At 40.0% G+C, this 72,089-nt stretch overlaps 1 protein-coding gene across 3 annotated transcripts; it reads left to right on the top strand.

Moving 5' to 3' along the window:
- Positions 1 to 6,782: 6,782 nt before the first annotated feature.
- On the top strand, positions 6,783 to 58,130 carry CCT8 (chaperonin containing TCP1 subunit 8). 3 transcript variants are annotated; one of them, XM_053705986.1, is made up of 16 exons: positions 6,783 to 6,942; positions 12,323 to 12,413; positions 12,507 to 12,586; positions 25,557 to 25,706; positions 25,881 to 26,061; positions 28,172 to 28,233; positions 28,781 to 28,918; positions 30,750 to 30,928; positions 31,955 to 32,021; positions 41,319 to 41,406; positions 41,540 to 41,655; positions 41,800 to 41,871; positions 49,314 to 49,478; positions 56,887 to 57,006; positions 57,263 to 57,376; positions 57,906 to 58,130. In XM_053705986.1, exons 1-15 carry the CDS (start codon positions 6,886 to 6,888, stop codon positions 57,356 to 57,358), a joined length of 1,662 nt encoding a protein of 553 aa, XP_053561961.1. In that variant the 5' UTR covers positions 6,783 to 6,885; the 3' UTR covers positions 57,359 to 57,376; positions 57,906 to 58,130. The 3 variants fall into 3 exon arrangements, with proteins under 3 accessions (XP_053561961.1, XP_053561960.1, XP_053561962.1); XM_053705985.1 differs by having other exon boundaries at positions 57,263 to 57,366; XM_053705987.1 differs by lacking the exon at positions 57,263 to 57,376.
- The last annotated feature ends 13,959 nt before the right edge of the window (positions 58,131 to 72,089 follow it).

A 72,089-nucleotide genomic window follows, 5' to 3' on the forward strand; every position in this document is an offset into this window, starting at 1 on the left:
GCCCAGATAAATAAGGAAATTGAAAATATTCTTAAATCAGTAGTAAAAAAAAAAAAATAACAGAGACAAATTTAAGGATGCCTTATATGTTACTGATCCTATCAAACCAGTGCTATATGTATTGCCCAAAATACATAAAGCAAAAGAAAAACCGCCTGGTAGGCCCCATTGTGGCAGGGATGGGGTCCATTTTTTCATCTATTTCTATTTTTTTGGACAAAGTGTTACAGCCATTTGTTAAAAAAACGACCTCCTATGTCAGAGATACAAATGATTTTTTATCCAAATTGAAAGATCTAGGATATATTAGAGAGAAATGTATATTATTTACACTGGATGTTTCCAGCTTATATACTTCTATCAAAAATACAAGTGGGATTGCAGCAGTAGAGAATATACTTAGATCTGTAAGTGATTATACTGAGGGGGAGACCTGTTTTTTGATTGAATTACTTTCTATCATACTGTACCATAACTATTTTCTATTTGGAGATATATATTATCTGCAAAAACAGGGGACCACAATGGGCTCCAACGTCGCCCCCACATACGCCAACATTTTCATGAATAGTTTTGAGGAATACTTTGTATATCCTCATAACTTGTTCCAACTCTATGGCGTCCTCCTGGTGGAGATACATTGATGATGTGTTTGGCGTGTGGGCTGGTGACGTTGGTAGCCTATTGCCTTTTGTGCAGGACTTAAATAATTCAGTCATAGGATTAAAATTCATTTTAAATATGAGTGAAATTGGTATTGAATATCTGGATACATACGTGTATATGGAGGGAGGCTTTTTGAAAACGGATCTCCATATTAAGAATACTGATAGAAATAATTTGCTGCAATATGGTAGCTATCATCCTGAAAATATATTTAAGGCTATTCCAAAAAGCCAGTTTACTAGAGTAAAACGTATAGTATCGGATAAGAATAAATGTAAACATAGATTGAAGCAAATGGCTAATAAATTTATTAACAGAAATTATCCCCCTATACTAATTGCTGAACAACTTAATGCAATCATTAATGACACAACAGAAATCAAGAAAAACAAAGAACAAGAGGCAAACCGTATGATCTTTGTTACACAATTTAATAGACTTAGTACTAAAATTACTGGCATTTTAAAAAAACATTGGTACATTCTGAGAGAGTGCAATCCTGAGGTTTCTGAATTTAAAGTAAATCCAATGGTAGGCTACAAAAGGAATCGGAGCATTAAGGATATGCTAGTTCATTCAGACATAGGTGGTAGCAAACAGAGTAGTCAGAGGACTATAGGTCCATAAAGAAGTGGATGTTACCCAGTAACTGCAGCTCTATGATAAAAGGGGAGAATTTTCACCATCCTATCGATGGAAGAAAATTTAAAATCAATAAATATCTAACTTGTAGGGCACCCTACTGTGTTTATCTTATCAAATGTCCATGTGGCCTAATCTACATTGGCGAGACCTGTAGAGAGGTAAGGGAGAGGATAACTGAAAATAAATCAAACATTAGATGTAAAAACAAAGATGCTCCAGTATCCTCTCACTTCCTCTCTATGGGTGTCAGGTCTCCCTGTACCTTTAACTACTTTGTCCCGCCTCTCATCACCTTCCCATAAAGGTTTGAGGCTTACACCTGAACTTTGCTTGTTTATTGAAGTTAGTTTGCTTTTTCAGCTACCTGCAAACTCCCAGTCTATGCAAGTGGATTCTACTTCAATCAAAGCTCCTGGATTCTTTGCTAAACCAATCGAAAGATCTACTTCTAAAAGCTTGCAAGATATATTTCAAAAACCCACAGCCTTAAACTCTATCTAGAGTGAAGTTATTTTACTTAAAGTGTGCTACTTGATTTCTGCAGCTGAACCACAGCATCAAGCCGCCCTGCATTTGTTTTCTACATTTAAAGCTGCTTGTATCAACTGCCAACTAAATTCACACTGCTAACAGCCTGAACCGCAAGTATTTCTTTATAATAACTTCTGGATACAGCCTGTATAGATTTTGTAAATACATCTAGCATTACCTTGTTTATATCTGAATCATTGTCTGCAACAATTAACACTGCTTTTCTGTGAGGTTAACACTGGTCTCCACATTCACCTGTGTGCTTAAAAGAGACTGCTATTTTTCTGTGTTAAAAGGCAACCTTTACTCTTACTTGCATCTGTTGCTAATAACAATGTTTTTTAGTTATTTTCTGTAATTCCTGTCTGCTGCATATCTTTAACAAGCTATCTTAAGCAAACACTGAAAAAAAGGCTTATTGCTACAAATAACTTCACTGAAATTAATTAAGTCTGTCTTGCTGACATTTCACTGCTACAAATAAAAGTGCTGTTCTAACATTGTCTTCACTCATAAAGAAAAACATTGTGAGTTGAAGTAAAGGAGCAGCTACAAATTCAATATTTTATTGAATTATAATAGCAGTCATAACAATGTGTCATAACATCAGCCAACTTAGATTTCAAATCATAGAACAGGTGGATAGGCCAAGGAGAGGTGGTGATAGAGAACGATTGTTAAAGATCAGAGAGATGTTTTGGATATACAAGTTAGAGACATTGATGCCCAAAGGTATGAATAAGGATTTTGATTGGAGTCTGTTTCTTTAAATCTTACTTCAATGTTAAAATAACAATATATAAAGATAAAAAAAAATCTTTAGAATCTGCTAGTAATGTGCAATATACCTCTGTTTTTCAATGTTTATATGGGTTTTATGTTTTATATTTTTTTTATATATGTAACTATAATCTTCTTGTGATAAAAATAATTCTGTGATGCATTATTCTTTGCATCCACAAGATGTCACTATTGTGTAATTAGTTTTTCACATGAAGATAAGCAACAGGTGAGGGTATATAAAGGCATTTAACTGTGTATTTGCAAGTATACATGATTAAGAGCCTATAGCAGGCTTGAAACGTTGTATGTTCTATCTCTGAGGACCCCATGTAAGAAAATAAAGGTTCTTTTTAAATTTTGGAGGCTGGAATACTTTTTGTTGTTTGGACTCTATCAGAGGATGCAGCAGTACGCAAGCTACAAGATGGCGGCGCCCAGTCTATAGATGCAGCCTTTACCAACAGACTTGTGTAATGAGCTAAAATACGAGAATGGCTATAAAAAGACCTGTAGGCACAGGAGGAAAATAGTAGCATGGTGAGTAGTAACTATGTTACTGAAGTTGTACCCAGCAGTTTAATGTCTCTTTAACTGACTTTGGGCTCATTTCCACTAAGTCGTAATTAGGTTTGCAACAGTCACAAACCGATAAAACCGGGTTGCAAACCGGAAACAATTTTGTTTATCGGCTGCTTCCCGCCTACCGAAAATATGTTCACATCTTATAGAAGTATTAAAAGCCGCTAAGGACTAATTTACAACAGGTTTCCGATGAAAGAGCAAATTGTTAATAAACTGGCCTAGTTTCCATTGAGGTGGTAAATTGTTGAAACTGATGATAAAAACATTTATCTCCAGTAAAATCTATGGAGATTTTTATGTTACCACCAGTTTCTAAACTTTATTACCTCAATGGAAACTAGGACACTGTCGGAGGCTGTTGATACATTGAAAGAAATTACACACAGCTCAACTAGGTGTAAAAGAGGAAAAAGGAGCTTTTTGAGACCTATGTCCCATTGAAATTTATTTTAAAACTTAATAATTAAAGTGTTACATTGTAGATTTTTTTTTTAGATTTATTGTTTCCCCATGCATAGGAATAGTTGAACTTATGTTGTTATGGAAATAGTATGTATTTACAGAAAAAATATATGGCAGCACATATCTACAAAATACAAATGAGACCTATGCCTAGGGCAGCAATACATATTACATATATTAATAGAGTGGAAAATATAATTATAATAAAAATAGTATTTGCTTATAGTAAAAAAAATATGTTTTATAAATAAGTGTATGGTTTTTTTTTCTCTTTAGAGGTGATCACAGATAAGGAGCCAAGACATTAAACGTACATTTTATAGAGTAAGGTCGGGTTACCATAGTAACTAACTTGATTTTCAAGAAATCTGACGTTGGATGGAAGCGTTAACACAACATTAACTTAAACCTAAACGAAAAGTATGACTGAAACCTGGTACTAAAATAAAGCCGTAAACTACTTATAGCTGTCGGCCACTTCAGTAGCTTACGGCTCCATGTTTTTACGGCTCAATGGAATCAAGAACTTTGTTTGACAAATGACAATATAGTTTTGTTACTACGCCATTGCATGCTAACAAGCCATTCAAAGGAATAGTATGCTGGGGTTATACAGAACCAGAATACTATTGCAACGCACCTTCAGATGCAGTGTACTTTACAAAGAAAATGATGATTTAGCCTGTTTTAGCTCTGAGATTAACCTAATGTCCAAATGGTGCAGTCTCTAGAGCTCAAGGAAACGATACCAAGAGAATGAAGCAAAACTGATAATAGACGTAAACTGGAAAATTGTTTTAAACTGAATGCTCTATTTAAATATTGAAAGAAAAAAAAATTGTGTTACATATCCCTTTAACCCCTTGACAACCAAGGACGTGCAGGCTGTGTCCTACAAAAACTGGTACTTAATGACTAAGGACGTACCCTGCATGTCCTCAGGGTATTGAAGCGATGCCTCAATACTCTTTTTAAGCACACCGATGCAGAGAGGGCCACTCTGTGGCCCTCTCTGCATCGGCCAGCGATGGTGCCGATAGTTGGTGGCGTGGGAGGGTTACGAGGGAGGCGAGTGGGTGGCCCATCGCTGGATCACTTCCTCTTAATGTGTGGATTCTGTTCCGGCAGTGCGGCGAGGGCGCTAGGAGCGCGCGATGGGGGGGAACGCGCAAACACTACTTAGTACATTACAATGTAAGGAAGAAGGGAGGGGGAGATAAGTATTGGGAAAAGGGAACTGGGAGGGGGTAGGGCATTGAGGGGGTGCAGCTACACTACAAAAAATTGTTTTGTAATAAATAAAATTACCTAATTTTTTTTAGCAAACTGGGTACTGGCAGACAGCTGCCAGTACTCAAGTGGTGGCAAACTGGTAGAGGGGGAGGGTTAGAGAGCTGTTTGTGAGGATCAGGGAGGATCCAACACTGCAGAATATGTTAAAAAAAAATATATATATATATATATATATATATATATATATAAAAACACTTATTTTACTACTGGCAGACTGTGAGGTGGGGGGGGAAGAGAGCTGTTTGAGAGGGGTAAGGGAGGGATCAGGGGGTGGGCTGTTTCAGGTGGGAGGCTTATCTATACACTAAAGCTAAAATTAACCCTACAAGCTACCTAATTAACCCCTTCAATGCTGGGCATAATACACGTGTGGTGCGCAGCGGCATTTAGCGGCCTTCTAATTAGTAAAAAGTAATGCCAAAGCCATATATGTCTTCTATTTCTGAACAAAGGGGATCCCAGAAAAGCATTTACAACCATTTGTGCCATAATTGCACAAGCTGTTTGTAAATAATTTAAGTGAGAAACCTAAAGTTTGTGAAAAAGTGAACACATTTTTTTATTTGATCGCATTTGGGGTGAAATGGTGGCATGCAATATACCAAAATGGGCCTAGATCAATATTGTGGGTTGTCTACTAAAAAAAAAAAAAACATGTCAAGGGATATTCAGGGACTCCTGACAGATATCAGTGTTACAATATAACTAGCGCTAATTTTGGGGGGGAAAATAGTTTGGAAATAGCAAAGTGCTACTTGTACTTATTGCCCTATAACTTACAAAAAAAGCAAAGAACATGTAAACATTGGGTATTTCTAAACTCAGGACAAAATTTAAAAACTATTTAGCATAGGTGTTTTTGGTGGTTTTAGATATGTAACAGATTTTGGGAGTCAAAGTTAGAAAAAGTGTGTTTTTTTCCATTTTTCCATCATATTTTATATATTTTTTTATAGTAAATGATAAGATATGATGAAAATAATGGTATCTTTAGAAAGTCCATTTAATGGTGAGACAAACAGTATATAATATGTGTGGGTACAGTAAATGAGTAAGAGGAAAATTACAGCTAAACACAAACACCGCAGAAATAGCCTTGGTCCCACAGTCAACAAATGGAAAAGTGGTCTAGGCACGAAGGGGTTAACACAGGATGCACTAGTCTGCCCAGCATCACTTCTGGATGCATTTTACAGGTGCTTTTAAAGTGTGTTGCAATATAGTACTAATGCTTCACAGCTTCTGTGTACCTTGTATGTGTGATTATAAAATGCTTATTATTCTATTACAATCGTTGTCATACCTCAGTCACTAGGCATTACCCACTACCAGAACTAGCTGTCACTTTGAGCCGCCCAGTTCCTGTCAAGACCTGCCCACAGTTGGCAATAAGAGAAATTAGAGAATGGGAGTGGCTGCGGTGGGGGCGGAGTTCCGATTCTTGCCGAGGAGGAGCAGAAGTCCCTAAATTCTACAAGGGAACCATTTATGATACAACAACGGGCCCACTCATATAGAGCAAATAGTTCTCATGATCATCATCATAACACAACGTCCAGCTCTACTGTTGCTCTAATTTACAGACACTGTACTAATCTCACATATATCGTTTTATTTCCCTCACGTGTAACGTAACAGCGTCAGTTACAAAGAACTAATAGCAGCTGTCACATTAGCCAGACCCGATAATCGCACCAGATGCACCATCGATCCTCATCTAACACTGGCATTAACCCCGCCCACTCCATTTGCCTCCTTGTCTCCCGCCTTAGCTCCTAAACGAGGGGCTCCGCCTTTTTGTCTCGACTCTCTTCTAGTTTGGTCTGGCTCGCGGGGCGTTGTGGGTAGCCGTCTCTTTCTGTCTGTCATCTCGCCGGTGTGTGCTCAGCAAGTTGCACTCCCGGGTCACCACATCAAGCAGACATGGCGCTGCACGTTCCCAAGACTGGCTTCTCCCAGATGCTTAAAGAAGGCGCTAAGGTAAGCCGAGGTAGCCATGTTACCATAGTCCCCGGGCTGCCATGTGCGGCGCATAGAAGCTTCTAGAAGGAGGGGCCGAGAACAATGTACTGCTGTGGGGGTAACAGCTCCATCGTGGTTCCTGGCTATGACATTTCTGTATAGCTCTGCTTTTTTTTGTGACACTCACAGGCATCCAGTACTCCGAGCAGCCACATGTCACATTGTTTAGTTACTCCTAATACCAGCCCAGCATGGGACCTGCCCTAACTACGCAGCATGGCCTAATTAAAGTCATCACATTCAGCGCTGCTGTATAATGTGTTTGTAGCGGCATGCTACATGAGAGCGCAATACTATATTATATAGGATACTGTATAGAGAACAATACATTATTGTATAGGATGCTGTATAGAGCACAGGTTAGTGAGTCACTTGGCTTTGTCCATATATGGTGTGTTCATAATCTCCTTGACTACATCTGTATCACGACAACCACACTTAGACGTGATGAGATCCATATATATGTTGATCTTTTTTTGCTTGAGCTATCACTAACACGCTAATATGTTCTAAACTTTGGATAATGATTTACTCACCCAAAGTGATTTAGAAACCAAGGTGGCACAGTATGGCTGCTTATATAAACCACATTTAAAGATGATCAGAATGACAAAAGAATACTGAACCATATTTTTTTTTCTTTTTTGATTCGTATAGAACATGCAATTTTAAAGCGAAGGTCAATTTTGATGAATTAGTGTCCGGTTTTTAATAATCCTATTAAAAACAATGGCACTTTAATTCATCAAAATTAAAAATTTCACGTTTTCTTCAAAAACTTGACTTTTAATCCTGGCAGTGAGAGAATATCCCAGCGCCCACTAGACCTTATTGGCCCAGGATGGTGATACCTAGTTATCACCTAAATGCAATAATGTGAAAAAGGTAATCCTAGGCGCCAACAAGTGGCTAAGGTATATAAAATATTTAATACAACTCAGGGTACAAGGTTTAAAAATACAGTATTGTAAATACAATTTAAAAGCAATTTAAAATGGCATGGATCCACGCTAATTACAATGAGGATAAGAATGTGAAATATATAAGCACTTATAACAATATACACAAGATGAATGTGCAAAAACAGCAATATCACAGGTAAACTGCAAAGTGACTGCTCTAAAAAAATGGGGTGGTTACAATCAGTAAAATTCAAATAAATTCTAAAAAAATCCAATATATTCAAAAATGTGTCCAGTGTAGAAAAAAATGTTTCAAGAAAGAAATGTGTGTCAAGAAAAAACAGTCAATGTTGAATAAAAGTCAGTGTTAAAAATACCAAAACAGAAGTCCACAGTGAATCCGCTGGGGTGCTCCTATAGGTGTTTATCCAAAGGTATTGGTGAATAAGCAAGTGTTTGTTTAATAATATCCAATAAAAAATAAAACAATGTTATTGGTGGTGCTACTGGAAGCAAGGATATCGGACGGATCTACTTCATCTATCCTCAGACGTAGCGTGTGACGTCACCAACTAGCCGCAAGCTGTAGAGACACTAGTGCTACCACAGTAAGTTACCATCCAGGAACAGGTAAGCACTTCAGAGTGTAACAGCCCGGCAGTGTGGTTAGACTAACACGGTCTGAAAATCAGACTTTTTATTTAATTCAGGAAATCTAACGTTCATCACGATATTGAAAGGACTGGGCACATACAAAGAAAAAAGTCTCACCATAACTTTACGATAAACTTTATCAAACAGGAACGAAAGTTCATTTTCCTGCAAAACCCAAGTACTTCTCTTATTTGAACATTTACAGGAATTATTTTTATAGGTTTTAAAAGGAATTTTTTCCCATATTTTAAGATTACCACCACATTTATTTCATCAAGTGACCGGTCACCATAGAGTTTTATTTATATATCATTAGAGTATATGTGCAATAAATTGTATTAATTTAGTTTTTTGTTATTGTGTATCTTTTTTCCGTTTTAACAATACTCATAGCAAACACTGCAAAGTATGCACTTTAAGTAGAACAGCGCAACAGTTTATTTTCATACAGAGTAAGATAAAGGTATATCGATTGGTATAGATATACCTTGTTTGCATATTACACCCAGGTAATAATATATAGTTTTGTTATTTATATATAGAATCTAGCCTGAACCCAAGTCATAGATACGCAGGACCTTGCAATTCAACCACACATTTAAGGCCTGATAAAAACATTTCTCTCACCGCAATTATATTTTTGTATTTTTTTATAGATACCAATATATTGTTTTAGAGATACCATTCATAGCTATATAGGGAGATTTCAACCTATATCCATACATAGTATCTTAATCAATTTAACCATTTCTCACTATCGCCTTATAATAGTCGCTAAGTTGTTGTTGTGTTTTTTTTTTTTTTTTTTTTTTTTATGATTATTCAAATATTTTTCTTAAAAATTAATTTCAAAATCCCTACCATTTGTCTCCCGACTCCTCCCAAGCCCTACTTCGACATTTTGTGATGTCTTCAGCAGTCCCACACGCTCTTTTATGCCTCTCAAATGCGCGTGCACGACCCTGGATTCAATTGCGCATGCATTGCTCTCCGATTTTTTTACAATGTGCATGCGCTAGTTTGCCTTGTAGCATAGTATTGAATGAATAGGTATATTCATTCAGTACTATACGATCAGAGACAGGAGCTGCATTTATTGCTATTGTTGAAACGTTTCTTAAACATCGTCCTATTAACTCGGTTTGCCCAATTTTACTATAGAATCTATAGTACAATAAAGCAGAGTTAATAGATGTTTTTAAGAAACGTTTCAACAATATCAATAAATGCAGCTCCTGTCTCTGATCGTACAGACAGGTAAGAAGACGATGATGTAGTCTGTGGTGATTCCTACCTGATGGTAGGACGCATGCACGAAACTGGAGCGTGCTTGATTGAGAATCTTAAGAAAAATTAAAGTGCGCATGTGACAATGAGTAAAGGGGCGGATGACGTCGGTTGACAGCCGCCTAACGGCATAAAAATCAGTTGGATTTTTTTTTTTTTGGGTTAAATTTGGGGATGGATATAAATCAGATTATAAAGGTAATATATTTATAACAATTTTTTATATAAAATATGATGAATGAAAGTCATATTTTTAAACATTGAATTATATTCTAGATAGAGATGAGGGTTACTTTACCTTCACTTTAGGTACCCCTAACAAGCCAGGTTTTCCGCTAATCTGTAAACATGGTTGCTAACCTGCTCTCACACAATAGTTGATTATTTTACCTCTGTTAAATGGATATGAAACCCAAAAATTGTTTTCTTCATGATTCAGATAGATCATGCAATTTTAAGGAACTTTCTAACTTACTTCTGTAATGAATTTATCTACATTTAGCCACCAGTCAGCAAGCACTACCCAGGTACTAAACCAAAAATTGTCTGGCTCCTAAGTTTACATTCCTGTGTTTCAAATAAAGATACAAAGAGAACAAAGAAATAGGCTTAACGTTTAGTAGCTTAAATGGCATGCTTTATCTGAATCATTTAAGAAAACATTTGGGTTTCATATCCATTTAAGATATGAAACTTTGGTCTATTAGCGATACTTGAGGACTGGATTTGAGAGAACACTACTTTAGAGCATTGCCTTAATGTGCCATTGTTTACAGAGAACAATTTGTTCAAAGCCAACACAGGTGGAATCTGGAATGGGAATGCACAACTGGTCCAGAGCTGATGACGCCCGCTAAGCAAATTATAGGTGGTGTATGTGCATCAACAGTGCACTGCTTTTTATAGCTGACTTTAACTATGTGATTAATACTTTCCCAGGTCTGTGCAAAAAGAAAATGCTGTTATCGTGTTACATTTTATTATTCATTATTTCTGTCTCTGGTTGAAAAAGTTATGCAAGACCAAAGGACCTATGCACCTGTTCTTTTAATGTGAGGCAATATTATAATAAATAGTTATGGGAGAATGTATAGAACCTATTTCTGTGATCCTCTAGTTAGCATATAGCATTCTACTGGTAGATTTTATTCTTTGTTGGTAACATCGGGTCCACATAAAGTCATAGCTATTTAAACCATAAAATGTTTTCAAAACTAGTTTGAAATATGTGTGTTCTCTAAATAGCTTTGCAAGACCATTAGAAATAGCCAAAGGCTAGAAAAATTGTAAACAATATTTTAGCATTTATATCCCCAGGCAGCAATATTGTAGAGGGTGTAGCGGTAATTAAAATCTACTTTTAACTAAACCATGTTACAATTGACTACATTTGTGGCTTTTCCACTTTGTTCATTTGTGGAAGATAAACATTTACTCTTTATTTTTAAGTACAGGTATACCCCACTCATACAGCGGGTTAGGGACCGGAGCTCCACTGTAAAGTGAAAACCGCCTTAAAGTGAAACAAGGCAGTTTTAGCTTTCTTTTCAGTGTTTAAAATCTTGAAAACATGTTTGAACTAACATATATTAGGGGTGCAATAGTGATAACGTTTAGTTTAACACTAGCACAGCAAGTATTAAATTAGTATTCAGTAAATACTGCACCTGTAAAATAGTGATAATTACTGTAGTACAATTTGCCAGACTATAGCACTGAGACACATATTGCACTGTAATGCTGTAAACAGAGTGAACTGCGCATAACAAAATGGTGCCATTCACTTTTCTCGCAATCTCACGATGATTACAGCACTGTTTAAAAATCCTTGGAGGTTGAACTTCAGCTCCACAAAGCGCTGTATTAGCGAATCGCTGTAAAGTGAGGTATACCTGTAGTTAAATTCAGAACAATATTATACACTACGTACGTATGAGAGAAGCAATACCATATTAGTCAAATCTATAAAATTGATCTTGAAAGAGTAGATGGTTTTTAAAGGGACAGTCTACTCCAGAATGTTTATTGTTTAAAAAGATAGATAATCCTTTTATTATCCATTCCCCAGTTTTGCATAACAAACACATTTATATTTATTTACTTTTTACCTCTGTGATTACCTTGCATCTAAGCCTCTGTGGATTGCCCCCTTATTTCAGTTCTTTTGCAGACTTGCATTTTAGCCAGTCAGTGCTGACTCCTAGGTAACTCCATGAGCACAATGTTATCTATATGGCACACCTGAACTAATCCACTCTAGCTGTGAAAAACTTAAATGCATTCTGATAAAAGGAGGCCTTCAAGGGCTTAGAAATTAGCATATACGCTTCCTAGGTTTATCTTTCAACTAAGAATACCGAGAACAAAGCAAATTTGATAATAGAAGTAAATTGGAAATTTATTTAAAATTACATGCCCTATCTTATCTATATCATGAGAGTTTAATTTTGATTAGACTGTCCCTTTAATGGTAGACATTTCCGTTTCTTTTGCAGCATTATTCTGGATTAGAAGAAGCTGTATATCGTAATATCCAAGCCTGTAAAGAACTTGCTCAAACCACTCGCACAGCCTATGGACCAAATGGTTAGTGTCTAATTTGTGTTCTGAGGTACATACTTTTTTATCAATTATTTTGTCTCGTTAATGTATTCTCTTGTTGTAATCGTTTTCTTTCAGGAATGAATAAAATGGTGATCAATCATTTGGAGAAGCTTTTTGTCACCAATGATGCTGCTACAATCATAAGAGAATTAGAGGTAATCTTGATCTTGACTGTCATGCATTTTTATATTCACACTTTGAGCCTTTTATTTTGGTTTGAAATTAAGAACACTAAAATTTATTTGTGGCCCCCGAGAAGGGTGCATAGAATCAGATGACAAGATTTCAGGACTGCATTGTTCCTGTATCTAGATTTGTATTGCGGTATCCATCTAATATTTTTATATATGACCTATAGAATTTTTTGCTCACACGCACACATCCATGAGTTTTCAAGCTACACATTGCATAAAATCTTAATGTTGGAGTCAGACCTTAGTAGAGGAGATAAGTGCATCAGAATCTGCTGCGTTTGTTTTACAGAAATTTTGCTTACGTTATAAAAAAGTAGTTACTTTGTTTAGGCAGATTAAGTAAATTAATTCTAACACATAACTGCTCCTATGCCTTATAATAAAACGGATTGGAAAGGGAGTGTGCCAGCTACTGAAGCGTCAGGACGCATCTTGGTGTAGCTCTTGAATCTAATTGTAGTTTTTAGGGTTCTTTTATATACCTATGTTTTGTTTTCACATGTATAGCCTTTTCCTTTGTTAGCTGTGACTCCCTACAGAATATTTGTGGAGATCAGGAGACTTTTTCAAGACTGTGAAACTTGCCTATGTTCCTTAGCAAAGCCACAATGAAAAAATGCCAATGTAAGCAGGCAGCTTATTGTGTGTATTCGTTACGGCTGACAAATGGATGGTTTAGGCTGCTACACATTTACACCCAACCCAGACATCTGGGTTTCTGAGGGGGTGTAAATATCCTGATTCCGAGCTGGCACACAAGAAAATTTATACAGACTGCTAGTTCTTTTATATTATAGGAGAAGTAGCTTTTTCTGAAGATAATAGAATCACAACACTCCACATAATTATGTCAAACTTTTAATAGATGCCTGCATCTTCCCTGTTTGAACCTCGAGCCACGGCTGCTTGGTTGAGGTGAGGCATAATTCTCCATAACCGCGATGGATAAAACTTGCGCTTTGGGAACTTGAGTTGCATTGACACCTGCTGGGCCATTTTCATGTGCTAGAGCTTGCATTATATAAACTACTTGAAGTGCCATTCCAATCAGTGATGGTAGTGCTGGGAAATGCACAGCTCAAGTGCCTTACCAGTCTGGTTAGCCCTCCCGAAACTGAAGCTAGGAGTGATGCATGATACCACAAGGGTTTGGCTTGTGGAGCAGCAGAGTGAAGATGAGTGAGATGTTGGCTAATGTAGTGGTATGGCCTAAAGTAGAGAAAGCATAGCAGCTGGAACCACTGATCGTTTCTTTGCTTGTTTGAACTCCTCAGCCTGATCCCCTAACTGCTCATGGACGTTCTCCATGGATTATGAAATTCTTACCCTGCAGTGGTGGTGGTGTTGTTGTTGTTTTTCCCCTAGATGGTGGGAATGGTGGTACACAACACTTTTATTTTTTATTTTATTATTTTATTTTTGTGGCTAAGGGACACTGTTTTGCCTTCCTTAACTTCTGCACCTTTATAAAGATACCCATATAATGTTCACGGTCAGATCGGGTATTGGATAGAGCCTCGGCAGCCTTAGGAGCAAGGAATAGGTTGTCCCTTGATAACAAACTGGTTAGTTGCTAGATTATTTTATGGATGAAGATCATAGGGTCATAAATATGGGACCTTTATATAATTCCATATACCTCCTTGAGTGCAGTTCATATCCGGTTAATTCAGTATGCAAGACTTTTATATATGACCATCATTGCTGTTGTGTTTTACAGTTTTATACTATTAATATATCTTATACGTTTGTTTTTCTAGACATTATCTCGGTTATTAGCTTAACTATCTTTTGATTTACTTGATTTAATGCTTTTTGCAAGTCTCCTTATGATCTGGTGGTGTTTTTCTCCTATATCATTTGTGCCCAAGAGTGGCCTTTTGACTCATTCCCCTTCCCAATCAGTTTTCCGTTGTTGGTCCAAGGGTGGCCAGTGTTTGTCAAAATAGGGATTTTTCTTTCATATTCTTTTACCCAGTGAATTGGGGAAGATCATAAATATGTTAAACTGTGGTTTACTGTCTTACTGAAGGTACTTAAGCTCTTGTTATTTCAATGTCATGCAATTGTTGTTGGAAGACAAACAAACAAAAAAAAAAGGATCCACTATGGATTAAATTCTGCCCCAAATTTGAGGAAATAAACCTGCTATATTAATCATAACCTATTCTGTATTCCTGAAAAGAGCTGTCAATTGTATTTGCACATTCATAGGTAATAAAAAGATTATATTTTTCCATTAATTAAAAAAAAAATTTTTAATTGAAAATTGGATAAATCTCGTAGGGCAAACTGTTCTAACATACATATGATTAAACCATTTTTGCAAGCCACCAATTTGGGCGCTTTTGCTCCTTTCCAATCCTTAAGAATTAAATTCCTAGTCAGAAAAATTATTGTATTAATTAGATTGTTTTATTCGTACTTTTCTGAATCTTTTACTAGAAAAAAGACATGAAAAATTTGAATATCAAACTCTATAAGGAGCTTCCTCTTTAACCAGTAATTAATTTGACTCCATAACTGACAGATCTTTGGACACAACTAGAAATAATGTGTAATATCTGCCTTCTCTGCACTGCACTTGGGACATACTAGATTGGATCCGTACCATTTAGTTAAGCTGGCATTAGTTATATAAACTTTCCTGATCAATTTCAAGTGTGATTCTCTCCAATTGGTGGGCATGCAGTTTTAAGCAATTTTCCTTTATTATTAAAAATTGCTTTATTATCTTAGTATCCTTTGATCAAACGCATACCTAGGTACTAGGCTCACAAGCAGCAATATTCTGCTGGAAGCTAGCTGGTGATTGGTTGCAGCACAGATATGCTGCTTGCCATTGGCTCACCTTATGTTTTCAGCTAACTCCCAGCAGTGAATTGCTGCTCCTTCAAGAAAGGATACAAAGACTAGTAAGCAAATTTGACAATAAAAGAAAATTGGGAAGTTGTTTAAAAATGTCAAGCTTAAAATTTTCATGATTCAGACAGGAGCATGCCATTTTAATCAAACTTCTAGTTTACTGCTTTTAGCAATTTTGTTTAGCTCTTCTGGTAATGAGTATTCTCAGGTGAGCTCAGGAGCGCGCACATGTCTTTAGCCATCTGGCAGCAATTTTTGCAACATTTTGGGAGAAAACAAAAAACAATTCTCTTTAGTGAGAAATCTTTTGTGGGCAAGTGCATAATTATTTTAAATAGTGGCTCAGGTCCCCTTTTAAGTAGTTTCTCAGTACCATATTAGTTTAACTACTATTTCATATTAAAGTGCCATAAAACATGTTGAGATCTGTGCATATTCTAAAAGGGCTAATTAAGTAAAAATAGTTTGCATAAAAAAATTGTTTAAAAATTAATTGCTGGCAAGTCTTTTAAAATTTTCAAAAATAAGCAAAATTACTTACATAGCTGTTCTTTCTGGAGTAGACCGATCCACCCCACCCCCTATCAGTGTTGAATATCAGAAACATAAGCATTGTATTTTAACTGAGTTCACAGCAGCTTATTTGCTTCTAAGCATGCTCCAGCAGATAATGACTGTTAAAGTCTTGCATTCTACCATATCAATGGTAGATATATATGCTCTCATAAAAAGAATTATGTGGGAGTCCGAGCTGTACAATTCGGACACTTAAAAGATTTCATAAAATGAATTATGTGGGAGTCCGAGCTGTACAATTCGGACACTTAAAAGAAAGTGTTAATGGTGAGGCACTGCAGTATAAATTTGCAGGTAAAGTAATTTAAAGTACATATTATATTTTGTCTCTATCCCAACTTGATTTATGTCCCTTTAAAGTGAAGGTCAGGTTACCAATAGTGCCCCACGGCATTGCATAGACGTTTAAAAATTAAAAAGGGTTTAATTCATGAAATGTTTCATATGGTATATATTTTGTAGAATTTTCACCTATTTATCGCTGCGATAAGCGCAGCTCTCCCGCCCGCCATATTGTCAAATTGACAGATGACGATTTGTAAAATAACGAATCCTTGTTTACCCCACGGGGCGTTCAGCCCCTTTGGATAAATGTCACGGCCCGGGGGAAACAAGGATTGGTTCTTTTACGAATCATCTGTCAATCAATTTGACAAAATGGCAAACGGATGAGCTGCGCTTATCGTCGCAGCGGTAAATAGGTACAAATTCTTCAATATACATAAATATAAAACATTTCATGAATTAAACCCTTGTTAATTTTTAAACGTCTATGCAATGCCGTGGGGCACTATTAGTAAATTGACCTTCACTTTAACAAAATGCTATTTATAAAGCACCTGAGTATAAAGCACAGTTATATTTAAATAAAAAAAATACAAATGTAAGGATTAAATATCCACATAATCAACAAGTAGAGTGCCTGCACTGTTAAAATATAAAAAAAGCATATATTATGCATAGATATTCAACACATAAGTATTAAAAGCATATAGAAGTATTTGGATGTACGTAAATCCCCAATGTAAAAATAAGCAGCTCCAAAAATAAGTCTCAGATATGGCTGGCTGTAGCAGCAGTACCTTAGAAATCGTTGTTGAACAGTCTGTTGAGAGATCGCTGTGATTTGTACAGCTAAGATGTTTCTTAGGGTATATTGTATCAAATTGTATCCGTAGCTTTAATGGAGTTAATGTTCCTCTGTGTGAGGCTAGTAGCCTCTAAGCTGATGTCCGGAGCTGGGCTGCCATGCGGTTCCAATCAGACTCGTCTGTGAGCGTTGTAGTGATAATCCAAATGTTCGGCGTGTGCCTTTAGTATGGATGAGGCTATACTCTGAACTAAATGAAACAAAGATTCTCACTGTGAGCGCTCTTTACGGTAGTGATGTGTAATGACCCTCTTGTATACAAAGGGACAATTGACACCCGTTTAGCACTTTGAGGATCAGCGTTCAAAAGTACATCAGGAGTACATCAGATTATGGGTTACCAGGTAGAAAGGTGCATCTACGCGTTTCGGCTGCAGGTCAGCCTTTATCAAGATGCCCACCTTAGTTGTCTGGTCTCATTTAAATAGCTGAACTGATTTCATTGGCCTATGATTGACAGGTCATTTAGGCCAATCGGAAAAGGCTTGCAAAGGTTCCGGTTGAAATACAAAGCTGGAGATTAATGCATTTGTATCAGACTTTTGTGGCTGAATCTTAAAGGCATTGTAGACATATCGCCCTCTACACACATACATTTAATGGGTTAAGGTGCTATAATAAATCCCATACACTTTGTTTTTTATATAAAGTGGGAGCTAAGGATTTGATATATAAAAATGTATATATAAAAAAAATTTAATTTCTTGGGAAGCGAAAAATTAGGAATAGATATAGAGAGATAGAGATATATATATATATATATATATATATATATATATATATATATATATATATATATATATATATATATATATATATATATATATATATATATATATATATATATATATATATATATATATATATATATATATATATATATATAATATTTACTGTTTAGTGAGAAAAGGTTGTTTTCCTAAGTGTAAACTTATGTATATTTAAATGTGTAAAGAAATAGAATAAAGTGAGATACTATACTCAAATGACAAAAAAAGGCTAAAAAAAGAATAAATTCTAACGGCAAACAATGGATCTTTTAAAAATACCATTTATCACTAGATACATCTCCCAACATTATGAAATAAAAAAGATCTTGAATAAGCACTGGCACCACATAAAACAAGATCCAATAATAGGAGATAAAGTAAAAAACAAACCAGACATGCTATTTAGAAAAGCAAAAAATTTAAAGAATTATCTAGCACCCAGCGAATACAAAAGTAAAAACAGATTGAATGGAGAACAAATTGGACTTATTTTTGGCAAGAGAGAGCCATATCTTGCACACTGCTTGTGATGACCACCCCCCCTCTCTGTCGTGCATTTATATTTGTGCAGGGAGAGTGGCACAGGTTCAACAGAAGCTGCTTTAATGCAAAGCAGGGGTCTAGTGGATTAGGGCCGTGTGACTACTGGTTTCCTTAAAAACAGATGTTAAACATGGCTAAGGGCTTTTTCTCCAACATTGGTGTGCCCGGTCCACAGCGTCATCCATAACTTGTGGGAATATTCTCTTCCCCAACAGGAAATGGCAAAGAGCACAGCAAAAGCTGTCCATATAGTCCCTCCTAGGCTCCGCCCACCCCAGTCATTCTCTTTGCCGCTGAACAAGCAGCATCTCCACGGAGATGGTGAAGAGTATGTGGTGATTAGTTGTAGTTTTTTATTCTACTATCAAGAGTTTGTTATTTTAAAATAGTGCTGGTATGTACTATTTACTCTGAAACAGAAAGAGGGATGAAGAGTTCTGTTTGTGAGAGGAATATGATTTTAGCAGCAGTAACTAAAATCGTTTGCTGTTTCCACATAGGACTGTTGAGATGAGATAACTTCAGTTGGGGGAAACAGTTGGCAGAGTTTTCTGCTTAAGGTATGACTAGCCATATTTCTAACAAGACTGTGTAATGCTGGAAGGCTGTCATTTTCCCCATCATGGGGACCGCTAAGCCATTTTCTTAGTCTCAAACAGAATAAAGGGCTTAATATGGGCTATAAAACTGGTAGACACTTTTATGGGCTAGATCGATTGCTTTATTTGGGCATTTTATACAGCTTGATGTTGAAATTCACACTTTATAACTTTGGGGAACGTTTTTTTAACGTCAGGCACTGGTTTAGACACCTTCCCAGTCAGGAAGGGCCTTCTATGTAGTAGGCAAAGCCTCATTTTCGCGCCATTACTGCGCAGTTACTTTTGAGAGCAGGACATGCAGCTGCATGTGTGTGGGTCTGGAAATAGTTGAAAAGGTTCCTGAAAGGCTTCATTTGTTATCGTATACCCCCCTGGGTTTGGTAAAGTCGCAGCAAAGGCTGTAGCTGGGACTGTAGAGGGCTTAAAACTGTAAACGGCTCCGGTTTCGTCATTTTAAGTGTTAAAAGTCTGAAATTTGGGGTGCAATGCTTTGAATGCTTTAAGACACTGTGGTGAAAATTTGGTTAAAAGTGAACAATTCCTTCATAGTTTTTCACATATTCAGTAAAAAAGTGTGCCCTGTTTAAAATTTAAAGAGACAGTAACGGTTTTGTTTTTAAAACGGTTTTTGTATTTTATTGACAAGTTTAAGCCTGTTTAACATGTCTGTGCCTTCAGATAAACTATGTTCTGTATGTATGGAAGCCAATGTGTCTCCCCCTTCAAAAGTGTGTGATAATTGTGCCATAGCGTCCAAACAAAGTAAGGACAGTACTGCCACAGATAGTAAAGTTGCCCAAGATGATTCATCAGATGAAGGGAGTAGACATAGTTCTACATCATCTCCTTCTGTGTCTACACCAGTTTTTCCCACGCAGGAGACCCCTAGTACTTCTAGCGCGCCAATGCTTGTTACTATGCAACAATTGACGGCAGTAATGGATAACTCCATAGCAAATATTTTATCCAAAATGCCTGCATTTCAGAGAAAGCGCGATTGCTCTGTTTTAAACACTGTAGAGCAGGAGGGCGCTGATGATAATTGCTCTGTCATACCCTCACACCAATCTGAAGTGGCCATGAGGGAGGTTTTGTCAGATGGGGAAATTTCTGATTCAGGTAGAATTTCTCAACAGGCAGAACCTGATGTTGTGACATTTAAATTTAAGTTAGAGCATCTCCGCGCACTGCTTAAGGAGGTGCTATCTACTCTGGATGATTGTGACAACCTGGTCATTCCAGAAAAATTGTGCAAGATCGACAAGTTCCTAGAGGTTCCGGTGCACCCCGACGCTTTTCCTATACCCAAGCGGGTGGCGGACATAGTGAATAAGGAATGGGAGAAGTCCGGCATACCTTTTGTTCCCCCTCCTATATTTAAGAAATTATTTCCTATGGTCGACCCCAGAAAGGACTTATGGCAGACAGTCCCTAAGGTCGAGGGGGCAGTTTTTACACTAGCCAAGCGCACTACTATTCCTATCGAGGATAATTGTGCTTTCAAAGATCCTATGGATACAAAAATTGGAGGGTTTGCTTAAAAAGATTTTTGTACAGCAAGGTTACCTCCTGCAACCTATTTCGTGCATTATTCCTGTCACTACAGCAGCGTGGTTCTGGTTCGAAGAACTAGAAAAGTCGCTCAGTAGAGAGACTCTGTATGAGGAGGTTATGGACAGAATTTGCGCACTTAAGTTAGCTAATTCCTTTATTTTAGATGCCGCTTTGCAGTTAGCTAGATTAGCGGCGAAAAATTCAGGGTTTGCAATTGTGGCGCGCAGAGCGCTCTGGCTAAAGTCTTGGTCAGCGGATGTATCTTCCAAGACAAAATTGCTTAATATCCCTTTCAAGGGTAAAACCCTTTTCGGGCCAGAATTGAAAGAGATTATCTCAGACATTACTGGGGGTAAGGGCCATGCCCTCCCACAAGATAGGCCTTTCAAGGCCAAGAATAAGTCTAATTTTCGTTCCTTTCGCAATTTCAGGAACGGACCGGCCTCCAACTCTGCAGCCTCTAGACAAGAGGGTAATACTTCGCAAACCAAACCAGCTTGGAAACCGATGCAAGGCTGGAACAAGGGTAAGCAGGCCAAGAAGCCTGCTGCTGCTACCAAAACAGCATGAAGGAGTAGCCCCCGATCCGGGACCGGATCTAGTAGGGGGCAGACTCTCTCTTCGCTCAGACTTGGGCAAGAGATGTTCAGGATCCCTGGGCACTAGAAATAGTTTCTCAGGGTTATCTTCTGGAATTCAAGGAACTACCCCCAAGGGGAAGGTTCCACATGTCTCACTTATCTTCAAACCAAATAAAGAGACAGGCATTCTTACATTGTGTAGAAGACCTGTTAAAAATGGGAGTGATACACCCAGTTCCAACTGTGGAACAAGGACTGGGGTTTTACTCAAATCTGTTTGTAGTTCCCAAAAAAGAGGGAACCTTCAGACCAATTCTGGATTTAAAGATTCTAAACAAATTTCTCAGAGTGCCATCGTTCAAAATGGAAACTATTCGAACGATTTTGCCTACAATCCAGGAGGGTCAATTTATGACTACCGTGGATTTAAAGGATGCGTATCTAAATATTCCTATCCACAAGGATCATCATCAGTTCCTAAGGTTCGCCTTTCTGGACAAACATTACCAGTTTGTGGCTCTCCCATTCGGGCTAGCCACTGCTCCAAGGATTTTCACAAAGGTACTCGGGTCCCTTCTAGCGGTTCTAAGACCAAGGGGCATTGCAGTGGCACCTTACTTGGACGACATTCTGATACAAGCGTCGTCTCTTTCAAAGGCAAAGGCTCACACAGACATCGTTCTGGCCTTTCTCAGATCTCACGGATGGAAGGTGAACATAGAAAAAAGTTCCCTGTCTCCGTCGACAAGTTCCTTTCTTGGGGACAATAATAGATTCTTTAGAAATGAAGATTTTCCTGACACGCTTGTCAAGTTCTTCACTCTTTTCCACGACCTTCCATAGCTCAGTGCATGGAAGTAGTAGGGTTGATGGTTGCAGCAATGGACATAGTTCCTTTTGCGCAAATTCATCGAAGACCATTACAACTGTGCATGCTGAAACAGTGGAATGGGGACTATACAGACTTGTCTCCAGTGATTCAAGTAGATCAGAAGACCAGAGACTCACTCTGTTGGTGGCTAACCCAGGATCACCTGTCCCAGGGAATGAGCTTCCGCAGACCAGAGTGGGTCATCGTCACGACCGACGCCAGTCTAGTGGGCTGGGGTGCGGTCTGGGACTCCCTGAAAGCTCAGGATCTATGGTCTCGGGAAGAGTCTCTTCTCCCGATAAACATTCTGGAACTGAGAGCGATATTCAATACTCTCAGGGCTTGGCCTCAACTAGCAAAGGCCAGATTCGTAAGATTCCAATCAGACAACATGACGACTGTTGCTTACATCAACCATCAGGGGGGAACAAGGAGTTCCCTGGCGATGAGAGAAGTGACCAAAATCATAAAATGGGCGGAGGATCACTCCTGCCACCTATCTGCGATCCACATCCCAGGAGTGGAAAACTGGGAGGCGGATTATCTGAGTCGTCAGACATTCCATCCGGGGGAGTGGGAACTCCACCCGAAGATATTTGCCCAGTTGACTCAATTATGGGGCATTCCAGACATGGATTTGATGGTGTCTCGTCAGAACTTCAAGGTTCTTTGCTACGGGTCCAGATCCAGGGATCCCAAGGCGACTCTAGTGGATGCATTAGTAGCGCCTTGGGCCTTCAACCTAGCTTATGTGTTTCCACCGTTTCCTCTCATTCCCAGGCTGGTAGCCAGGATCAAACAGGAGAGGGCCTCGGTGATCTTGATAGCTCCTGCGTGGCCACGCAGGACTTGGTATGCAGACCTGGTGAATATGTCATCGGCTCCACCATGGAAGCTACCTTTGAGACAGGATCTTCTTGTACAGGGTCCATTCGAACATCCAAATCTAGTTTCCCTCCAGCTGACGGCTTGGAAATTGAACGCTTGATTTTATCTAAGCGTGGGTTTTCGGATTCTGTGATACTCTGGTACTAGCCAGGAAACCTGTAACTAGAAAAATTTACCATAAAATATGGAAAAGATATATCTGTTGGTGTGAATCCAAGGGATTCTCATGGAGTAAGATCAAAATTCCTAGGATCCTTTCTTTTCGTCAAGAAGGTTTGGATAAGGGATTATCAGCGAGTTCTCTAAAAGGACAGATTTCTGCTTTATCTGTCTTGTTACACAAACGACTGGCAGCTGTGCCAGATGTTCAAGCTTTTGTTCAGGCTTTGGTCAGGATCAAGCCTGTTTACAGACCTTTGACTCCTCCCTGGAGTCTGAATTTAGTTCTTTCAGTTCTTCAAGGGGTTCCGTTTGAACCTCTACATTCCATAGATATCAAGATGTTATCTTGGAAAGTTCTGCTTTTGGTTGCTATTTCTTCTGCTAGAAGAGTTTCTGAATTATCTGCTCTGCAGTGTAATCCGCCCTATCTGGTGTTCCATTCAGATAAGGTTGTTTTGCGTACTAAACCTGGTTTCCTTCCAAAGGTTGTTTCCAACAAGAATATTAACCAGGAAATAGTTGTGCCTTCTTTGTGTCAGAATCCAGTTTCAAAGAAGGAACGTTTGTTACACAATTTAGATGTAGTTCGTGCGTTAAAGTTCTATTTAGAAGCAACAAAGGATTTCAGACAAACGTCTTCTCTGTTTGTCGTTTATTCTAGCAAGAGGAGGGGTCAAAAAGCTACTGCTACCTCTCTTTCCTTTTGGCTGAAAAGCATCATCCGATTGGCTTATGAGACTGCCGGACGGCAGCCTCCCGAACGCATCACAGCTCACTCTACTAGGGCTGTGGCTTCCACATGGGCCTTCAAGAACGAGGCTTCTGTTGATCAGATATGTAAGGCGGCGACTTGGTCTTCCCTGCACACTTTTGCCAAATTCTACAAATTTGATACTTTTGCTTCCTCGGAGGCTATTTTTGGGAGAAAGGTTTTGCAAGCCGTGGTGCCTTCCGTTTAGGTAACCTGATTGGCTCCCTCCCTTCATCCGTGTCCTAAAGCTTTGGTATTGGTTCCCACAAGTTATGGATGACGCCGTGGACCGGACACACCAATGTTGGAGAAAACAGAATTTATGCTTACCTGATAAATTACTTTCTCAAACGGTGTGTCCGGTCCACGGCCCGCCCTGGTTTTTTAATCAGTTTTGATTAATTTCTTTCTTTAACTACAGTCACCACGGCACCCTATGGTTTCTCCTGTTTTTCTCCTGTCCGTCGAATGACTGGGGTGGGCGGAGCCTAGGAGGGACTATATGGACAGCTTTTGCTGTGCTCTTTGCCATTTCCTGTTGGGGAAGAGAATATTCCCACAAGTTATGGATGACGCCGTGGACCGGACACACCGTTGGAGAAAGTAATTTATCAGGTAAGCATAAATTCTGTTTTTTTTATTTTTTTAAAGGGACAGTCAACACCAGAATTTTTGTTGTTTAAAAAGAAAGATAATCCCTTTTATTACCCATTCCCCAGTTTTGCATAACTAACAGTTATAATACACATTTTACCTCTGTAATTACCTTGTATCTAAGCTTCTGCTGACTGCCCCCTTATTTCAGTTCTTTTGACACTTGCATTTTAGCCATTGAGTGCTCACTCCTAGGTCACTTCACGTGCATGAACTCAATGTTATCTATATGAAACACATTAACTAATGCCCTCTAGTGGTCAAAATGCATTCAGATTAGGGGCAGTCTTCAAGGGTTAAGAAATTAGCATATGAACCTATTAGGTTTAGCTTTCAACTAAGAATACCAAGCGAACAAAGCAAAATTTGGTGATGGAAGTAAATTTGGAAGTTGTTTAATTATTACATTTCCTATTTAAATTATGAAAGGGGTTTTTATTTTTTTTATTTTTTTAGACTTGACTGTCCCTTTAGACTTCTGTGGACATCCATGAAAATATTTGCTTAATTTAGACTATACTGTTGTTATTTTTGGTTAATCAGACATATATTCCCTGTAGCAAAAGCATTTACAACTTGCCTACACTATACACCAGAAAATGTTCAGTTATTTAGTAGGTATCAAGTAAGTTTATCATCAATAATCAGGCACTCAGACAATACCTGCAGGAGTTTTTCCACCAGGCACTGTACCCCACACCAGCCCAGCCATGAGTCATTCAGTACTACTACTGCCACCATGGTTAGTAGCCTATATTGCCCTAGTCAGTACTTGTACTGTACTTCCTGCAAAAATCAAAGTGTATATACAGTAAACGGCAATAGAAGATTACCTTTTAGCTTCAAATGCATTTCACTTTATCTCCTTATGCAATATGATTTTGAATGATCTCTTCCTTTGTGCCATTTGTATGGTTATGTAAAATACTAATGTTTAATGCAGATAATCTTTATGTATCACTAGGTTCAGCATCCTGCAGCAAAAATGATTGTAATGGCTTCCCATATGCAAGAACAGGAAGTTGGAGATGGCACTAACTTTGTCTTGGTTTTTGCTGGAGCTCTTCTTGAACAAGCAGAGGAACTGCTAAGAATGGGACTCTCTGTATCAGAGGTTGGTATTTATTTGCGTTAATGTTTTGGTGTTGCTGTGTCTATGTAGAAAGGGTTAATTGGGCAGCATTTTTTTTTTTAAATATAAATGTTGGGATGGACGTTTGAAGTCTAGCATGTGATTTACTAAGTTGAAAATATGTTTAGTCTTAAAAGTATATTTTTATTACTGCAGGTTATTGAAGGCTACGAGAAAGCTTGTAAAAAAGCTTTAGAAATACTTCCTGAACTAGCATGCAGCTCTGCAAAGAATTTGCATGATGTAGATGAAGTCGCAGCCGTTCTTAAGACTTCAATTATGAGCAAGCAGTATGGCAATGAACTGTTCTTATCAAAACTTATTGCTGAAGCATGTGGTAAGATTCACGATTTTTGGTTAAAGAAAAAACAAGATACTAATGGCACTACTGGAGTTGGTATAGTTAGGGTTGCCTATCATCCACTGGATATATTAACTTGCAATGCAAAATTTATATTTTAAATCCATGTTCACTGTTATAGTGAAGGGCTGAGGTGCTGTGTACTTGTCCGGTTAAAGAAAAAATATCAATCTGAGGATTGATGAATTGTACACCTAGATAGCACTCAATCTCCTAACAAAAGGTTGCTAAAAATTGGAGTGGGGTAGGGCATCTAGGGAAGAGAAGTGGGAAGGAAATGGGTTACAATATAAAATTTATTAGGAAATTTAAAAAACGAATATAAATTCACAAACACACACAGATTATAAAAACACAGGGTTGTTGTCGGATTATATGTATCACCACGATAGTATAAGTGTGAGAGTGGTGTTAGACGTAATTAAATCTTTTATAACTTAGGATGCTTAAATCCATAGTTAAAGACTACGTATCTGTATATAATAATAGTGAGGTCTGAAGATTCAGGTATACTCATAAAGCTAATGATATAGATAGAACGTTTGAAATCAAGTATAAATATAATAGAAAAATATTTTTTGTTATTATACAGTATCAAGTTATACTTTCGGTTTGACCCGCATCAAGTAATATTTATTTTTATTTAGTATTCACACAGTAAGTAGTGTCACGTGTTATTGGTATAATTCTGTGTTTTCACTTGAACGGGCAAGGAGGATCATAACATAAAATACTGCTGATGATCTTGCGTTCAATCAAATATAATGCCAAAAATTGGCTAAAATGTTTAGTATTATGATTCCTTGTATGCCTAGAATATAAGCTTAAATATTAGTCACATGATGCAACTTGCAAGAAATGTTGCTTTTGGTAGCTAGCTATGTTATAATTAAAGTTCTTAAGGTGTTTTGCAGTTCTAAAATAAAGCTACATTTAAACAACCGCTGAGTCTAATAGGTGATAAGTTTAAATATATAATATTCTGCTGCACTCGTTTCCACCTGCTGAATCAAGAGGAACTAATAATTGAGTAAATATACTGCATTGAAATGCAGGCTGCTCTTAGCTTAAGTACAAACACTAATAATTATTACGGCTGAGATTGCTCTGCAATAAAAAAAAATTGAAATTCATCTTTATAACGATTCTATCTAGTGCTGTTAAATGTAAGATGGTTTGAATATCTTAAGTGCAGTTATTACACTCACTAGTAAAGTGTGATTACCATTCGCTAGGCTAGTGTTATATTGTGAACTAGATAGATTTGGTAAAGTATTACACAACTCGTGTGTGTCTGAATTTCTAAAGTAAGTAACTTGTGAAGTATAAACCTAGAGCTCATAAGCTTAGATCTGGCAATATATTTAGCGTGCTTAGAGTAGCAGTCAGAATAACTGAATACTGATATCTTACACCAGTAGCGTATAACTCAGAAGTATAATCATTAAGCTCATAGTCTTAAATGTAACGCTATATTAGCGTGCTTAAATTGGCTGGCTTAATTGTTGGTATTGGAAAAAATAGATCTATATCTCTCCAAGATAACAATACCAAGATAACAATACCAACAAGCAAGCCAGCCAACCATTATTACACACACACACCTCGTTTTACACCGTTTCAGAATAACAACCTTTTTTTTTCCAGTCATGTGACTGTTATTGAAAAGCATTGAGAAGCAGTGCATTTATTAAAATAGCCAGTAGGTGGAGCTGTCTGCTTGTGGTGTTGCAAAACCAAGCAAGCTGAAATTAATCAGTTTAACCAGATCAGATTTCAAAGGAACAAGATCTTCCTGTCTATAAATCAGTCCAGATTGGAATGCATAGAAAGAACTGTTTGCAGAAAAATGCAAGTGAAGTCTGTGTTGTGTGATTATTTTATTAGGTTTATAATGCTGTTTAGCATTTAAAGTCTTCATTTCAAAGCTTTAAAAATAATGTATTAGGTGTTACTTATGACAATTTTGAGAGGGGCCTGGAACCTATCTTCCTCACTTCCCATTGCCTTACATTATAAACTGGGTTTTAATTTACAATGGTTTCGATTTACAACAGTGTTTGTTTTTTTTTCCTTTTAATTATAGTTTCAATCTTTCCTGAATCGGGTCACTTCAATGTTGACAACATAAGAGTGTGCAAAATTTTGGTAAGTAGTTTATACATATATTTTCTTGGAAGTTACTATATTGTCTGCAATATATAGGCAGCAGCCATTAAAACATGTAAATGCTCACTTAATCATCCACTCCAGTTCCCATTCAAGCCTTGGGATGTCATGATACATCTCCACCCGGGCTTCTTTCAAACATGTTCAGAAATGTAGTTTTAAAGGGATACCCAAGTCCAAATTAAACTTGCCTAATTCAGAGCATTTAATTTAAAAAAAACTTTCCAATCTACTTCTATTAACAAAATGTGCACAGTCTTTTTATATTTACACTTCCTCCTACTGAGCATGTGCAAGAATTCAGAATATGTATATGCATTTGTGATTGGCTGATGGCTGTCACATGACACAGGAGGAGTGGGAAATATACATAATTTTGAAATTGTCAGAAAAAAATATACTTTTATTGTGTATTTGTTGACTATGCAAATCTTCTGTATTTACTGGTCCTTTAAGATAGGCATCCTCCATGAAAGGGCTGTTAAATGTGCTAAGTAGCTACATCTGTTTTAATTTACTTTTCAAGGGTTCTGGTGTCCTTGCATCTTCTGTCCTACATGGCATGGTTTTCAAGAGAGAAACTGAAGGAGATGTGACTTCTGTCAAAGATGCCAAAATCGCTGTGTATTCTTGTCCGTTTGATGGCATGATAACTGAAACAAAAGTAAGTGATGGAGATTACAAAAAGGCCTAAAGAAGTTAGGAAACTTTTGTATAGCACTGTTTTAGCGAGACTACAAAATTTAAAAATGCTGCAAAATATTTTGACTTGCAGCAAACACATTCAAATTTCATAAGGCTTAAGGGCGCCTTAAAGGGACAGTATACCATTTCTCTGCGGTCATCCAATAAACTAACATTCTGGATGAAAATGCTTGGAATGCATTATCACTTTGCTTGCTAAAATAATTTTTCAGTCGTCCACATTTACCCACCACTTGCTTTATGTGGAGGAGCATATCGGGACTTTTTAACTGTAGTAGACAAGGTTAACAATGGTCAGGATATTATTAAACCCTCCATTGTTTTGCAGTTTATATCTTCATTTCTTAACGCAGTTAGGGACAGATTTGTGATCAGGGTTCGACTTTTGAAATCTGCCATGGGCTCTCTGTTTTCAGAATTGGTAAACTATTAATTTTCAGACTTAATTATTTTTTTTATATTAAAATCTCAGTCTTTTTTACTTTCGTTTTTAAACCCCCAAAAAATTATATTTCAAAAGTTATGTATGAATGCACCAATGAAATTTAAAGGAATTCGTTAGTAAGGCTCTATACTTACCCTAACGCGCTCTGGAGATAGTCTTCTTGTCAGGTCCCTGCCGCGCTAACCAGAAGCTTAGCACCCTTGGCACCCAGGACCTGCAATAACTTTAGTGCAGCTCCTGGGAATCGATCTTCTAAGCCTCCTGTTAGCACAAGAGGATCAGGTTAGCGTGCTCTGCAGTGCACCTTAAAGTGAATGTAAATTTTAATGCTAAAGTGTCTGTTTTTTTAAAAAAATTATTAAAAACAGGGGCACTTTAATTCATCAATTTACATTTCACTCCTGTTGTGAAAAATACTTACCTTTTAAACTTGACAGCTGCTCCAGCTTCCCCCGGTCGTCGCAAGTCATTTCTGTTGTCAGAAATGATGGATGGGTCATCCTCCAATCACGACTTCCCCCCCACAGGGTAATCGGTGTCTGATTCAATGCTGTGATTGGAGGAAGCCAGACTCCTCATTTTAGACCCAGGAAGAGGTTTTGCGACGGGTGGAGGAAGCTTGAGCCGCTGTCAATATTAAAAGGTAAGTTTTTTTTTTTTTTTTTTTTGTTTTTTTTTTCACAACAGGAGTGAAATGTAAATTTTGATGAATTAAAGTGCCCCTGTTTTTAATCAAATTTTTAAAAAACAGACACTTTAGCATCAAAATTTACATTCACTTTAAGGTAAGTATTTTACACCTTTTAAAAGTGTCTAGCTACAGGTGATCTTTCACCTGTAGCTTTGAAGTGTACATTCTTTTAACAAAAACTAATGTAAATGTTTAACGAAAATTCAATTTTCATTTATAATAGTGCCGGAAACGAATATTCAGGGAAGCTAATTTCCTTTAATATTTAGAATGAAAATTTCTTCCCTGTACATCTCTAGAAGCTACTGTTTTTATTATATTTTAGAATAGTAGGTAATCTTTAACTAGTGTGTTAACTATTTATTCAACATTTTAATTTGATTATGCCTATATATTACCTCTTCCAGGTATATTTTGTCTGTATAAAGAAATATCAGACGCCTGTTAACAATATTTTCTACCATGACAGACTGTCACTAAAACTGACTTGCCCTATTATTTAGGGCATGCTGGCAAGAGGAGATGCTTTACATTTTCTGAATGTTGTAGTGTCTTTTTGAAAATGTACCACAAATTTATTCCCAATATTGGAAAAAGTTTCACATATGTACGTTCCTTTATATGATGCTTAGGTAAGCTGTTCTATTTTAACAGGGTACTGTGTTAATAAACAATGCACAAGAATTGATGAATTTCAGCAAAGGTGAAGAACATCTAATGGAAGAGCAAGTAAAGGCAATAGCTGATGCTGGTGCCAACATTGTTGTAACTGGGGGCAAAGTTGCAGACATGGCATTACACTATGCAAACAAGTACAATCTTATGTTAGTTAGGTAAGTGTTGAATTTTTAAACTATTTGAGTAAGTCTTTAATCCCTTCTCTACCAGTAATTTCAGAGAAAAACTTGCCCAAATATATATCCTTTTTGTTTTTTTAAGTAGACAACCCAAGGTATTGATCTAAGCCCATTCTAGTATATTTGATGCCACTATTTGACCGCCAAATATGATCATTTAAAAAAAACAATCTTCTTTGTAAACTTTGGGTTTCTTACTGAAATTTATTTACACACAACTACTGCAGTCATAAGACAAATGGTTGTATAAGCTTTTTTGGGATCCCCCTATGTTCCGCTGACAAACATGGCTTTTCAATTGGATTTTGGCAATTAGAAAGCTGCTAATAGCAACTGCGCACTACACAGCTCTCTAACCCTCCCACTGCTCCCCACCATATTTGTTACTTATTTGTTTTATCCCTCTCTCTTCATAACTTTTCTGTAGTGTAGAGACCCCCACCCCTACCTCCAACCGCTACCACTCGGTACCATTGGAGGATCGTTTAAATGGTAAGGGAGCACGGTTAGTGCTCACTTACCATATGAAGGCAGATGCCTTCTGCTCCCTAGTTTAATCTCCTGTCTAAACGGAAAGCAGGGACTGCAACATGCTCCTCTGTGTTGTACTTGGGTGCTACGTCAACACAATACACTGGGCAAAGTAATGTGTGACACAGTACATATGTCCACATGGCGCAAAGGATTACAATTAGGAAATTTAAATCTTACCTTGACAATAACCGGAGTATGCATGCCCTTTACATCTGGGTCAGACATAACACTGAAAGCTTAAAACCCTACCTTTTTCAAGTTAGTATAACTCCTCCCCTTAATTTGGGTCTCTTGAAAAGACCAGTCTTTGATGAACGCTACTAGGATGAGTCAAGATACCAGTAATTATGAAGTTATCTAAAAGGTGTTAAGTCTTATCACACTGAAACCAAATGTTTATGTAATACTTTTCTAGTTGGGTTATATATAATCTGTAAAATTTAAAAATATTCTATTTCTGTCTTACAGGTTAAACTCTAAATTTGATCTTAGAAGATTATGCAAAACTGTAAGTGCAACGGCCCTTCCAAGACTGGTAAGTTACAATTTAATCAAATATTATATATTTGTTAATTGGGATTAATAAACAGTTTGTGCTTATAACATATTTTATATTAAAAATGATAAAACTGCATTCACCAGTTGCTGGAAAAAGTATTTGTTTTGGCAATGCCATTTTTAAATCAGTCACTTAAAGTGATTATAAACTTTAATGAATTGAAGGCCAGTATTAAATGACTCTTTAAAAACCGGGCAACTTTAATTCATTAAAGTTTATAAATGCTTTTTTTTTCTAAAATACTTTGCGTAATGGTAAACATAACGCTGATCCTGCGCCTGCATCTGCTGCTTTCTTTAGCATATTGATGACAAATCTGGCATTCTCCAATCGTTGCGTTGCCCCACGAGCTGGATCCCAAAGGGGGCACACGATTGGAGGAAGCTGGATTAGTCATCGATCTGCTTAAGAAAGCAGCGGATGCGGTTTAAGGATCAGCGTTATGTTTACCATTAAGCAAAGGTAAGTATTTAAAAAATTAGCATCATTGTAAACTGTATTTAAAGTGCCCCTGTTTAACGAATTAAAGGCCAGTATTAAATAACTCTTAAAGTTTGCAGTCACTTTAAGTAAACTAAGGTTTAGCAAAAACAAAGAGCAAATGTGGTTGTTAAACTACTGTATAATAGTGTACCTGAAAATGAAAAGTGATAAAATGCAAAGTACATGGAAAGATCCACATAAAATATAATTCCCCAGTGACCTGTAGCAGTAGGAAAGAGGTGATGTTGATACATTTTGAAAGAAAATCTGAGTGTGAATGAGAATATCATAGTGCTTGTGTTTTGTAGTTGGATGTATTTCTCACTCAAAACCCTTTTTGGCTTCTGATATTGCAGGCAAGAGTTACAGTATATATAAATGTTTTGAAATTCTTTGTTGTGCAAGTAATGGCATTTTTATTTTTGTGCCCTGTGGCCAAGCAACTCTTTCTTACACCTGTTGTGTGTCCCATGAGGCTTCCAAATGTGCCATCCATTGTCTCACGCCCATGTTTTTGCAGACAGGTGATTAGGGTATTTAGGAATGCAGCATACCTGTAAAAAGCTGACAAGAAAATATCACTTGAGCATCTCAATGTAAAAAAAGGAAGCTATTTTGATTTTACATGCCAGATGCACAATCTCTTGCAATTCCTGGAACAAGCATCTTGACTGCTTACTGTTTCTTTACAGTGGAGTGTGAATACTTAGGGCTAGATTTATCAAGCCCTTTCTCTACTTTGACTGCAGGTTTCGCCCAAACTGCTAACCCTACCCTGTTCTCCACCTCTTAGGTGAAGAATTTCAATCTCCCGGTCTTGTCTGACCGGGAAGATTGACAGCTCTTGCCCACACGTGATTGGCTGTGCACGGGCAGTGGGCGGGGATGTACTCAAGAGCAAAGGAGCACTGCAGTGGGGAAGCCGGGCGGACATGGACGAATATGTACGCCCCTATACACCACAGAATGATAAATGCAGCCCTTAGGAAATTTTCCTCCCAGAGGCAGGTTCCCACTTTCCAGATTATCTGTAAACCAGACAAAAGCAGAGGTATTCTTCAATTGTGTAGGAAACCTCTCCGAATGGGAGTAAGAGTTCCTGTTCCAACGATTTTATTCCAACCTGTTTGTGATTCCCCCCAATAAGAAGGAACCTTCAGAACATTTTTTAGATCTCAAGAGTCTAAACAAATTCTTAGTGTACCGTCCTTCAAGAGGGAAACTCTTCGTTCCATTCTTCCCTTGATCCAGAGAGTCAATTTATGACAACAGTGGATTTAAAGGAAGCGTACCTTCACGTGCCATTCTCAAGAATCGTTTCAAGTTTCTGAGGTTTGCCTTTCTGGACAAACACTTCCAGTTTGTGGCTCTTCCTTTCGGATTTTCCACAGCCCCCTGAATTTTCACAAGTGTTCTGGGATCACTGTTGGCGGTGCTTCGGTTACGAGGCATTGCAGACGCCCTATCTGGACGACATCCTAGTCTAGGTGCCATCCTTGCAGCACGCAAGATTTCTCTCAGACATGGTATAATCCTTCCCGCAATCTTTCGGGTGGAAGGTAAATTTGGAAAGGAGTTCCTTAGTCCCAAGCACAGGGGTAACTTTCTTGGGAACCATACTAGTTTCCACATCTATGAAAATTTTTCTGACAGAAGTCAGGAAATCAAAAATTATCATTACTTGTCTAGTTCTTCAGTCCACTCCTCAGCCTTAAGTGGCTCAGTGCATGGAGGTAATCGGACTGATGGTGACGGCAATGGACATCATCCCGTTTGCTCGGTTCCACCTCAGACCTCTGAGGTTAAGCATGCTCAGGCAATGGAATGGAGATTATTCGGATTTGTCTCCTCTAACACTACTGGAGCAGGAGACAAGAGATTCTCTTCAATGATGGTTGTCTCTGGATCATCTCTCCAAGGGAACCTGCTTTCGCAGACCATCTTGGGTGATTGTGACAACAGAAGCCAGCCTTTTAGGGTGGGGAGCAGTCTGGAGCTCCCTAAGGGCTCGGGGTTTGGACTCAGCCAGAGTCTGTTCTTCCTATACACATTCTGGAGCTGAGAGCGTTCTACAATGCTCTTCTGGCCTGGTCTCAGTTAGCCTCGGTCCAGTTTATCAGTTTCCAGTCAAAGATGAGCAGAGGCCCGTTCTTGCTGCCTGTCGGTGATCCACATCCTAGGGGTGGAAGAGCAGGAGAGGGCATCAGTGATCCTCATAGCATCGGCTTAGCCTCGCAGGATTTGGTATGCAAATCTGGCGGGCATGTCATTTCTGCCACCTTGGAGACTTCCGTTGAGAAAGGTCCTTCTAATTCAAGGGCCCCTCCTTCACCCAAATCTGTTTTCTCTGAAGCTGACTGCTTGGAGTTTGAACGCTTAAATATTATTAAGCGGGGGGGTTTGTGATATCGGTCGTTGAGACCACGTTTCAGGCTCTTTAGCCTGTCACTAGAAAAGTGTTTCATAAGATATGGTGTGAACCCATGGTCTACTCATGGAGTAAAGTTAGGATTCCTAGAATTTTGTCCTTTCTCCAAGAGGGTTTGGAGAGAGGTTTTTCGACGAGTTCCCTAAAGGGGCAACTCTCGACCTTACCTTATTTTTCTCTCGGATAAGGTAGTTTTATGTACTAAATTAGGATTTTTTCCTAAGGTTGTTTCCGTTTGCAACATTAATCAGGAGATTGTTGTTCCTTCCTTGTGTCCTAATCCTCCTCTGAAGGAAGGAAAGACTTATGCACAATTTGGACGTGGTCCGTGCTTTAAAGTTTTCCTTGCAGGCGACTGAGGACTTTCGTCAGTCTTCTTTCTTGTTTGTGGTTTTTTGGGGAAAAAAGGGACAGAAAGCTACGACTTCTCTTCCTTTTTGGCTGAAGAGTATCATACGTTTTAAATACGAGACTGCTGGACAGCAGCCTCCCGAGAACGTTACAACTCATTCCACGAGGGCTGTTGCTTCCTCATGGTCGTTCAAGGATGAAGCTTCTGTGGAACAGATTTGCGAGGTTGCAACTTGGTGTTCTCTACAAACTTTTACGAAATTCTGCAAATTTGTCTTTTGCCTCAGCTGAGGCCACTTTTGGGAGAAAGGTTCTTCAAGCAGTGGTCGATTCCGTTTGGGTTCCCTGTCTTGTCCTTCCTGTATCATCTGTGTACTCTTGCTTGGGGTTTGAATCCCATTAGTAATTAAGATGATCCGTGGACTCATCGTGTCTTAATAAAGAAAAGAAAATTTAGACAGGTTGAGGGTTATTGTAAACTTCAGACACCTGCACCTTTAGCTTTTCCTTTCTCTTCCTAACTTCGGTCGAATGACTGCAGTGGGAGGGAATGGAGGAGCTATTTAACAGCTCTGCTGTGGTGCTCTGTCTCCTCCTGCTGACCAGGAGGTGAATATCCCATTAGTAATTAAGATGATCCGTGGACTCATCGTGTAAAAAAAAATATATCAGGTGAGCATAAATTCTTTTTTGTTGTTTAAAAAGATAGATGATCCCTTTATTACCAATTCCCCAATTTTGCATAACAGTTATAATAATTTACTTTTTACCTCTGTGATTACCTTGTAGCTATGCCTCTGCAAACTGCCCCCTTATTTCAGTTCTTTTGACAGACTTGCATTTTTAGCCAATCAGTGCTGACTCCTAGGAGCTAAACGTGCCTGAGCTCAATGTTATCTATATGAAACACATGAACTAACGCCCTCTAGTGGTGAAAAACTGTCAAAATGCTTTTAGATTAGAGGCAGTCTTCAAGGTCTAAGAAATTAGCATATGAACCTCCTAGGTTTAGCTTTCAACTAAGTATACCAAGAGAACAAAGCAAAATTGGTAATAAAAGTAAATTGGAAAGTTGTTTAAAATTGCATGCCCTATTTAAATCATGAAAGTTTTTTCCCCAACTCCCCCAGTCATTCTTTGCCTAGTCAACAAGGAGGTTGGCGAAAAAAGTGCTTTGAAGACATTTATAGTCCTTTAATTTTGTAGTTTCCATACAAGACAGGACTGGGGTTCAGAGTAGCCATGTAATTCTCTTAATCATTATTGGTGAAAGTTAGCTGCTGGATGTCGTAGGGAAGCTGTCCTTCTTCCAGCATATTTGTGCTAACACCCCCTTTGAAGAAGGGGATGAAGCTGTCAGACCTGTAGGGCTGTTTCTGCTCCACAGCAATATCCATGGAGGGCAAGTCCTTTTTTATTCTATTCCCTATGAAGACTTCTTGGAGTTTTAGAGGGACTTTATTTTACCACTTGAAGGGTATTTATTATTGAGCAGTTTAAGATGTTTAAGCACACACAGGACTCTGTGTAGGCATGCATTGGAGACATAGAGCTGTGGCTTGAGGGCTAAAATTTTTATTACCCTAAGAAATGTATGGAGATGGAATGTCTGGGAGTACCCATGAACTGTGGCTGCATGTTTTTATGATTGTGAAGGTATTGTGGACTCTCATTCGTTTTATATGGCCTTTTCTAGCGCATTTTTTTTTTTTGCGGCGGGTTTCAGAGCCGCTTTGCTCACTTTCCAAACGTGCTTTAGGGGCCGGCCTTCTCGAGCGCCGTCCTACGTGGTTGGGACGCGCTCTATTTTGTTCACTGTTACCTGCAGGTCCATTCTGGGAATTTAGCGTTCAACTTCTCGGGAAGGTTGGTAAGTGCCCCGGCCATCGCAAATTCCATAGAGGTTTTTTTTTGTAAGACCTTAGAGGGTGTCAATCCCACTTTTCCACAATCTAACAAATGTTTTGTGAGGAGGCTCAAGTTTTTCCATCTGCATAATTTTTTTTTGCCTGTCTGCTGTGTTAGACTATATCTAAGGGGCCCAAGACGATGTGCCTTCAGAGCCCTCCACCTCTCAGGACTCTGATGTCCAGGACATGCCACTGCTTTTTCTTCACTCCCTGTCTCCTAATGTTGCACATGCAGTGCCCTGCTGCTCTGATCAATCCTCTTCTGGGGTTGTTTGCCAATTCAATTTGCAGCACAGCTTGAATCGGCTGTTTCTGCTGCGCTGAGTGCCTTTTCCATCTCAGACAAGAGATAAAGAATGGTTAAACATATTTCCTCAGATACAGACTCTTCTTTAGAGCCTGCTTTAGTAAGTCTATCCCCGCATTCTTAGGATAAGCATACCTCAGTAGCTTCTGAAGGGAAACTATCTGATTTTGACTCAGCTCTGGAGAAGAATCCAGCGGAAACTGAGGAGATAACCTTCAGATTTAAACATGAACATCTTCGCTTTCTACTCCATGGAAGTTCCTAAGCCTTCTGACGAGCCGAAGATACCCAAGTTGCACAGGGTTTATGATGTTAGACCCAGGGCTCCTGAGATTTTTCCTGTCCCAGCTCGCATGACAAACATCATTGCTAAGGAATCGTAGAAGTCACGAATTCCATTCTCTCCATCTGCTATTTGTAAGAAGATGTTTCCTGACGCTCATCTGGAGTTATGGAGTACTAATTCCAAGGTGGATGGAGCTATCTCCACGTTGGATAAGCTTACTACTATTCCTATTGAGGAAAGTACCTCCTTTTATAGACCCCATGGAAAGAAAGATGTAGGGGTATCTAAGGAGCCTTTTTTTTTGGGGGGGGGGGGGTGTTTATCAGCTTGGTCTTCTCTTTCCACCTACTGCAAGCATAGTGGGGGTTGCTGGAGCCACCACCTTTTGGCGTGATTCCTTTTAAGAGATGGTTCTAGTTTTTAGACTTCTCTAGAAAACATTCAGAATAGGATTATGGTCATCAAAACAGCCAATTCCTTTATCTGTGATGCAATTATGCAAATTATTTGTCTTTAATGCTAAGTCATCTGGTTTCACAGTCCTGGCTGAAATCTTGGTCAGCGTATGTGCTATCAAAGTCCAGCTTTTTCTCTATCCTTTTAAGGGCAAGACACTGTTCTAGGCCTGGATTCTATTATCTCCACAGTGACTGGGTAGAATGGTGCCTTCCTCCCTCAGGACAAGAAACCTAGATTCAAGGATTGCTAATCTGGCATTTTTCATTCCTTTCGATCTAACAAAGGACAGAGGACTTCGGCTTCCTCCAGACCAACCCAAGAGTTCCTGGAAACCTAACCAGACTTGGACCAAGAGAAACAGTATGAGTCTGAGTCTTGGACGTGGTCTCCCAGTAGTACAGGATAGGGTTCAGTTCTCGCCTGCCAAAAGGCTGATTTCTTCTGCCAAGGCTATCTTCAAATCCAGTAAAGAGGGCTGCCTTTTTGAATTGCGTGAAAGACCTCTCCTCCATGGGAGTGATTGTCTCAGTGCCCTCTTGTCAGGTGTTTTAATCAAACTAGGGATGCACCGAAATGGAAATTCTGGACCGAACCTGAAAATCAAATATGCACTTGGCCGAAAACCGAAAATTTCTTTTTCAAATTATTTTAAATTTATATATTTATTTTTTTTTACATAATTTAGACTATTTAATGAATGAATCTGAATTGAAAAACTGCAAGCCAATAAAATAACCACACTTAATGAAAGTAACACTAAAATTGGACAAAAGATATCTTAAAACAATATGCTACACAATAATTTTACCAAGAAAAAAAAACAGGCAAAAAAACACAACCGAAAAAAAGATGCCATTTTTGTCCAAAATGTTTGACTGAATTTTTTTTTACCAATAATCCAAATAAAGTATAGTCCTAGAAAACTTATTACATGCAAAACAGTAAGTCAAGTAATTTACCTGAAACAGCAGCTGTAGGCTAGCATCAAACTTGAAATATGCAACACAATAATTTTACTGAAAATAACGGGCAAAAAAAAACAAAATAATGCAATTTTTGTCAAACGCTTCTGCGGCCGAAATCTTGGGGCATCCCTAATTCAAACCTATTTGTGGTTCCCAAGTAAGAAGGAATGTTTAAAGTGTCTAAAGTTCCAGAAGGTGCCAACCTTCAAGATGGAGACTATCCTATTTATCCTTCCGTTGTTTCAGGACGGTCAGTTTATGATCAACCTAAAAGATGCGTACCTTCATGTTCCATCATTTTCAGTTCCTTCGCTTTGCCTTTCTGGACAATCATTTCCAGATCAGAGCTCTGCTCTTTGGTCTTGCTACCGCCTCAATGATCTTCACAAAGGTCCTAGGGGCTCTTCAAGCGGTGGCCAGAATGAGAGGAATTGCAGCGGCTACTTACCAGGACGATATATTGGTTCAAGCTTCATCTTTGATATTAAAAAGAACTCACACTGACTCCTTTTTGTGTCTCCTTCTGTATGTTTTTTGGGAACAATTATAGATTTGTCTGTGATGCAAATATTCCTGACGGATCAATGTCGAACCAAGCTTCTATCTGCCTGCCGATCTCTACAGTCCAATGTTTGTCCATCAGTGGCTGAATGCATGGAGGTGGTGGGTCTCATGGTTCTACTTTTGCTTGCTTCCATCTGCGACCTTTACAACTATGTATGCTCAGACAATAGAATGGCGACCATTCTGATCTCTCTCAACCGATCATCCTGGACAACCAGACAAGAGATTCTTTCTCTCCTGTTGGCTCTGTCAAGACCACCTATCTCAAGGTACTTGCTTTTTGAGATCATCTTTGTTGTTTTTTACATTTAGATGGTCATGTGATATTTTCTAGTCACCTCTACGGCATCACTAATATGTGGTTATCCTGTCCCTTTTAAAGATGCTGAACTAAAAATGGGCTGGATCCTAAGCTTACATTCCTGCTTTTTTTTTTTTTTCTTATTCAAATAAAGATAGCAAGAGAACAAAGAAAATCGATAAAAGGAGTAAATTAGTTGCTTAAAATTGCATACTCTATCTGAATCATGATAGAAAAAAAATGGGTTTTGTCTCCCTTTAACACTTTTTACCTCTATCTTGTATCTTAGCCTCTGCTTACAGAAACATAGATATTGACGGCAGATAAGAGCCATAGGCCCAGCAAGTCTGCCCGATATTGCCTAGCAGTATAAACTTATTTAGTTTGTAGGATAGCCTTATGCTTGTCCCATGCATTTTTAAAGACATGCATTTAAGCCATTCAGTGCTGACTCATAAATAACTCAACAGGATTGAGCACAATGTTGCCTATATGGCACACATGAACAAAACTGCAGTTACAAAATCCCAAATTAGGGTTCAATAGCCATTAACATTTAGTGCCAAAAATAGACTTTAAGGAACTAGATTTGTGGAATGAGAAATATTATTAGATTATTATGGACAACTGGACTAAAATTCCAAATAAAAAATATTTATTTGCAGAAAACGACAGCTGGTCAAAATAAAAACATGCAGTGTTTGCATTGTTCTGCTGGAAAAAAAGTAATCCTCAGAGTTGGGGAACCTTTTCAGAGCAGAAGGAAGCAAGTTTCTTCCATGATAACCTTGTTACGTGGCTTGCGTCCTTCACAAACATAAATCTGCCCAATTCCAGCCTTGCTGAAGCACCCCAGATCACCCAAACTCCACCAAATTTCACAGTGAGTGCGAGACTGTCTTGCAGGCCTCTTCAGGTCTCCGTCTAACCATTAGACAACCAGGTGTTGGGCTTAGCTGAAAACTGGACTCATCAGAGAAGATGACCTGGAATCGGGCAGATTTATCTTTGTCTGAGGAAGGGGATAGTATCCCTGAAAACGTCACATGTATTAAACTACCACTGAAAGACCTGTGAGTGCCTCCGCCTGTGTTTATGTTAACCTGTTGCCACCCTGGCAGATGTTGAACAATTGGTGAGTGCGCACTTTTCTTGGACTTTTATATATTGTATTTCTAGCCTGGTTTGTTAACGAAAATGTGTTTGTGTTCTTTCCTAGACTCCTCCTACTCCAGAAGAAATGGGACATTGTGACAATGTCCGTTTGTCAGAGGTTGGGGACACACAAGTTGTTGTGTTTAAGCATGGTGAGAATCATTTGTTACTGTTTACCTACCAGCGGGCATATTATAGTGCCAACGCTATTTATATTGCAGATCTGATTGCCTTTATATTCATCATACTGCTGTAATATTTACCTCTGAATTCTTTGTTCTTTAGAAAAGGAAGATGGTTCCATTGCAACCATAGTTATTCGTGGGTCCACAGACAACCATATGGATGATGTAGAGAGGGCAGTGGATGATGGTGTCAACACTTTTAAAGTTCTCACAAGGGTTAGTAAAAGAGCAATCTATTTTTCCAGAGAATATTTTGTCTATAGCTCTGCTGTTTTTAAATATAATATACTTTGCTTTGTATTTGAAGGACTGAAGAGTGTAAATGACTGACTTTTTTTTTTTTTTCCATTTAATTTTAAGGACAAACGCCTTGTCCCTGGTGGAGGAGCAACAGAAATTGAATTGGCAAAACAGATAACGTCATATGGAGAGGTAAACTGTGCTTATTTTTCACACTGAAAGAAACTGAAGTATGACAATTTCTTATGTTAAAACATTTTTTCTTTTCGCACTTGTATGTCCCTTTAATACCATTGCTAACATATTAAAGCATTTTATTATTGCACAAAGGGGTTAAACACTACTGGTAAGTAACATAACACAACTGGTGTGCCAATAACAAGAGACAAATGTGTATAACCAACCACGCACCAGCTAACTGCCATAGAACAAAGTACATTTTGATAATAGAAATACATTTAAAGATGTGTTGAAAATAAGTTTGTATCTGAATGTTGCAAGATTCATTTTTATTTTTATGTCCATTTAAATAATGGCAATTCATAATAATTGCTTTAAATAAAAAAGCAATTACAATATTTTAAAATAAATGTTTCTGTGCTGAGTTATTTTAAATTTGTTCAGACCGTGCTACACGTCATCTGTTTTAGCAGAACAAGTCTATAGTTCTGTCTTAGAATAAACTAAAAAATATATACTGCCAACCAATGAGAAGACAGATACTTCAGGATTACAAAACAAGGATTACACACCACATCCCATACAAAGCAAGGAGCACACAGCACATCCCATACACAGCTGATCTGGCGTGTCCTGTCTGAAAGGGCACTTTGTCAGGGAGAGCCAGCTGCACACAAACGGCTCTATTTAAAGGGACATGATGCCCAGATGTTGAAGCACTTGAAAGTGATGCAGTATAGCTGTTAAAAGCTGACTAGAAAATATCACCTGAACATCTGTGTAAAAAAGGAATATATTTCTCCTGTTAAGTGTAGTCAGTCCACGGGTCATCCATTACTTATGGGATTATATCTCCTCCCTAACAGGAAGTGCAAGAGGATCACCCAAGCAGAGCTGCTATATAGCTCCTCCCCTCTACGTCATACCCAGTCATTCTCTTGCACCTAACTAATAGATAGGACGTGTGAGAGGACTGTGGTTGTTAAACGTAGTTTTTATTTCTTCAATCAAAAGTTTATTTTAAACAACACCGGAGTGTGTTGTTTTTTTCTCAGGCAGCATTAGAAGAAGAATCTACCTGAGTTTGTGTATGATCTTAGCGGTCGTAACTAAGATCCATTTGCTGTTCTTGGCCATTCTGAGGAGTGAGGTAACTTCAGAACAGGGGACAGCGGGCAGGGTTCACCTGCAAGGAGGTATGTTGCAGTATATTATTTTCTAAGGAATGGAATTGACTGAGAAAATACTGCTAATACCGATGTAATGTAAGTGCAGCCTTAAATGCAGTAGTAGCGACTGGTATCAGGCTGATATGTATGTATGTTTACACTGTGGTATTTCTAGGGAATGGAACTTCACTAAGAAAATACTGTATACATTTAACTTATATTGAGCCTCCACTGCAGTGAAAGCGACTAGCAGCAGGCTTATTAATAACATTTCATAATTTTGTTTTTAAACGTTTACTGGCATGTTAATCGTTTTTCTCTGAGGTACTTGGTGATAAAACTTTATGGGCATTATTTTACCACATGGCTGTCGTTTGTTTATGAATAAAATCAGTTTACTGAGCTTCCCCACTGTTGTATTATGAGTGGGAGGGGCCTATTTTGGCGCTTTATTGCGCAGTAAAAATTCAGTCACAGTCTTCCTATTTCTTCCTCCATGATCCAGGACGTCTCTACAGAGCCCAGGGGTCTCCAAAACTAGTTTTGAGGGAGGTAATCACTCACAGCAGACCTGTGAGACTGTGTTTTGACTGTGATAAAAACGTTTATTTTAAATTGTTATCCGTTTTTTGGGTACTAAGGGGTTAATCATCCATTTGCTGGTGGGTGCAATCCTTTGCTAACTTAATACATTTACTGTGAAAATTTGGTTGCTATAACTAATTTGGTTCATTGTTATTTGAAAAGTATTTTCCAAGCTTGCTAGTCGCATTGCTAGTTTGTTTAAACATGTCTGACACAGATGAATCTCTTTGTGCAATATGTTTAAAGGCCAATGTGGAGCCCAATAGAAATTTGTGTACTAATTGCATTGATGCTACTTTAAATAAAAGCCAATCTGTACATGTAAAGAAAATTTCACCAGACTACGAGGGGGAAGTTATGCCGACTAACTCTCCTCACGTGTCAGTACCTTCGCCTCCCGCTCAGGAGGTGCGTGATATTGTGGCGCCAAGTACATCAGGGCGGCCCTTACAAATCACTTTGCAAGACATGGCTAATGTTATGACTGAAGTACTATCTAAATTGCCAGAATTTTGGGGTAAACGCGATCACTCTGGGGTAAGAACAGAGTACGCTGATAATAATAGAGCCATGTCTGATACTGCGTCACAATTTGCAGAACATGAGGACGGAGAGCTTCATTCTGTGGGTGACGGATCTGATCCAAGTAAACTGGACTCAGACATTTCAAATTTTAAATTTAAGCTTGAGAACCTCTGTGTATTACTAGGGGAGGTTTTAGCGGCTCTGAATGATTGTAACATGGTTGCAATTCCAGAGAAATGATGTAGGCTGGATAGATACTATGCGGTACCGGTGTGTACTGATGTTTTTCCTATACCTAAGAGGCTTACAGAAATTATTAACAAGGAGTGGGATAGACCCGGTGTGCCTTTTTCACCCCCTCCTATATTTAGAAAAATGTTTCCAATAGACGCCACCACACGGGACTTATGGCAGACGGTCCCTAAGGTGGAGGGAGCAGTTTCTACTCTGGCTAAGCGCACCACTATCCCTTTGGAGGATAGCTGTGCTTTTTCAGATCCAATGGATAAAAAGTTAGAGGGTTACCTTAAGAAAATGTTTGTTCAACAAGGTTTTATATTACAACCCCTTGCATGCATTGCGCCTGTCACGGCTGCGGCGGCATTCTGGTTTGAGTCTCTGGAAGAGACCATTAGCTCAGCTCCATTGGATGAGATTATAGACAAGCTTAAAGTCCTTAAGCTAGCTAATTCATTTATTTCTGATGCCGTAGTACACTTAACTAAGCTTACGGCTAAGAACTCCGGATTCGCCATTCAAGCGCGTAGAGCGCTGTGGCTTAAATCCTGGTCAGCCGATGTGACTTCTAAATCTAAATTGCTTAACATACCTTTCAAAGGGCAGACATTATTCGGGCCCGGTTTGAAAGAAATTATCGCTGACATTACTGGAGGTAAGGGCCATGCCCTGCCTCAAGACAGGGCCAAACCAAAGGCTAAACAGTCTAATTTTCGTGCCTTTCATAACTTCAAGGCAGGAGCAGCATCAACTTCCTCCGCTCCAAGACAGGAAGGAACTGTTGCTCGCTACAGACAGGGCTGGAAACCTAACCAGTCCTGGAACAAGGGCAAGCAGGCCAGAAAGCCTGCTGCTGCCCCTAAGACAACATGAAGTGAGGGCCCCCGATCCGGAAACGGATCTAGTGGGGGGCAGACTCTCTCTTCGCCCAGGCTTGGGCAAGAGATGTCCAGGATCCCTGGGCGTTAGAGATCATATCCCAGGGATATCTTCTGGACTTCAAAGCTTCTCCAAAAGGGAGATTTCATTTTTCAAGGTTGTCAGCAAACCAGATAAAGAAAGAGGCGTTTCTACGCTGTGTACAAGACCTTTTACTAATGGGAGTGATCCACCCGGTTCCGCGGTCGGAACACGGACAAGGATTTTACTCAAATCTGTTTGTGGTTCCCAAAAAAGAGGGAACCTTCAGACCAATCTTGGACTTAAAGATCCTAAACAAATTCCTAAGAGTTCCATCGTTCAAAATGGAAACTATTCGGACAATCTTGCCTATGATCCAAAAGGGTCAGTACATGACTGGATTTAAAGGATGCCTACCTTCACATTCCGATTCACAAGGATTATTATCGGTACCTAAGGTTTGCCTTCCTAAACAGGCATTACCAGTTTGTAGCTCTTCCCTTCGGGTTAGCTATGGCTCCAAGAATCTTTACAAAGGTTCTGGGCTCTCTTCTGGCGGTACTAAGACCGCGAGGAATATCGGTAGCTCCGTACCTAGACGACATTCTGATACAAGCGTCAAGTTTCCAGACTGCCAAGTCTCATACAGAGTTAGTTCTGGCATTTCTAAGGTCGCATGGGTGGAAGGTGAACGTAGAAAAGAGTTCTCTATTGCCACTCACAAGAGTTCCCTTCTTGGGGACTCTTATAGATTCTGTAGAAATGAAAATTTACCTGACAGAGGACAGGTTAACAAAACTTCTAAATGCTTGCCGTGTCCTTCATTCCATTCAACACCCGTCAGTGGCTCAATGCATGGAGGTAATCGGCTTAATGGTAGCGGCAATGGACATAGTACCTTTTGCGCGCCTGCATCTCAGACCACTGCAATTGTGCATGCTAAGTCAGTGGAATGGGGATTACTCAGATTTGTCCCCTATGCTGAATCTGGATCAAGAGACCAGAGATTCTCTTCTATGGTGGCTTTCTCGACCACATCTGTGCAGGGGGATGCCCTTCAGCAGGCCAGATTGGACGATTGTAACAACAGACGCCAGCCTGCTAGGTTGGCGCTGTCTGGAATTCCCTGAAGGCTCAGGGATCATGGACTCAGGAGGAGAGACTCCTTCCAATAAACATTCTGGAATTAAGAGCAGTTTTCAATGCCCTTCTGGCTTGGCCTCAGTTAGCAACTCTGAGGTTCATCAGGTTTCAGTCGGACAACATCACGACTGTGGCTTACATCAACCATCAGGGAGGGACAAGGAGTTCCCTAGCGATGATGGAAGTCTCAAAGATAATTCGCTGGGCAGAGTCTCACTCTTGCCATCTGTCAGCATCCCAGGCGTGGAGAACTGGGAGGCGGATTTCCTAAGTCGTCAGACTTTTCATCCGGGGGAGTGGGAACTTCATCCGGAGGTGTTTGCCCAACTGCTTCGGCGTTGGGGCAAACCAGATCTGGATCTCATGGCGTCTCGCCAGAACACCAAGCTTCCTTGTTACGGATCCAGGTCCAGGGACCCGGGAGCGGTACTGATAGATGCTCTGACAGCACCTTGGGTCTTCAACATGGCTTATGTGTTTCCACCCTTCCCGATGCTTCCTCGATTGATTGCCAGGATCAAACAGGAGAGAGCATCTGTGATTCTAATAGCGCCTGCGTGGCCACGCAGGACCTGGTATGCAGATCTAGTGGACATGTCGTCCTGTCCACCATGGTCTCTGCCTCTGAGACAGGACCTTCTGGTTCAGGGTCCTTTCAAACATCCAAATCTAATTTCTCTGAGGCTGACTGCATGGAGATTGAACGCTTGATTCTATCAAAGCGTGGATTCTCGGAGTCAGTGATTGATACCTTAATACAGGCTAGGAAACCTGTTACCAGGAAAATTTACCATAAAATATGGCGTAAATACTTGCATTGGTGCGAATCCAAGAGTTACTCATGGAGTAAGGTTAGGATTCCTAGGATATTGTCTTTTCTACAAGAAGGTTTAGAAAAGGGTTTATCTGCTAGTTCGTTAAAGGGACAGATCTCAGCTCTGTCTATCCTTTTACACAAACGTCTGTCAGAAGTTCCAGACGTTCAGGCTTTTTGTCAGGCTTTGGCCAGGATTAAGCCTGTGTTTAAAACTGTTGCTCCGCTGTGGAGCTTAAACTTAGTTCTTAACGTTTTACAGGGTGTTCCGTTTGAACCCCTTCATTCCATTGATATCAAGCTGTTATCTTGGAAAGTTCTGTTTTTAATGGCTATTTCCTCGGCTCGAAGAGTCTGAGTTATCGGCCTTACATTGTGATTTTTCATTCAGACAAGGTAGTTCTGCGTACTAAACCTGGGTTCTTACCTAAGGTAGTCACTAACAGGAATATCAATCAAGAGATTGTTGTTCCATCATTGTGCCCTAACCCTTTTTCAAAGAAGGAACGACTTCTGCACAATCTGGACGTCGTCCGTGCCCTGAAATTTTATTTGCAGGCAACTAAAGATTTTCGCCAAACTTCTTCCCTGTTTGTCGTTTATTCTGGACAGAGGAGAGGTCAAAAGGCTTCGGCTACCTCTCTCCCCTTCTGGCTTCGTAGCATAATACGTTTAGCCTATGAGACTGCTGGACAGCAGCCTCCTGAAAGGATTACAGCTCATTCTACTAGAGCTGTGGCTTCCACTTGGGCCTTTAAGAATGAGGCCTCTGTTGAACAGATTTGCAAGGCTGCAACTTGGTCTTCACTTCACACCTTTTTTGAAATTTTACAAATTTGACACTTTTGCTTCTTCGGAGGCTGTTTTTGGGAGAAAGGTTCTTCAGGCAGTGGTTCCTTCCGTGTAAAGGTCCTGCCTGTCCCTCCCGTCATCCGTGTACTTTTAGCTTTGGTATTGGTATCCCATAAGTAATGGATGACCCGTGGACTGACTACACTTAACAGGAGAAAACATAATTTATGCTTACCTGATAAATTCCTTTCTCCTGTAGTGTAGTCAGTCCACGGCCCGCCCTGTTTTTTCGGCAGGTCTAAATTTTAAATTAAACTCCAGTCACCACTGCACCCTATAGTTTCTCCTTTCTTGTTTGGTTTCGGTCGAATGACTGGGTATGACGTAGAGGGGAGGAGCTATATAGCAGCTCTGCTTGGGTGATCCTCTTGCACTTCCTGTTAGGGAGGAGATATAATCCCATAAGTAATGGATGACCCGTGGACTGACTACACTACAGGAGAAAGGAATTTATCAGGTAAGCATAAATTATGTTTTTATCTCAAAATTTCCTTCATAGTCACATCCCATTGTAAAGGGATTGCCAATCAAGATGCTAGTTCACACAGCACTTACTATTGTGAGCTGAAGAAATTTTTAGGTCAAATATCTTCCTTTTTTTACTAAGAGATGGTCAGGTGATATTTCCTTGTCAACTTTTTAGTTACAATGCATCAATTTTAAGTGATTTAGCATATGGGTATATTATGTCCCTTTAACTTATAATAATTTAACTTTTAAAGGGACAGTAAATGTTAAAAATATTAAACATAATTGATTATGCTTATTAAATTGTGCACATACTACACAGTGTCACCTTTCAAAATGTCACAGGGTTGTCCCCAGGGTTGTGGGCCATTCACCTTAATGTAGTATGCTCCTGATTTGGATAAAGCGGTCAGCTGCTTAATCTAGAGCAAGAGTTTGCTGCATGAAGATGAATGGTGAAATTGCACAGGTTATGATTTCTCAATAATCCTGTGATTTTTGTTTTTATTAATGCAACGCTGGACAAGTGAGCTATAAACAGTAAATACGGACTGAGAAAAATTACTTTTTGGGGGCCAAAATGTAGAAAACACACACACGTGCTACTGGCTACTTAATATTAGACCCTGGTTTGTAGTCCACCAGACGCCAATGAATGCCCCCACTAAGATTTCTGGTTGTTTCTTGTCACTTGATAACAAAATGATTTGCTACTTTTGCTGCATTTGTATTTATCCTTAACACACTTTTATTCATCTTAGACATGTCCTGGGTTAGATCAGTATGCTATTAAAAAGTTTGCAGAAGCATTTGAATCCATTCCAAGGGCTTTAGCAGAAAATACCGGAGTAAAAGCCAATGAAGTAATCTCCAAGCTGTATGCTATGCATCATGAAGGCAACAAAAATGTGGGATTTGACATAGAGGTAATGATTTTGAACTTAATGCTTTTAAAAGAACAATTTCCTTTTCAGTATATATATATTTCTTCTGTTATGTGTGATCAGTCCACGGGTCATCATTACTTCTGGGATATAACTCCTCCCCAACAGGAAATGCAAGAGGATTCACCCAGCAGAGCTGCATATAGCTCCTCCCCTCTACGTCAGTCCCAGTCATTCTCTTGCACCCAACGACTAGATAGGATGTGTGAGAGGACTATGGTGATTATACTTAGTTTTTATGACTTCAATCAAAAGTTTGTTATTTTACAATAGCACCGGAGCGTGTTATTACTTCTCTGGCAGAGTTTGAGGAAGAATCTACCAGAGTTTTTTACTATGATTTTAACCGGAGTAGTTAAGATCATATTGCTGTTCTCGGCCATCTGAGGGAGGTAAAAGCTTCAGATCAGGGGACAGCGGGCAGATGAATCTGCATTGAGGTATGTAGCAGTTTTATTTTCTGAATGGAATTGATGAGAAAATCCTGCCATACCGTTATAATGACATGTATGTATACATTTCAGTATTCTGGGGATGGTATTTCACCGGAACTACTCTGTTAAAAGTCACTAATCCTTTTAATAAGTATTTATCATGTTAAACGTTTTTGCTGGAATGTAGAATCGTTTACATTTCTGAGGTACTGAGTGAATAAATATTTGGGCATTATTTTCCACTTGGCAGTTGTTTGCTTTTAATTGTGACAGTTTCGTTTCTCTTCACTGCTGTGTGTGAGAGGGAGGGGCCGTTTTTGGCGCTCTTTGCTACGCATCAAAAATTTCCAGTCAGCTACTCTTATATTTCCTGCATGATCCGGTTCATCTCTGACAGATCTCAGGGGTCTTCAAACTTCTTTGGAGGGAGGTAGATTCTCTCAGCAGAGCTGTGAGAATTTTATATTGACTGTGAATAAAAACGTTGCTCTGTAATTTTTTATGTCAAATTTAATTATTGTTATTTTACTAATGGGAACAAACCTTTACTAAAAGTTGTGTTGTTTTAAAGTTTGATGCTATAACTGTTTTTCAGTTCATTATTTCAACTGTCATTTAATCGTTTAGTACCTCTTTGAGGCACAGTACGTTTTTGCTAAAAAAGATTATAACCAAGTTGCAAGTTTATTGCTAGTGTGTTAAACATGTCTGACTCAGAGGAAGATATCTGTGTCATTTGTTCCAATGCCAAGGTGGAGCCCAATAGAAATTTATGTACTAACTGTATTGATGCTACTTTAAATAAAAGTCAATCTGTACAATTTGAACAAATTTCACCAAACAGCGAGGGGAGAGTTATGCCGACTAACTCGCCTCACGCGGCAGTACCTGCATCTCCCGCCCGGGAGGTGCGTGATATTATGGCGCCTAGTACATCTGGGCGACCATTACAGATAACATTACAAGATATGGCTACTGTTATGACTGAAGTTTTGTCTAAATTACCAGAACTAAGAGGCAAGCGTGATCACTCTGGGGTGAGAACAGAGTGCGCTGACAATACTAGGGTCATGTCTGATACTGCGTCACAGCTTGCAGAGCATGAGGACGGAGAGCTTCATTCTGTGGGTGACGGTTCTGATCCAAACAGATTGGATTCAGATATTTCAAATTTTAAATTTAAATTGGAGAACCTCCGTGTATTACTAGGGGAGGTTTTAGCAGCTCTCAATGATTGTAACACCGTTGCAATACCAGAGAAATTGTGTAGGTTGGATAAATACTTTGCGGTACCGGCGAGTACTGACGTTTTTCCTATACCTAAGAGACTAACTGAAATTGTTACTAAGGAGTGGGATAGACCCGGTGTGCCGTTCTCACCCCCTCCAATATTTAGAAAGATGTTTCCAATAGACGCCACCACTCGGGACTTATGGCAAACGGTCCCTAAGGTGGAGGGAGCAGTTTCTACTTTAGCTAAGCGTACCACTATCCCGGTGGAGGATAGCTGTGCTTTTTCAGATCCAATGGATAAAAAATTAGAGGGTTACCTTAAGAAAATGTTTGTTCAACAAGGTTTTATATTGCAACCCCTTGCATGTATCGCGCCGATTACGGCTGCGGCAGCATTTTGGATTGAGTCTCTGGAAGAGAACCTTAGTTCATCTACGCTAGACGACATTACGGACAGGCTTAGAGTCCTTAAACTAGCTAATTCATTCATTTCGGAGGCCGTAGTACATTTAACCAAACTTACGGCTAAGAACTCAGGATTCGCCATCCAGGCACGTAGGGCGCTGTGGCTAAAATCCTGGTCAGCTGATGTTACTTCTAAGTCCAAATTACTTAATATACCTTTCAAGGGGCAGTCTTTATTTGGGCCCGGTTTGAAAGAAATTATCGCTGACATTACAGGAGGTAAGGGCCACGCCCTACCTCAAGACAAAGCCAAAGCTAAGGCTAGACAGTCTAATTTTCGTCCCTTTCGGAATTTCAAAACAGGAGCAGCATCAACCTCCACTGCACCAAAACAGGAGGGAGCTGTTGCTCGTTACAGGCAAGGCTGGAAACCTAACCAGTCCTGGAACAAGGGCAAGCAGGCCAGGAAACCTGCTGCTGCCCCAAAGACAGCATGAACCGAGAGCCCTCGATCCGGGACCGGATCTAGTGGGGGGCAGACTTTCTCTCTTCGCCCAGGCCTGGGCAAGAGATGTTCAGGATCCCTGGGCGCTAGAGATCATATCTCAGGGATACCTTCTAGACTTCAAATTATCTCCCCCAAGAGGGAGATTTCATCTGTCAAGGTTGTCAACAAACCAGATAAAGAAAGAAGCGTTTCTACGCTGTGTACAAGATCTGTTATTAATGGGAGTGATCCATCCGGTTCCGCGGTCGGAACAAGGACAAGGGTTCTACTCAAACCTGTTTGTGGTTCCCAAAAAAGAGGGAACTTTCAGGCCAATCTTAGATTTAAAGATTCTAAACAAATTCCTAAGAGTTCCATCGTTCAAAATGGAAACTATTCGGACAATCTTACCCATGATCCAAAAGGGTCAGTACATGACCACAGTGGATTTAAAAGATGCTTACCTTCACATACCGATTCACAAAGATCATCACCGGTACCTAAGGTTTGCCTTCTTAGACAGGCACTACCAGTTTGTAGCTCTTCCATTCGGATTGGCTACGGCTCCAAGAATCTTCACAAAGGTTCTGGGTGCCCTTCTGGCGGTACTAAGACCGCGAGGGATTTCGGTAGCTCCGTATCTAGACGACATTCTAATACAAGCTTCAAGCTTTCAAACTGCCAAGTCTCATACAGAGTTAGTTCTGGCATTTCTAAGGTCGCATGGATGGAAAGTGAACGAAAAGAAGAGTTCTCTTTTTCCTCTCACAAGAGTTCCATTCTTGGGGACTCTTATAGATTCTGTAGAAATGAAGATTTACCTGACAGAAGACAGGTTAACAAAGCTTCTAAATGCATGCCGTGTCCTTCATTCCATTCAACACCCGTCAGTAGCTCAATGCATGGAGGTGATCGGCTTAATGGTAGCGGCAATGGACATAGTACCTTTTGCACGCCTACACCTCAGACCGCTGCAATTGTGCATGCTAAGTCAGTGGAATGGGGATTACTCAGATTTGTCCCCTACTCTGAATCTGAATCAAGAGACCAGAAATTCTCTTCTATGGTGGCTTTATCGGCCACACCTGTCCAGGGGGATGCCATTCAGCAGGCCAGACTGGACAATTGTAACAACAGACGCCAGCCTACTAGGTTGGGGCGCTGTCTGGAATTCTCTGAAGGCTCAGGGACTATGGAATCAGGAGGAGAGTCTCCTTCCAATAAACATTCTGGAATTGAGAGCAGTTCTCAATGCCCTTCTGGCTTGGCCCCAATTAACAACTCGGGGGTTCATCAGGTTTCAGTCGGACAACATCACGACTGTAGCTTACATCAACCATCAGGGAGGGACAAGAAGCTCCCTAGCAATGATGGAAGTATCAAAGATAATTCGCTGGGCAGAGTCTCACTCTTGCCACCTGTCAGCAATCCACATCCCGGGAGTGGAGAACTGGGAGGCGGATTTTTTGAGTCGCCAGACTTTTCATCCGGGGGAGTGGGAACTTCATCCGGAGGTCTTTGCCCAAATACTTCGACGTTGGGGCAAACCAGAGATAGATCTCATGGCGTCTCGCCAGAACGCCAAACTTCCTCACTACGGGTCCAGATCCAGGGATCCGGGAGCGGTTCTGATAGATGCTTTGACAGCACCTTGGAACTTCGGGATGGCTTATGTGTTTCCACCCTTCCCGCTGCTTCCTCGATTGATTGCCAAAATCAAACAGGAGAGAGCATCAGTGATTCTAATAGCGCCTGCATGGCCACGCAGGACTTGGTATGCAGATCTAGTGGACATGTCATCCTGTCCGCCTTGGTCTCTACCTCTAAGACAGGACCTTCTGATACAGGGTCCATTCAGACATCAAAATCTAACTTCTCTGAAGCTGACTGCTTGGAAATTGAACGCTTGATTTTATCAAAACGTGGTTTTTCTGAGTCGGTTATTGATACCCTGATACAGGCTAGGAAGCCTGTTACCAGAAAGATTTACCATAAAATATGGCGTAAATACCTATACTGGTGCGAATCCAAACGTTACTCCTGGAGTAAGGTTAGGATCCCTAGGATATTGTCCTTTCTACAAGAAGGTTTAGAAAAGGGTTTATCAGCTAGTTCATTAAAGGGACAGATTTCAGCTCTGTCCATCTTGTTACACAGGCGTCTGTCAGAAAATCCAGACGTCCAGGCCTTTTGTCAGGCTTTAGCTAGGATCAAGCCTGTGTTTAAAGCTGTTGCTCCGCCATGGAGTTTAAACTTAGTTCTTAACGTTTTACAGGGTGTTCCGTTTGAACCCCTTCATTCCATTGATATAAAATTGTTATCTTGGAAAGTTCTGTTTTTAATGGCTATTTCCTCGGCTCGAAGAGTCTCTGAGTTATCAGCTTTACATTGTGATTCTCCTTATCTGATTTTTCACTCAGACAAGGTAGTTCTGCGTACTAAACCTGGGTTCTTACCTAAGGTAGTCACTAACAGGAATATCAATCAAGAGATTGTTGTTCCATCCTTGTGTCCAAATCCTTCTTCAAAGAAGGAACGTCTTCTACACAATCTGGATGTAGTTCGTGCCCTCAAGTTCTACTTGCAGGCAACTAAAGATTTTCGCCAAACTTCTTCCCTGTTTGTCGTTTATTCTGGACAGAGGAGAGGTCAAAAAGCTTCTGCTACCTCTCTCTCTTTTTGGATTCGTAGCATAATACGTTTAGCCTATGAGACTGCTGGACAGCAACCTCCTGAAAGAATTACAGCTCACTCCACTAGAGCTGTGGCTTCCACTTGGGCCTTTAAGAATGAGGCCTCTGTTGAACAGATTTGCAAGGCTGCAACTTGGTCTTCGCTTCATACTTTTTCCAAATTTTACAAATTTGACACTTTTGCTTCTTCGGAGGCTATTTTTGGGAGAAAGGTTCTTCAGGCAGTGGTTCCTTCTGTATAATGAGCCTGCCTATCCCTCCCGTCATCCGTGTACTTTTGCTTTGGTATTGGTATCCCAGAAGTAATGATGACCCGTGGACTGATCACACATAACAGAAGAAAACATAATTTATGCTTACCTGATAAATTCCTTTCTTCTGTTGTGTGATCAGTCCACGGCCCGCCCTGTTTTAAGGCAGGTAAATATCTTTTAAATTATACTCCAGTCACCACTTCACCCTTGGTTACTCCTTTCTCGTTGATTCTTGGTCGAATGACTGGGACTGACGTAGAGGGGAGGAGCTATATGCAGCTCTGCTGGGTGAATCCTCTTGCATTTCCTGTTGGGGAGGAGTTATATCCCAGAAGTAATGATGACCCGTGGACTGATCACACAACAGAAGAAAGGAATTTATCAGGTAAGCATAAATTATGTTTTTTTTTCATTTATAAAGATGCACAGAAATAAGATACTCTTGAAATATTGCTCCAATTAAAAGTTCATTCAAGTAATGCATCAAAGGGACATTTTAAAGGCATAAAAAAGTACATCTTTTGTAAAGAGAATTTAAGTACTGTGGCTGAATGTTTTTGTATGCATCTGAGGTGTGTCTCTGTCCACCAATAAAGCAGTAGAAGTTCTTATCAGCCAATGAACAGTCCTTAAAGGGAAACTGTTAGAAAACTAAGTATAATATTTGAAAAAAATATTTCTTAGCATATTTGCGATATAAATGTATTAAAAATGTTACTGCTAAAGTTGTTAAAATTGAGTGATCTTGCCTGTGTTGTCATTTCTTATGATCTGCATGGTACTATAGTATTGTTCGTTCCTCACATGCTCACACTTTTTCCCTACGCTCCCTAACCATCTGTTGTATATCTATAGAGCAACCTTCTCGGTATCCAATCACTACTGGCTGTAATAGTACTGGCTGTGCAGAGTTTAGTGCACATAGCAGTGAAGGGACACAAACTAAACAGAAGCTGCCTCCCTGCTCTGATAGTTGTTCTCTGTAATAGATTACAATAGTGCGGCCTGGGTTACCTTGGCAACAAGATAGTTTCTGCAGTGAAGGCACCTGAAACATTACTTACACTTCTCCCTACAAGTTGTTTTAGCTGCCTAAACGAAGTTCCCCTTACAGGTTGTCCTATTTCTGTTAAAGTAAGCCAGAAAACTGCTGCCTTTTTATTGTGTACACAACATACTGTGCACAGCTAGTAATGCCACAGCCAGTGGTGCCTGGTAGCGGAGCACATGGCTCTGTACATGGACAAGCTTGCTAGGGAGCGTACAAAAATACTGAGCTGTGTGGAGAAGAGAGCATATGACATCACAGGCAAGTTTACTCTCAACTTTAAAAACTTTAGCTGCAAAAAAATGATATATATATATATATAAACCTTTTTCTTTTTTTATATAAATAGTTTACTTTGTTTTCTGACTAAAGTGTCATTTTAAGAACCAGTTGAACGGGGGGGGGGGGGGACTTTCAGCATATTTATATTCTTTTTCACACGCACACTCTTTTTTTAATTTACTAATGTTAGCCCATTATTGGCTTCAATTTTAGCCGGGTGATGCACCCATTAAAAAAGCCCTGGGGAGGACACTGCTTATGATGATTGCATTATAAGGAGTTATGTAAAATATGCATATCTTGTTTCTGCTTGTTTCCTGTAGCCCCTATTGTTGCTGCTCTTTTTAAATATTAAAACACAACAACCAAAACTGTGCAAAACAGTCGGTCTGTGGTGTCAAAGCAATTATTTAAAAAAAAAAAAACATTAAAAAGTGCTTTTTTTTTTTTTTTCTTTTTTTTTTAATCAATTATATAGGGAAATTGTTTTTATTCACCATGGATGTTACCACTGTAGAAAATACTTTAATTTTATTTTTCATGTAATATTCCAGGCTGAGACTGCAGCAGTGAAAGATATGCTGGAAAGTGATGTACTTGATACATATCTGGGAAAACATTGGGCAATTAAGCTGGCAACAAATGCTGCTGTCACTGTGCTTAGAGTGGACCAGGTAAGTTGAGGCACAGAATAATTTTGACTGTGACAAGGGTTACACTTTGCACCTCTGTGCCCTCACTGTATTTGCTGTGATGTGAGGATTCTCAGTGCGTCATTACATCAAGAGGATCATTCTAAAATATTTATTGGTTTGTGTAATGTATAGGAATGTTTTTATTTTTAAACAAGATGATGAAAACAAATCTCCAAATGTCAGCGTTTTTATTTTCCTATGTTTTTATAATGATGAACTATATAAAATTCTGTAGATTATAATGGCAAAAGCAGCTGGTGGACCAAAAGCCCCCAAACAACAAGGACACTGGGATAAAGATGATTGGCAAGATGAACCTGAAAGTCATTAGGTTTCAGTGTAAGAGCAGGTGCCAGCAATATGAATGGAGTGACTAGATTACACTGCATGTAAACACAGTATTTGCATTACTGCACTACTAACCTGGATTTTTACTCCGTTGTGTTACTGCAATTAATTGGTGCACTGCATGGAATTTGTTTTGTTAATACAGCTAGAAAAATAGTTGTACATAGAAGTATTCTAACTGATTTTAGTATCAGATGCACTTTTTAAAAAATAAAAAATCATATACTAATTTCTATATTTTACTGTAAATCAGCTATTAACTTTCCATTCAGTGGTACATTGTTTAGCTTTTAAACCACTCCTGTTAATGTCATAATTTAAATTGTCCATAAATATTTTTGTAGAGTGTTGGCTTTTTTTGTTTTTTTAAAGGACTTGGCTAGTAAAAAAAAAATTTATTATTCTCCATTGCAATGTTATTTTTAGAGATGCCGCTGAGACCTGTATAGACACAGTAAAGTGACGAACGCATGCTGCATGAAATCCGTAATGGTACTTTTAATTCTGACAATTGTTTTAATGCTTTACAGATTATTATGGCAAAACCAGCAGGTGGCCCAAAAGCTCCACAAGGAAAGAAGGATTGGGACGAAGACCAAAATGACTAAACACATGTACATGTTTTTGCTCTGTTTGAATTTAGGACTGTTTTTTATCAGTGTGTACAAACCACAGCTTTAGCTGCTTGAGACTGGTTCACTTCTTTAAGTTAAATATTAAAAAAATACTGTACAATAAATATAAAAATCAAGGTATAGTAGCATTTTATTTTCAACACCACAATAATAATAATAATGTGTGCGATCTTGTAATAGATATCTAATTTTCCTTTGAATTTACTATTTTCAAGCAAATGAAAATGTTGCATAACTAGAAATATTAAAATTGAGGAATTGTGTACAGCAGGGGGGTGCCCAATAGGTAGATCGGGATCTACTAGTAGATCCTGAAGGTGCTGCTGGTAGATCGCGGCTGATGTGATCAAAATGATGTGGTCAAGTTACGCGATCTCAACACTGGGGCGTGAGTAGAGTATGGTTGCTAGGGATACTGCTTTATCTACCGCAGTGTGTGAAGGGGGCAGGTCATTAAACAGTCTGATGGTCGGACACGAAAAGTGCTACAGGATTGGATCTTGAGGGACTTCGATTCCAACCAATCAATGTAGATGATTTCTCTTGTAAGGTGTAGCCAGTCCACGGGTTCATCCATTACTTGTGGGATATTCTCCTTCCCAACAGGAAGTTGCAAGAGGACACCCACAGCAGAGCTGTCTATATAGCTCCTCCCCTAACTGCCACTCCCAGTCATTCTCTTGCAACTCTCGACAAGATAGGAAGTATGAGATATGTGGTGACTTAGTGTAGTTTTTACCTTCAATCAAGAGTTTGTTATTTTTAAACGGTACCGGCATCGTACTGTTTTACTCCCAGGCAGAAATTAGAAGAAGAATCTGCCTTGAAGTTGATGATCTTAGCGGTTTGTAACTAAGGTCCATTGCTGTTCTCACGCATAATTGAAGAGTATGGGAAAGACTTCAGTTGGGGGAACGGTCTGCAGATTACCTGCTTTGAGGTATGTTCAGTATATTTATTTCTAGAGAGATAAGATCTAGAAAATGCTGACAGAGCCTTGTATAATTGAGGTAAGCCTGATGCAGTGATTTAACGACTGGGATCATGCTTACAAAAAAGGGTAATATTCATGTTAATACTCATATTTCTTAGTGACAAAACGTTTACATGTTATATAGAAAAAACGTTTTTTCTCTGAGGGTGATAAATCTTTTTTTGGGGCCTAGTTTCCACATGGCTAGTCAGATACTCCTAGGAGTATTTTCTTAAGGCCCTCTGACATCGAGTGCATGGTGGGAGGGGCCTATTTTCGCACTCTAGATGCGCAGTTTATATTCAGACTGAGACATCCAGCTTCCCTAAAGGAGTCCTCTGGCATCTGAGGACCACTATAGAGGGCTTATTTCTTCCCTAAATCGTATTTGAAGGCAGGTAGGAGCCACAGCAGAGCTGTGGCAAGGTGTTTAACTGTTTATTAACGTTTTTCAAATCCGGTTTGGGGCCTAAAGGGTTAATCATCCATTTGCAAGTGGGTGCAATGCTGCTTTAGTCCCTTATACACATTGTAAACATTTCAAAGAGTTTACTACTTTTTAACACTGTTTTGCAGTTTGTGATAGTTTTTTTTTTTTTTTTCTCTTAAAGGCACAGTACCGTTTTTGTTTAATTGCTGTTTCACATTTATTAAAGTGCTTTCCAAGCTTGCTGGTCTCATTACTAGTCTGTTAAACATGTCTGACATAGAGGAAACTCCTTGTTCAATATGGTTAGAAGCCATTGTGGAACCCCCTCTTAGAATGTGTACCAAATGTACTGAAATTTCTATAAATTATAAAGACCATATTATGGCATTTAAAGATTTATCACCAGAGGTTTCTCAGACTGACAAAAGGGAGGTTATGCCATCTAGCTCTCCCCACGTGTCAGAACCTATAACTCCTGCTCAAGTGACGCCAAGTACATCTAGCGCGTCCAATGTGTTTAGCTTACAAGACATGGCGGCAGTTATGACTAATACCCTCACAGAGGTATTGTCCAAACTGCCAGGGTTACAAGGAAAGAGAGACAGCTCTGGGGCTAGAACAAATACAGAGCTTTCTGACGCTTTAGTAGCTATGTCCGATATACCCTCACAATGCTCCGTGGCAAGGGAGTTGCTGTCTGAGGGTGAGATTTCAGAGTCAGGGAAGACGTTACTTCAGTCCGATTCTGAAATGACAGCCTTTAAATTTAAGCTTGAACACCTCCGCTTATTGCTCAGGGAGGTTTTAGCGACTCTGGATGGCTGTGACCCCATTGTAGTTCCAGAGAAATTGTGTAAAATGGACAAATACTTTGCAGTGCCTGTTTACACTGTCTTTCCAGTCCTTAAGAGGTTTCCGGAATTATTACTAAGGAATGGGATAGACCAGGTGTTCCGTTCTCTCCCCCTCCTGATTTTAAAAAGATGTTTCCCATAGATGTCGCTATACGGGACTCGTGGCAGACAGTCCCTAAGGTGGAGGGTGCTGTTTCTACCCTAGATAAGCGTACAACTATCTCCGTCGAGGACTGTTGTGCTTTCTTAGATCCTATGGATAAAAAATTGGAGGGTCTCCTTAAGAAAATTTTTATCCATCAAGGTTTTATTCTCCTGCCTCTTGCATGCATTGCCCCAGTTACTGCTGCAGCGGCTTTTTGGTTTGAGTCTCTTGAGGAGGCTCTACGGGTGGAGACCCCGCTAGATGATATTTTAGACAGGATTAAAGCTCTCAAGTTAGCTAATTCCTTTTTCTGTTGCCGTTTTTCATCTAACCAAACTAACGGCTAAGAATTCAGGTTTTGCCATTCTGGCGCGCAGGGCGCTATGGCTTAAGTCCTGGTAAGCAGACGTTACTTCAAAGTCTAAGCTTCTTAACATCCCCTTCAAAGGACAGACCCTATTCGGGCCGGGCCTGAAGGAGATTATTTTGTTTGGTCCTTAATTTATTGGACCTATCCTGAGGAAGGGCGTGACCTTTTCCTCCAGTAATATCAGAAATGATTTTCATTCATTTCGAAACTTCAAGAGTGGCGCAGCTTCAGCTTCCTCTAATGCAAAACAAGAGGGAAATTTCGCCCAGTCCAAACCAGTCTGGAGACCGAACCAGGCTTGGAACAAGGGGAAGCAGGCCAAAAAAACTGCTGCCGCCTCTAAGACAGCATGAAGGAGTAGCCCCCGATCCGGGACCGTATCTAGTAGGGGGCAGACTTTCTCTCTTCGCCCAGGCTTGGGCAAGAGACATCCAGGATCCCTGGGCAATAGAGATGGATTCCCAGGGATATCTTCTGGACTACAAAGCTTCATCTCCAAAGGGGAGATATCATCTCTCACAATTATCTGTAAACCAGATAAAGAGAGAGGCATTCTTACGTTGTGTTCTAGACCTACTGGTTATGGGAGTGATCCACCCAGTTCCAAGGGAGGAACAGGGGCAGGGCTTCTATTCAAATCTGTTTATAGTTCCCAAAAGAGAGGGAACTTTCAGACCAATCTTGGCTCTCAAGATCCTAAACAAATTTCTCAGGGTCCCATCCTTCAAGATGGAGACTATCCGAACCATCCTCCCTATGATCCAGGAGGGTCAATATATGACTACCGTGGACTTAAAGGATGCTTATCTCCACATTCCGATTCACAGAGATCATCATCAGTTCCTCAGGTTCGCCTTCTTAGACAGGCATTACCAGTTTGTAGCTCTTCCCTTCGGGTTAGCCACGGCACCAAGAATCTTTACGAAGGTTCTAGGGTCCCTACTGGCGGTTCTAAGGCCATGGGGCATAGCGGTGGCTCCTTACCTAGACGACATTCTGATACAGGCGTCGACTTTTCAAATCGCCAAGTCCCATAAGGACATTGTTCTGGCCTTCCTGAGGTCTCACGGGTGGAAGGTGAACGAAGAAAAGAGTTCTCTCCCCTCTCACAAGAGTTTCCTACCTAGGAACACTGATAGATTCAGTAGAAATGAAAATTTTTCTGACAGAGGTCAGGTTATCAAAGCTTCTAACTTCCTGCCGTGCTCTTCATTCCACTTCTCGGCCGTCAGTGGCTCAGTGTATGGAAGTAATCGGCCTAATGGTAGCAGCAATGGACATAGTTCCGTTTGCCCGCCTACATCTCAGACCACTGCAACTTTGCATGCTCATTCAGTGGAATGGGGACTACAACAACAGAGGAGGGGGGGCGCCCTATAGAAAAATAATCACTAGATCTAGTGGTTTAAAACTATACAATCTTATATCCACACTGTGGAAATATCTCAACCTCAATAGAGAAAGATATCAACCTCATAGAGAAAGAAGGGGTATATATACTAAAGAGTAACTGTACCTCAGTTTGCAATATCTCAGAGTGAGAAGCAGTGTGATAATACAATAGTATATAATAATAAATGGTATACGAAAGTATATCAAGCAATCTAAATCAAAAGCATATATTAAGAAATAACCCAATAATTGTAAATGAAAAGTCTCAAAATTGAGTAGCAAGTCTCTGGCGAGAAGATCAAGGCAGCTATCTTTGGAGATCCAGGCCGGGATCCAACGCAGAAATCTACAAAGACAAGAAAAGACAGAAGCGCCACATGGCCCAATATTGTTTGGTCCAAAAACAACTTGATATGAGGGAGTGAACTCAATTTATAGAAGCACCTCACTCAGTGCTAAGGAGACAGTCTGGGATCTATAACAGTCACCCAGAAGACCAACAGCCGGTAATGATTTGATGTAATAGTTGTAGCATCTCCCTTGATGCTATAGAGGCAGGATGGGATGAAGCCTCATGAAACAGCTTATTACGGAGAAACGCGTCGCTTTGTTTTTATTATTTTAATAAAACAATTTTTTATCTTGAACACTTGCTACCATCTTTACTGCTACTTTTATCTCTCTGGTTGAGAGGGAACCATTTCTGGGTTTATCCAGACCACTGGTGTTTCGTGGGTCTTTCCTGACCTTTGGTCCCTTTGGCGTTCCATCTGTGTCCAGCTGGCCTTTGAATAAGTCTGGTGGGTGACTGCATTGATCCCATCCTGCCTCTATAGCATCAAGGGAGATGCTACAACTATTACATCAAATCATTACCGGCTGTTGGTCTTCTGGGTGACTGTTATAGATCCCAGCCTGTCTCCTTAGCACTGATTGAGGTGTTTCTATAAATGTGAGTTCACTCCCTCATATATCAAGTTGTTTTTTGGACCAAACAATATTGGGCCATGTGGCGCTGTCTTTTCTTGTCTTTGTATGAATGGGGACTACACAGATTTGTCCCCTCTGCTAAATCTGGATCAAGAGACTATGGATTCTCTTCTCTGGTGGTTATCTCTGGTCCATCTGTCCAGGGGAATGAGTTTCCGCAGGCCAGAGTGAACTATAGTGACGACAGATGCCAGCCTTCTGGGCTGGAACTCCCTGAAGGCTCAGGGTTCGTGGACTCAGGAGGAAGCCCTCCTTCTGATAAACATTCTGAAACTGAGAGCGATATTCAATGCTCTTCAGGCTTGGCCTCAACTAGCTGTGGTCAAGTTCATCAGATTTCAGTCGGACAATATCACGACTTTAGCCAATATCAACCATCAGGCGGGAACAAGAAGCCCCCTGGCAATGTTGGAGGTTTCAAAGATAATTCTATGGGCAGAGGTTCACTCTTGCCATCTCTCAGCTATCCATATCCCAGGAGTAGAGAACTGGGAGGCGGATTTTCTAAGTCGGTAGACTTTTCATCCGGGGGAGTGGGAGCTCCATCCGGAGGTATTTGCCCAGCTGATTCAACTATGGGGCAAACCAGAACTGGATCTGATGGCGTCTCGTCAGAACGCCAAGCTTCCTTGTTACGTGTCCAGGTCAAGGGATCCCCAGGCAGCGCTGATAGATGCTCTAGCAGTGCCCTGGTCCTTCAGCCTGGCTTATGTGTTCCCACCATTTCCTCTCCTCCCTCGTCTGATTGCCAAGATCAAGCAGGAGAGGGCTTTGGTGATTTTGATAGCACCTGCATGGCCACGCAGGACTTGGTATGCAGATCTGGTGGACATGTCATCCTTTCCACCATGGACTCTGCCGCTGAGGCAGGACCTTCTACTCCAAGGTCCATTCAAACATCCAAATCTAATTTCTCTGCGGCTGACTGCTTGGAGATTAAACGCTTGATTTTATCAAAACGTGGTTTCTCCGAGTCGGTCATTGATACCTTAATTCAGGCTCGAAAGCCTGTCACCAGGAAAATCTATCATAAGATATGGTGTAAATATCTTCATTGGTGAGAATCCAAGGGTTACTCATGGAGTAAGGTCAGGATTCCTAGGATATTATCCTTTCTCCAAGAAGGATTGGAGAAGGGATTGTCAGCTAGTTCCTTAAAGGGACAGATTTCTGCTCTGTCTATTTTTTGCACAAGCGTCTGGCAGATGTTCCAGACGTTCAGGTGTTTTGTCAGGCTTTAGTTAGAATCAAGCGTGTGTTTAAACCTGTTGCTCCGCCATGGAGTTTAAATTTAGTTCTTAAAGTTCTTCAAGGGGTTCTGTTTGAACCTCTGCATTCCATAGATATCAAGCTTTTATCTTGGAAAGTTCTGTTTTTGGTAGCTATCTCTTCGGCTCAAAGAGTTTCAGAGTTATCTGCCTTACAGTGTGATTCCCCTTATCTGATCTTCCATGCAGATATGGTAGTTTTGCGTACCAAACCTGGGTTTCTTCTTAAGGTGGTATCTAATAAGAATATCTATCAGGAGATTGTTCCGTCGCTGTGTCCTAATCCTTCTTCAAAGAAGGAAAGTCTATTACACAATCTTGACGTGGTTTGTGCTTTAAAGTTTTATTTACAAGCTACTAAGGATTTTTGTCAAACATCTGCGTTGTTTGTTGTCTACTCTGGACAGAGGAGAGGCCAAAAGGCTTCGGCATCTTCTTTCTTTTTGGTTGAGAAGCATAATCCGTTTAGCTTATGAGTCTGCTGGCCAGCAGCCTCCTGAAAGAATTACAGCTCATTCCACTAGAGCGGTAGCTTCCACATGGGCTTTTAATAATGAGGCCTCTGTTGAACAGATTTGTAAGGCGGCGACTTGGTCTTCGCTTCTGATACTTTTGCTTCCTCTGAGGCTATTTTTGGGAGAAAGGTCTTGCAGGCAGTGGTTCCTTCTGTTTAAGTTCCTGCCTTGTCCCTCCCTTCATCCGTGTCCTAAAGCTTTGGTATTGGTATCCCACAAGTAATGGATGAACCCATGGACTGGATACACATTACAAGAGAAAACAAAATTTATGCTTACCTGATAAATTTCTTTCTCTTGTGGTGTATCCAGTCCACGGCCCGCCCTGTCATTTTAAGGCAGGTGTTTTTTATTTTTAAACTTCAGTCACCACTGCACCCTATAGTTTCTCCTTTTTTTTCTTGCTTGTCTAAGGTCGAATGAGTGGGAGTGGCAGTTAGGGGAGGAGCTATATAGACAGCTCTGCTGTGGGTGTCCTCTTGCAACTTCCTGTTGGGAAGGAGAATATCCCACAAGTAATGGATGAACCTGTGGACTGGATACACCACAAGAGAAATTTATCAGGTAAGCATAAATTTTGTTTTTTGAACGACAACCCAATTGCCTAGCAAACGCATGGTTGAATGAGTACTCTCCCAATGGATATGGAGGTATTGTATAGTTAGGAGGGTATGTGTCAAAAGATAATAAAAAGTAAAGGCGGAGGCTGCTGTGCTATGCTAAAGGAACACGTCTGGCAAATGAAAGTGTTGACCCGATAAGAAATGGTCTGCATGGCACACTTGAAATTTATTTGTGTAACCCTCACTGGGTCATATCAGGCCAAGCACGCGGAGCAATGTAAAGGGGGGTCAGTGGCAGTAATTTGAATGCAGTGTTTTGTAACATGGCACAAGGGGTTGCTCTTGTTAACCCAAATTAAATTCAGTGCTACTTTTGTCGTCGGGATTAATGTGTTGTATCACAAGTAGATCCTAACACAAAAAAGTGTGGGCACCCCTGGTGTACAGAATATAAACACAATGCAAGTAGCTATAGAAATTAACCGCAAGAGCTACCTCTTCCAGTCAGTCAGAATTACAGAAAGAGCAGCATATGTAGCCTATATGCAAAAGTGCTGCTTGATATTTAGAACTTTCTATTGTTTCTGCAAGTGTTTTAACGTGTGTGGGTTAGAAAAGGAACTGAGTGGGTAAAGACTGCAGGTATTTAGTGATATAGAATCAAGGACATGCGTGTTTCCAGGTTTGGGGGGGAATGGTATTTCTGTGTACAGTTGGAGAGCTGCCAAAGGAACACCTGAAGCTGCTGGCTTCTCACAACCTGCCAGTCCTGTTACTAGGCCGATTTCACCACCATTTTAAAAAATACCAACCCTAATTTTTTTTTTTAATATTTATTTATAATCAATGAAAGGCACAGTGTTACAAAATATATTTCATCACCCACCACGCAGGGCGGTGTTTGAGACAAGAATTACATTTACAGTGTATTTCAACATTACAGCATGTAAATTTGAGTATACTCTGATGAATCTTTAAATATTTGATAAATGAGTACTTGTACCACATCATTGGGGTTTTTTAATATTTAACTAAACAACAACTGCTAATACACACACACAAAACCAATCAACCAACCAAAATTTAACAAGCAACCAGTCTCATCCACAGGGCAGTCTAAAGTTCCAGTATTTGTAGATGTTCGGCCAAGTCGTCCTCAGGGTAATATTAGTAACAGATTCTCTTAAAGCAAGGGGAATCGCACTAAGATGCTGGGTGGCTTACCATGTACCTAGACTATATGTTTACAACCTGAGTAAAGTACCTGCTCAGAAGTAATAGTGTTCCTAACCCTGATACAAGAAACAGTTGGGTTCATGTAATAGCCTCATTCAAACATGCGCACAAGATAAAATGTGAATAGCGCAAGAGCAGGAAAGTTAGAATATATGTTCCCCTTATTCACTCCATTGAGCAGGGGGGTCATGCAGACTAATGTAAGCATTATGAGTTAAAATGTTTTGTAAGGGCATATTTATATTTATCAACAAAGCTTAAGCCAGCTGCGGTGATGCAGAAGGAATAAATTACTTATTGTTGGATATGATAGTAGGGCTCTCAATTATATAGGCGATGTAAGAGAACATTCAAAGCAGAGGTCAATGCAGCTGGTGTATTTACAAGAATTTAAGGTGTCCTTTGGAGCCCACCTACACTTGCCAACCATTTTTAATCCAGTTACAATTTTGCAGCCATTACCCGTCATTGATTAAAATAGGGCGCTTAACTATATAGCTGCTGTAAGAAAACTCTGAGGGGTTGCAGAGCACGATCTGACTTCACTATTAAAGGGCTGCTCTAGCTGCTTCTTGGTAAATAGGATTGGGCTCTGGCAAATAAATACTATGCTGGGGTACTGAAGGAAACAACATATACGTTGCGTGGAGCAAACAGGCTGTATAAGGGACAAACAACAAAAAAAGAACAAAAAATCAAATTGCACACAGAACTCTTCTGCTCAAACAGGGGGACGGGGAAGGGAAAGTACAAACTCAGACACAGGAAATGTAGAAATACTATAAGAAAATAAGCAGAGTGATGCATAAATGGCCAACAGGGCCAGAGTTGAGAACCGCTATAAAACGTTAACAATGTGCTGCGGCAAGCTTGCAGGCTGATTTCCAAACAGGTATTATAACATGAGTCCACAGCGTGCAAAGTCGAATTTAGCCAGTCAAATGTTGCCATATTGTTCCAACTCATTATTTACACAGGAGTTAGCCACTGGTGCTACAATACACAAAAAAAAGTATGTTCACCTTGAGCGGCTCTCTCCTGCTGAACCCCATCGTGTGAGCAGAAAAAGAAAAGAGCAAAAGTCGACCAATACCCGTAACTAAGAGGATCCTATACTGTCTCTCCCATTTTGCAGATCTCTAACCCATGGTGTTAGGCACATTATCTCTCAGGCTGATGCTTAGATATGTAGCGATCTTGATTTTTAGTCTGTGTTTGTAGCCATCATATCTGACCTCATATGCAGTGGTGGGGGTAAATGAGGCGGCAGTGGGTTCAACAGGAGTAGCGGCAGAGTATGCGGGGTTGTAGGCGGCCTCATTTCCAAAGCCCGGGCCAAGATCTGCGACTGGAGCTGAGGTGGCCGTCCAACAAGCCATACGGGAGAGCGGTAAGCTTTGCTCCAGGCATTTAGCCGGCTCTTTGGCGCAAACCTCCCAGATCGCCTGGATGTCAGGTTCTGAGGGCACAATCCACCGTGCGCGGGGCAACGGAGGTGACAGCAGGCTCTCCTCTGGTCTGGGTTTTAGTTCCAAGACGGGCTCCACTAGATATATAGCTGGAAGAACTGTTCCGCTCACCGGTAGGTGTAGGGCTCTGAAGCTGTCATGAACATCCATGAATGAGTCGGCTCTTGTGATGGGCGCAATGGCTAGCCTCTCCTGTGGACCAGGTTGTTTCTCATTCAATAGTAATGCGCATAGGTCAGTGCAGGCATGCACGAGTCTCTCTAGCCTTGGCAAAAATATGATTTGTAGTTCCGCTAAGATGTAAGAGCCAGCAGAGCCTTCTTTGACGCTGGAGATCTCCATTGTAACTGAACAAGAACTTTATTAAGAAACGGGAACTTTGTTAGATGTATGTACAGTGTGGTGGTATTATTCCCGCCACGCAGCCCAACGGCTTTATTCTTTGAAATGACGTTCCGGGGTAGAAGAGTTGTTAATCCTTCTATCTGCTGTTCCCGGACAGCTTGCCTGTCAAGGGAGATGCAGATGGCGTAGATAGGTAGCAGCAATATTAGAGTTAGGAGTAGATTTCCTCAGAGCTGATGAAGCCTGCAGCCATCTTGTAGGGCCGCCCACCGGAAGTTTCCTACCAACCCTATTTTATGAGTTTCCATAAGATCTATTCAACACATATTTGCTAAATAATTTTAGAAGTGAGCAATAATAAAAAAAAATTTGGTTGGGGTTTGATCCCTGATTAGAGCCTAGTAATAACAGCAGAGACTATTGAATACTGAGCACTCTAGTAAAAAAATAAACTCTCCAAAGGAGGGCTACTGAAATATACATGGTCTAAAATATAAAACATTCAAAGAGACTGATCTAAATATGTATAGTTTAGAGGAGGGAAATAGGTGACCTGATAGAAACCTTCAAATATATGAAAGGATTTAATAATGTTCTGCTGAAAGCATTTTCCACAAAAAAGAAATGTCAAAACAAGGGGTCATAATCTTAAGTTAAAGGTTAGTAGATTCAGGGGGAATTAGTGTTCTGTGATCGTAGTTCCCACTCCTTGTGATATATTTTTACAATTGGGCGAGATCGCTGAATATAGATGCATTTGACAGTCTGTTTACCTATGTCACCGTTGGCTACTACACTATTCATTGTGAATAAAAGGCAGCACATCAGCCTTAGGCAATTATGACGCTTGAGAAAGCCTGAAATCATTAGCAGGTGAAACGTACGTTGCGTGATGTAACTGCTACGCCCACTGGAAGCTCAATGTGGGGAGTAGCACCTTGACGTTTGGAACTCTGTAACTTTGTTGCAAATTGTATGGGATACAATAACCGCTAAACAAGAGTCCTACCCGGTCACATTAATCTGAACCGCCAGCAGCATCCAAGATATTTGGTGGATGGCGTGGAGAGCCGACTACATTACAGCGGAGGATCAGTGTGCAGTACCCAACAAACAAGGTTGACGGCATTTACAGCCGACTGCAGCACGAGGATCTGGTGGCGTGAACAAAGTCTGGTAAAGTAGCCGGAGGATAAGAACCTGAGGAGGTTTATCGGAAATTGGTGAGACAAACTGTTATACCTATGACTCCCTAACTAGTTATTTCTCTTACATGGTGTATCCAGTCCATGGATTCATCCTTACTTGTGGGATATTCTCAATCCCTACAGGAAGTGGCAAAGAGAGCACACAGCAGAGCTGTCCATATAGCTCCCCTCAGGCTCCGCCCCCCCAGTCATTCTCTTTGCCGCTCTAACAAGTAGCATCTCCACGGGAGGGTAAAGTGAATGTGGTGTTAGATTTGTAGTTTTTATTTCTTCAATCAAGAGTTTGTTATTTTAAAATAGTGATGAAGATTTCTGCTGAGAGGAAAAAGATTTTAGCATGTTGTAACTAAAATCCATTGCTGTTCCCACACAGGACTGTTGAGTACCGGAGAACTTCAGCTGGGGGGAACAGTTTGCAGGCTTAACTGCTTAAGGTATGCTCAGTCACTTTTTTTCTAACAAGACTTGGTAATGCTAGAAGACTGACAGAAATCTCCATGTGGGAAGGTAAGCCATATTCTGAGACTCAGTATAGAAGGATGGCTTGGTTAAAGGGCTTAAATCACTGGTGGACACTGTTATGGGGAAAATCGATTATTTTATTACTATAATCTGATATTTGCACAAGTGTTTATTATGTTTGGAACACTTTTTTGGGGTTTTATACGCCTGGCATATTTTTAGACACCTAATTTGGCTTAGGAAGGCCCCACAACTCTGGAGTGAAGAGGGAGGGGGCCTAATTTTGCAGAGATTGCAGGAGGACTACAGGGAGGCTTATTTTCGTTCCAAAACTAATCCCCAAGGAAGGTAGGGCCACAGCAGAGACTGTGGCATAGTGCTGTAGTGTGTTAAACCGGTGGCCTGCTTCAATTTGCACAGGGTTGGGCAATAAGGGGTTAATTGTCGTGAAACTTGGTGTGCAATCATTTCAAAACATTAGGATCATATGGTGAAAATTTCATAAAGATTGGATGTTTTTTTGATATTTGGTAAAAAAGTGTGTGCTTTTTATTATTTAAAGGCACAGTACCGTTTTTTCAAAAAGTGTATTTTTTGGTATTTGAGTGCTATCTAAGTCTGTCTAACATGTCTGAGCCTACAGATAGACCCTGTTCTATGTGTTTAAAAGCCATGGCGGTACCCCCATTGCATTTGTGTTTAAAGTGTGCTAAGGTATCTAAACATTTTAATGACCATGCAGTGACACTTAAAAATGTAGCCCAAGATGATTCTTTGACGGAAGTTAATGAGGATAGTCCTCCTTCCTCTCCCCATGTGTCGACACCAGTTACGCCCACGCAAGTGTTGCCTAGTACCTCTAGCGCATTGTGCCCTATTACTTTACAGCAATTAGCAGCAGTCATGGATAATTCCCTTGCGGCATTTCTATCCAAACTGCCAGTTTTTCCAAAGAAGCGTTATAGCTCAGTTTTAAGAACAGAGGATGAGCAATCAGAAACTTTGGATGATTTATCTGTTGTACCCTCACAACACTCTGAAGTGGCAGTGAGGGAGGGTCTGTCCGAGGGAGAAATTTCTAACACAGGAAAAGTTTCAGATTCCTTAGCGTTTAAATTTAAGCTGGAACACCTCTGCGTCCTGCTTAAGGAGGTTTTAGCTACGCTGGATGATTGTGACCCCATGGTGGTCCCAGAAAAATTGTGTAAGATGGACAGGTTTTTAGAGGTCCCTGTATACACTGATGCGTTTCCGATCCCGAAGAGGGTGGCGGATATTGTGACTAGGGAGTGGGAGAGACCAGGTGTACCTTTTGTCGTCGTCCCCCCTATCTTTAAGAAAATGTTCCCCATAAATGACCCCAGGCGGGACGCGTGGCAGACGGTCCCTAAGGTAGAGGGAGCAGTTTCAACACTTGCTAAGCGTACAACTATACCAATAGAAGACAGTTGTGCTTTTAAAGACCCTATGGATAAAAAATTGGAAGGTTTGCTGAAGAAAATGTTTGTTCAGCAAGGTTTCCTTCTTCAGTCAATTGCCTGCATCATTCCTGTAACTACTGCAGCGGCTTTTTGGTTTGAGGCGCTGGAGGAGTCGCTCCAGAGGGAGACTTCATACGATGAAATCATGGATAGAATTCATGCTCTAAAGCTGGCTAATTCTTTTATCACTGATGCCACTTTCCAATTAGCTAAGTTAGCGGCGAAAAATTCAGGTTTTGCCATTATGGCGCGAAGAGCGCTGTGGCTCGAATCATGGTCGGCTGACGTGTCGTCCAAAACAAAGTTACTAAACATTCCTTTCAAGGGAAAGACCCTTTTTGGTCCCGAGTTGAAAGAAAATATTGCGGATATCACTGG

The sequence above is a fragment of the Bombina bombina genome, chromosome 3 (genome assembly GCF_027579735.1).
Source record: "Bombina bombina isolate aBomBom1 chromosome 3, aBomBom1.pri, whole genome shotgun sequence".
NCBI lineage: Eukaryota > Metazoa > Chordata > Amphibia > Anura > Bombinatoridae > Bombina > Bombina bombina.

What these genes read in the sequence shown, in the direction of transcription:
- CCT8 (XM_053705986.1), top strand. Translation starts at nt 6,886, where the DNA reads ATGGCGCTGCACGTTCCCAAGACTGGCTTCTCCCAGATGCTTAAAGAA. An exon ending in AGTTGTTGTGTTTAAGCATG is followed by an intron (nt 41,407 to 41,539) that starts GTGAGAATCATT and finishes TTTGTTCTTTAG; the next exon opens with AAAAGGAAGATGGTTCCATT. An exon ending in ATGTGGGATTTGACATAGAG is followed by an intron (nt 49,479 to 56,886) that starts GTAATGATTTTG and finishes GTAATATTCCAG; the next exon opens with GCTGAGACTGCAGCAGTGAA.